Source organism: Erigeron canadensis, chromosome 3 (assembly GCF_010389155.1).
Source record: "Erigeron canadensis isolate Cc75 chromosome 3, C_canadensis_v1, whole genome shotgun sequence".
Taxonomy (NCBI): Eukaryota; Viridiplantae; Streptophyta; class Magnoliopsida; order Asterales; family Asteraceae; genus Erigeron; species Erigeron canadensis.
Window position 1 is genome coordinate 14,480,844 of NC_057763.1, and position 72,089 is coordinate 14,552,932.

At 36.2% G+C, this 72,089-nt stretch overlaps 1 protein-coding gene and 1 long non-coding RNA gene across 2 annotated transcripts in view; one reads left to right on the forward strand and one right to left on the reverse strand.

Annotated features, from left to right (window-relative positions):
• The first annotated feature begins 21,460 nt into the window (after window positions 1–21,460).
• On the forward strand, window positions 21,461–24,317 carry LOC122590449. The gene is made up of 3 exons (XR_006322511.1): window positions 21,461–21,905; window positions 22,627–22,689; window positions 24,083–24,317. It is a non-coding gene; the product is annotated as an uncharacterized LOC122590449 (long non-coding RNA).
• A 47,012-nt stretch (window positions 24,318–71,329) lies between these two features.
• LOC122591541 overlaps window positions 71,330–72,089 on the reverse strand; it is a 1,148-nt gene continuing 388 nt past the window's right edge. The window contains exons 1-2 of the mRNA XM_043763804.1: window positions 71,778–72,089; window positions 71,330–71,670 (exon numbers count right to left, since the gene is read on the reverse strand). The exon at window positions 71,778–72,089 is cut by the window's right edge and continues 388 nt beyond it. Of these exons, the coding sequence (XP_043619739.1) occupies window positions 71,330–71,670; window positions 71,778–72,089 (653 nt within the window). The remainder of the gene's footprint in view (window positions 71,671–71,777) is intronic.

Sequence of the window (72,089 nt, forward strand, 5' to 3'; positions counted from 1 at the left end):
AAGAAGATTGACGAGGCTATGGCAGATCCAAGCTGGGTTGAAGCTATGCAAGAAGAACTCAACCAGTTCGAAGGAACAATGTTTGGGAGCTTGTTCCTTGTCCTCCAGGGTTAAAGAGAGAACCCATTGGAACGAGGTGGGTCTACCGAAACAAGATGGATGAAGATGGCAACGTTATAAGGAACAAAGCTAGATTGGTTGCCAAGGGTTATTGTCAAGCAGAAGGTGTTGATTTCGATGAAACTTTTGCTCCAGTTGCAAGACTTGAAGCCATCAGAATTTTCTTGGCTTATGCTGCTCACTTGCAATTCAAGGTCTTCTAGATGGATGTAAAAAGTGCGTTTCTGAATGGCACGTTGGAAGAAGAAGTGTATGTTACACAGACTCCAGGCTTCATAAATGAAAAGCATCCTCATTGGGTATATAGACTGAACAAAGCTTTATGGTCTTCGACAAGCCCAAGAGCCTGGTATGATACTCTAACTAAACATCTTCTCAAAAATGGTTTTCAAAGAGGTGCAATAGATAATAATACCTTGTTTATCTTGAAAGAAAAAGGTAATATCTTGCTGGTACAAATTTATGTTGATGATATTATATTCGGGTCAACTGATGATGGAATGTGTAAAAGGTTTTCAAAATTATGTCTCAAGAATATGAGATGAGTTTAATGGGTGAATTAACATTTTTCTTAGGTTTACAAATCAAACAAACCATGGATGGTATTATTATTAATCAAGAAAAATATGTTAGAGATTTGTTAAGAAAATACAAATATTATTCTATCCCATCAAAAACCACACCTATTTCAGCTCCATTAAATTTGGACTCTGACCCAAATGGCAAACCAGTGGACCAAAAAGAATATCGTGGAATGGTTGGTTCACTGATGTATTTAACTGCCAGTCGACCAGATATAATGTTTGCAACATGTTTATGTGCCAGATTTCAGGCAAATCCAAAAGAATCACACTTGCATGCTGTTAAACGCATTTTCAGGTACCTGAAAAGGTGCCCTAGCCTTGGTCTTTGGTATCCCAAAGGCTCAGGGTTAGATCTAACGGGTTATTCAGATCATGCAGGTTGTAAGATTGATAGAAAATCCACAACTGGTGGATGTCACTTCCTAGGGGGAAAACTGGTGAGTTGGACCAGTAAGAAGCAGACTTCGGTCTCAATATCTACTGCTGAGGCATAATACATTTCTGCGGCCAGTTGCTGTGCCCAGATTCTCTGGATCAAAAACCAGTTACTTGATTATGGTATGAAATTCACAAGAACCCCAATCTTTTGTGACAACACCAGTGCAATTGCTATATCTCACAATCCAGTGATGCACTCAAAGACAAAGCATATTGATATCAGGTATCACTTCATTCGTGATCATGTTATGAAAGGAGACATTGAAATACATTTCATCCCCACTGATAAACAGTTAGCTGATGTTTTTACAAAACCTCTTGATGAGAAAACTTTTAAACATCTCATCAGTGAACTTGGTATGTTAAATCCTCATTAAACTGGAGAGGCCCTTCAGTTGAGGATGATCCAGGTGATCCTTGATTGGTTGGAGATTGAACGCCTTGATGTACTCAAAGACTAGTCATTGATCAAATGGATCACATTTTTAGGGGGAAAAGACTCAATATATTTTTCAAAATAAAATTTGTTGAAAAATGCAACTGAAAGTCATCAGTTGAAACTGGCATCTGAAAAATTTCTCCAGCTTGCTAGTTTGGTCTTGTCTCAAAATGGTGGTCAGCCAGATTTCATAATGTTATGTTTTACTTGGTGGATACTTGTGACACGTGATGTTACTCGAGTGCACACCTTGCACTCACAAACGTCACCTGACATGTCTTACGTGTCAAGACTTTTTGCTGAAATGTACTGCACTTTTTATGGGTATTGATGAAGTTAGTGGGTGAGTGGGAATACCAACCGTCGTAGCATTAAATGCTTGATGGGAGGTATTAAATATTTTGAATTCTCAAAATTTCGGAAAATCACTTTTTTACAAATTATTTCAAACTTTTGGGGACTAAAATATCTTTTCGTATATATCTTGGCAATATTTTACTGCCCCCCACCAAATATCCGTCTCATTTACTTCACTCAAAATTCCTTTCATTTACTCTTCCAATCATTCATAATTCGAGATCCCTTTCTCTCTTTCTTCTTTAAGTCCAAAACCCTAAATCCAATTTCACAAATGGCTCCTAAATCATCTTCTTCTTCATCTCGTTCTCGTGATGTGAATCTACTCACTGCTGAGTACAATCCATCACAAAATGTTACTCGTGCCACTGGTGCTCCCATTAGTTCTAAACTTATCAAATTAAATCCAAATAATCCAATGGCATCTCTTCAAGGGCACCAGGCCGCTGACTCTCTTATAGGGAGAATCCAATCCTTTCTCCGGATTTCTCCCCTCAGCGATGCCTTCTCTTTGAACCCAAACAAGCTGTTTCACGATTACTTGTGCGAGTTCTGGTACACTGCTTCTCTCTCTGAGGACTGTTCATCCATCTCCTTTTCTTTAAAGGATGGGTCGGTCCCGTGTACCATCACCGCTGAAACATTGAGGGAAGCCCTTAACCTCAACTACTGGAGAAATAATGAAAATCCAGTGGTGATTCCCTCCAATATAAATTTCCGTCAGGTCTTCCTTGACATGGGGAATAAGGAGATGGTGGAAGGGGATGTTTTGAAGACCAAAGGGTCCATTACAATGAGAGGGATTTCACCATCCTGGAAGTTCTTTATGGTCCACTTGGTGGAGAGTTTGGGAGGGAGTTCTGGTGGATTGGACCAGATAAACTCCTTCCAGGCAGAGATGGCTTACTGCCTCTGGAATGGACTGAGGGTGGACTTTGCTGGTATTTTGTTCAGGAGCCTGGTGTTTAAGCTGAAGGGCAACAGGGGTCCTTGTATCCCCTTCTCAAGATTTTTGTCCCCTTGTTTCATTCATGTTATGGGCAGAGAAGAGTACTATAATACACAATCATTGTTCTCTGTGCCAGAACTGTTAAGGAATCTGGATAATCTGGTGTCTACTTCTGATGAAGTCCAAATTTCCCCGAGAATGATCTTTGCATTCTCTCAAACTGATGCACCACCATCTGGTGAGTCAGAAAGGCAACTGGGCGGGCCTCAAAATAATGAGGGACCCGCCGGTTCGTCTGCTAGTGTGGTGAATGTGGCAGAAGCTGGAGTCCAGGCGATTCCTAAAGCAAGAAGATCTTCCAAAAGCAGAAGGAGATCCAGATCTGAACTTGCTACATCTGACCAGTCACAACCTGTGACTGTGGTCTCTGAAGCCGCTGCCAGTGATACTGCAACTGAGGATAGAGCAGTTGTAGTTGAGGCACCAGTCACCTCTGTCCAAGGAGAAGATGCTTCGGCAACGGATCCCATAACTGATGAAACCATTGAGGCCACTCAAACTGGTCATCAGGAGTCTGAACAACTTGTTCAGCCACCCCCAACATTGATGGATCTTGGCATAAATAAGGGTGAGTTTCAGCTTGAGTCTTCAGACTCATCTGAGACTGAATCTGACCAGGAGATGGCTGATGCAACTGTACTTGATCAGCTCCCTTCTCTCCTTGGTCAACCCCAAGAACCACATGTTTCAGTTTCCCCAACAAATGTACAAAGCTTAGATATACCTCGTATATTCGCCTCTCGCCAATTACTTTCTTCTATGGGTGTGCCTAGAAATAGACACATCCTAACACCACCGTCGCCGTCGTTCACACCTGAGCATTCTCAGCATGAACGACAATTTGAATCTCTTCCCTTCATTTCTACAAACCCTCCTCTTCTATCAACTGACGCTACTGCAACTGGAGAACCAGATATTGTCATACCTCGTCCAGTTGCACCAGTAGCTTTCAGGGCTGGTCCAGTGACTCCTTCTCCTCCGTCACTGGAAAGCCAATTTGTGTGTTTCCAAGCCGATCTCTCGAACCTTCTCACGAGGGTGGAAGAGATTCAAAAGAGACTTGATAAAAACACCAAATCCCTCTCCAGGTACCAAAAGGATCATTTGCAAAATGTTAAAGTGGTTGACCTGGGGATCAACAAGTTCTCTGCCAATGAGGACTTGGTGTTTGGCAAGCTGAACGAGTTAGTGGAATCCTCCAACTAACTGGCAACATCTTTAAGGGAGGCATTCGCACTAACTCAATCTGGAGTCACATCTTCAATATCCAACCTGCTGAACAGTACTGTCAGATCATCAGAGGTTGATATTAAGAATCTGGAAAGGCAGGTGCAAGATCTATGTAACAAACCTGGCCTAGATGTGACAGAGCTTGGTAGTCAGTTGGCCTCTTCAGTGGGTCTAAAGATCGAAAAAACTTTGGCTGCCAGTGAGAACAATTTGATTGAAAAGGTGATGTCTGAGATCACCAAGATTGCAGCGCCCCAGGTTGATCTCACTCCAATTACATCTGAGATCGATCGGTTGAGGTGCAATCTGGATACACTGGCCAGCAAAGTGTCTGAACACTCAACTGCTATATCTGATCTGACCACTGAAGTTGGCAAAGGAAGGGAGGATGTTCCTGAAAGAGTTAAGGAAGTCCCTGCAACTGGGCTTTCTCCAGATGATCTCTCCATACTCAAACAAATCTTAAAGAGTCAAGAGCAGATAAGTGACAATGTTATGACTCAGTCTCAGGAGATCAATCATCTGTGGAGGACAGCTCGCATGATTTGTGGAGTCTTCAAAGAGTGCAAGACAATGCAATCATGGCAGCCTCTAGATCGCTTGCCCTCCAGTCATGCAGATTTTGAAGCTATCAGGCAAGGACTAGATGCTGCCAAGGGGGAAAGGTCTGTTCATGCCCCTCGCACTCTTGTGGAGACTTCAGGTAAAGGGAAGGAGATAGTGGTAGCTACCAGTACTGAGGCTGGTGAGCAGGAGTTTGAGGTGTTTGATGATGTGGTAAAGGGGAGTACTGATAAGGGAAAGGCCATTGCTGATGAATCTATGGAACCGGCCACCGATGCACCGACGTTGGAAACTGGCAATGTTGATTTGTTGCCTCCAGTTACTAAAAGCGAGAGTTAGAAGTTAGCAAGAGTGGGATACTTGGTCAAGGAAAGGAAGAAACAGATGAAGGTAAACCAATTCGAATCAAGAAGAAATCTTCCAACCCCTCTTGTTGATATCACTGATGCTCATCCTTGGCTTGACACTTGTTGAATACAAGAAAATCAAAGAAGATCTAAGGATAGTCAATGCACTGAAGGAGATGCTTGAAGTTGAACTGGACAAACACTATCAGGATGATGAGGCTGAACTGGATGCCAAGTGTTTGAATGTGTCGGTGGAGAAGGCCAAAGAGATTAGGTCTGAAGGGATTCTCAAGAGAACTGAGCAGGTAAAGAAGGCGGTCACCAAAGTGTTGAATCCACCCAAGTCCAAAGGAAGAAAACAAAAGGCTTTACCAAGGGATGCAAATCTAAGGACTTGGGTAGAACCATCTGAACCCACAACTGATGATATTCGAGCTGCTACACAAAAGCTGAGCACGAGCAAAATTAAACTGACAAATGAATCTGAGGCTCGCACATATTTGTCTGATGTACAGCGTCGAAGGCACAATAGAGGCAAGATTACTGATGTTAAAATTTCAATCAAGCCTGGTGCTAAGCATTTTGTTGTTGAGGTACAATACTTTGGTGGACCTAAGAGAACAACTGAGAACCCGGATGTCCATCAGTATGGTCATTCTGAGCATGTAGAGATGTTGAGGTTACTGGAAGGGAGGCAGAGGAAGAACAAGGTTGAAAAGGGCTGGGAATACGTATTGCAAAATCTTATCAAGTTCAAGGAAAACATTGAAGAAAGATTAGGCCTTGATCTTGAGGACACACAGCCAATTTCATCAGTTACAAAAAGAAGGAAAACTGGCGAAAGGCCATCTGTTTAAGTTTTCCTTCTAACTATCTGCTTGTAATTTTGTTTACTTTCTTGTAACTTCTTTGTAAATGTTGTGTATATATAAGTTGCCAGATTGTAACTCACAAGTAAGATATCTGATAAGATCTACAAACAATTAAAACAAAATCCAAGACATTTGATGATCTATAAAAATGTCTTGGAAACTTAATAGGTTTTATCAAACTCAAGTATTTCAAACTTAAACTTATATAGAAACAAGTTTGAAAATACTTGACAATATTTCAGGACAATTAGGGAGAATTTGTTAGGTCCAGTTTAAGCCAAACTGGAGCTCTCTAGCGACATCTGGAGAGCATGCGGAATTGTCCGAAATATTAGAAGTCCAGTTGCATTGTACAGGTTTAGCAACTGATGACTTCCTCCAGTTGAGATCAGAAGACTAGAATCTGAAGACCTTCCAGTTGAAGTCAAAGACAACAAATGGAAGACAGAGATTGGCAATGGCAGCGAAGCCCAGTTGACAATCTACCAGATCAATCAACTGGAGAATCCTCCAGTGTAAATGCTCTTACAAAGCTTTACACTGATTACGAGGAGGACCTTTTTACTCTACATCCTTTTAACCGGACAATGATATTGTCTCTGAATAAAGGTGCAAAGATGTAGAGTGGTTGAATAAAGTAAACTTTTGTCTTACTTTATTTAGCACACACAAAGGATTATTTAAACAATACTTTTGTGTACTGTCAACCATATTTGTACGTCGAAGTTCAGATCCCCATGCTCAATCTTCGACTATAAATAGAGGTCCTTGCACAAGCATTTTTAACAACTTTGCAAATACATATATTCTGCAATATTGGTGAACTTGTGCAATATTCTCTCAATCGCAAAAAGGAACACTCACCATCGACATAGAGGTGTCTTCAGCACCCATCTTGTAATAGTTGGGACTTACAATTGTGAAAGAGTTGAGTTTGTAGAACTCATAGATATTTATTACATAATGTGTAGGTGATGAAGATCTTCTTGTTGAGCCTAGTAGCCATATAGTGCCAAATAGCCAAGTTAAGGTGAGTGTATATGCATATGATCATGTTCTTCTTAATAGAGGTCATAGGTGGGTAAATTCCTATGACCCATATGTTTGTTGAATATAAAAGCTAGTAGGTAGGTAAATTCCTACTAGCAAATATGAATGTTGAATGAAAGCTAGTAGGTAGGTAAATTCCTACTAGCAAAGTTTGATTAATGAATATGTAAGCTAGTAGGTGGGTAAATTCCTACTAGCATATTTGATGTTTGATTATGAAAGCTAGTAGGTGGGTAAATTCCTACTAGCAAATGTGATTTTGATTATGAGAGCTAGTAGGTGGGTAAATTCCTACTAGCCAATTATATGATTAAGACTAGTAGGTGGGTAAAGTCCTACTAGCATTGTCCATGGCCATGTTGAAAATGATTTGTGATGATTTTGTGTTATGATTGATATGAATGAAATGGCTATCAAAAGATAGGCTATGTATGATGCTTGATGCACTAATGTTTTGGTAACTTGATTATGATCATATGTATATGCATTTACTAAGCGTTTTGCTTATGTTTTAGTTGTTTAACCCTTTTATAAGAGTTGGTAGTAGCAAGAACAAGATTTGACCAAGTGAAGTTAAGCTTGAAGGATTTTAGCCATCTTGGAGGTTGGCATTTTGGGTAATTTTGTAGATAATCTCTTTGACTATTATGGCTCTTGATACAAGCTTTTGATTTGGGAGAACACGTTCTTTTGGTGGGAAAATATATGGTCATGTTAAGTTTTTGGTCATTTTGTTCTACATGAATTTATAGTTTAAATGTATGTGTCTTGGTGATTTGTGGTTTCAAGATGATTATGTTTTGAAATGGTGTAAGTGTTTGAGTTCAAATGATAGTGAATTGGTGTTTTAAGTGGGTGCAGTAAGAGTACAGACGCAAGCACGACTAACTGTGCTCAGCGTCTGCGGTATTTTGTCTTGGTGATCAGTTTCTAGGAACACGATCGCAGAGCACGGTCGACCGTACTAGCAGCCGCAGTCCTTCTGTTCTCGAGCAAAAATTTCCGAGCTTCATTTGACGTTTTCAAGGTCCGGTACTTCTAAGATATGTTTAGAATAAAATATTAGGAAGGTTCCAATTGTTATTTTTCAAATTCGATAACTTTTATTTTTAACAAAAATTTGCAATATTTTTCTAAGTATAAGTTTGTCTCAAATTTTTCGATTTTTAAAAGTAAATGATTGTGATATTTTTGATCTTCTAACTTTGGGCGTTACATTTAGAATATTGACAAAGAACAAAAATAGATCAACATGAATTAGGAATTCGAGAGATAGCTATGTAGACTTAACTTGAATTAGGTAATTGTACGTGAAAAACCCATAAAATTTATATAACTCAAGATTTCTATAAGTTATGACATATAGAATTAGGTAATTGTTTATGAAAAGTTAACGGGATGACCAGAGTTTCGTTAGCTTCTTATTTTAAGGATATGACAAAAATAAACAAATATCTATTTGGATGAATTGGTTAAAGTGCGTATCTTAAAAATAGAGCTTTGGGTTCGAGTTTGGTCCGCTCATATTTTTTAAAATAATGATTGATAAAAAAAATTCATCATGCATGGGTGGCTTACGTGTCAATTTCTGAGAGACAAACAACGTGAGAATTCCATGTAGACAAAGAATGATGTGGCGAGCTCGGAGATATGCCACGTCATCTCTTTGAGATAGAGAATGGCACGTAGGAAAATAATGATGTGGCGAGCTCGAAGATACGCCACATCATCTCAGATAGAGAATTATATATACATATATAGACAGAGATAGAGATTTTTTTCTATTTAATTGATATATAACATCATCTTTGGTTAAATTTCAAATTTTAATTCAATTTTTTAAAGTTCCCATTACCTTAAATCTCATGAAAATTAATATTTAATTACGTAATTTATTTATTTTCCCAGAAACTTCTATAATATGTCATATTTCAATAATAAAATCTCACCATTTTTATCTTCATTTTCAATTCAACTTGACTATTACCATTTTTTTTGGCTTTAAAGTTTTGAATCAACCCCTGATAAGCTAGCTAGTATGCATTATAATCTATTTTGAAAGGACTAGACTCGATAATTGAAAACACGAGAAAAATTTTTTTTTTTTTTTATACAGCAACTCCCCACTGCGCCGTAGTGGGGTTGGACACCTCCCACTGCGCCGCATTGGGTTTAGACAACTCCACTGCGCCGCAGTGGGATCTTTCTGGTCCAGAATTGGGCAGAAATTAGCAAGTTAACACTTTGACAAAACTTCAAACTATACAATTCACTTGACCAACTTTCATAAACTCATTTCCAGAAATTCCAACAGCTATATAGACACATTTTAAAACTTAACTATAACATCAACTTGTTTAAAATCTCCTAAACGCCATCAATGGGTCATTTACCCATTTTGACACCATTTTCATCCAATATGCAACTCTCCAAACTTCCAAAAGCTTTACACTTGATCGTTACAGAAATTTAACAAAAGTACGACCTTCAAAACTAAATGTACCAAGAGCCATGAGGGGAGGGATTTCTAAGCCTTTAACCAAAAGATTGTCATTCATCCATGAATGACCTAAATACCTCCAAGTCTTGCAAAAATCTTTACTTCTAACACTTCAAGCTTTAATCAACAACTATTTCCTTCTTCCGGAACTACCTATAAAATAAACAACTAAAATATAAGCAAAGGCTTAGTGAATATATACTTGCATACATTTACGAACACGGAGGAGGGCAAAGTACAAGGACTATTACATGTAACCTACGACACCGTCATGCCACATTTACATGCTCACCTTGCACACTAAACGCTATACATGGATCCATATAAGTTAAACAAACATAAACAATCTCAACTATCGGGATCACGGCCTCGTGATCCAAGCCATATGCAAAGACGAATAGTAAACAAGAACATCATGCTCGGACTCTCATGTGCAATCGGGACATCTTACCGTGCTTCCACAAAATCTTATAAGTTCTTACCGTCTTATTTTGTACTCTTCTAAGCTCTTCTTCTATTATGGCAATAGGCTCCTCAATGTAGTTAAACTTGTTATCGACCTCGATTTCATTCAAAGGCACATAAGTAGATTCGTCGGCGTGGCACTTTCTAAAATGAGACACATGAAATGTAGGATGTATTCCCGAAAGATCATCCGGTAACTCCAAACGATATGCAACCTTGCCAACCTTAGCCGAAATTTTGAACGGGCCAATAAAACGAGGGCTTAACTTTCCACGCTTTCAAAACCGTAGAACACCTTTCCATGGGGAGACTTTCAACAAAACACGATCACCCTCATGGAACTCAATCGGTCTTCTCCTTTTATCCGCATAAGACTTTGTCGGTCTTAAGCTGCTTTCAATATTTCCTTGATCGCATCTATCTTCTCAATGGTTTTTAACACCACTTCCGTGCTACCTATTTCCCTTTGACCTACTTCTCCCCAACAAATTGGAGATCGACACTTCCTTCCATACAACATTTCATACGGTGGCATTTGAATACTAGAATGGTAGCTATTGTTGTAGGAGAATTCTACCAAAGGCAAGTGAACATCCCAAATGCCTCCAAAATCAATTATACAAGCCCGAAGCATGTCTTCAAGCGTTTGAATGGTTCTCTCACTTTGACCATCCGTTTGAGGGTGATAGGCGGTGCTAAACTTGAGCTTGGTACCCATATCATCATGAAATTTTCGCCAAAAGTGAGAAGTTAAACGAGTGTCCCTATCCAAAACAATGGAGATGGGAACTCCCTGTCTTGCTACAACTTCCTTAACATAAATCTTAGCCAATACCTCGGATGAAGATGCCTCACGAATAGGAAGAAACAAGGCACTCTTGGTCAATCTATCCACTATTACCCAAATTGTATCAAATTGTTTTCTAGGCGTTTTGGGCAATTTGGTGACAAAGTCCATAGTAATATCTTCCCACTTCCATTTGAGAATTTCCAATGGTTGCATCATACCATAAGGCTTTTGATGTTCCGCCTTCACTTGCGCACAAGTCAAGCACTTTTCGACATACTTCACCACATCCCGCTTCATTCCGGGCTACCAATATTCTACTTTCAAATCTTGATACATCTTTGTAGCACCGGGGTGAATGGAGTACTTGGATTTGTGAGCCTCGTCGAGTAGAACTTGCTTCAACTCACAAGATAACGGGATCCACATCCTTCTAAAACGTACGGTAAGGCCACGAGAGTCCTTAGTAAAATATTGAATTTGACCTTGTATTCTTTCCTTCTTAGGATCTCGTTGCAAGACCCTCTCTTGAGCTTCTCTAATTTGGTCAGAGAACTCATTGGTGATCAAAACCCATAGGGGAGAATTGACTGTAGCATGATGAGAACTCTACCGACTCAAGGCGTCCGCTACCACATTACCCTTCCCGGGATGATACAAGATCTCGCAATCATAATCTTTCAAGAGATCTAACTATCTTCGTTGGCGATTGTTAAGATCCCTTTGCTCAAAGAAGTACTTGAGGCTTTTATGATCGGAATAGATAGTAAACTTGACTCCATAGAGGTAATGGCGCCAAATCTTCAAAGCAAAAACCACCGCTGTTAGTTCTAAATCATGAGTAGGGTACCGTTCTTCATGCTCTTTCAATTGCCTCAAAGCATAGGCAATGACTTTACCCTGTTGCATAAGAACACAACCTAGGACATTAGATGATGCATCACAATACACCACCGTATCTTCAAGGACATCGGGTAAAACAAGAACCGGTGCTTGACTTAGCCTTTCTCGAAGTTGTTGAAAAGCCATCTCTTGCTTGCTTTTTCATTCAAACTTGATATTCTTTCGAGTCAACTTGGTCAATGGGGAATCTATTCTAGATAAATCTTGGATAAAACGACGGTAATAGCCCGCTAGACCAAGAAAACTTCTAATCTCCGACGGATTCTTAGGTTGCTCCCACTTCATCACCGCATTAATCTTGGCCAGGTCCACCATAATTCCTTCACTATTAACAATATGGCCAAGAAATTGCACTTCCCTTAACCAAAATTCACATTTGGAGAATTTGGCATAGAGTTTCTCCTTGCGTAGAGCTTCCAACACTTCCCGTAGATGAACTTCATGTTCTGATGAACTTTTAGAATAAATGAGGATATCGTCAATAAAAACGATCACAGACTTATCAAGCATAGAGCGACAAACACGGTTCATGAGGTCCATGAAGGCCGCGGGAGCATTTATGATTCCAAAAGACATGACAACAAACTCAAAATGACCATAACGAGTCCGAAAGGTGGTTTTAGGAATATCTTCATCACGTACTTTGAGTTGATGGTAACCCGATCGAAGATCTATTTTTGAGAAAATGAAGCTCCTTGAAGTTGATCAAATAAATCATCAATTCTAGGCAAAGGATATTTTTTCTTTATGGTCACTTTGTTGAGCTCGCGATAGTCGATACACATGCGCATGCTTCCATCCTTCTTTTTGACAAAAAGTACCGGTGCACCCCAAGGAGAATTACTAGGTCGAATGAAACCCTTGTCAAGCAATTCTTGGAGTTGCTTCATCATCTCTTGCATTTCCATTGGAGCCAAACGGTAAGGAGCTTTAGCAATGGGGTTAGCCCTCGAAATAAGATCAGTTGAAAACTCAACTTGTCATTCGGGAGGAATGTCCGGCAAGTCTTCGGAAAAAACATCGGCGAATTCACTAACAATAGGGATGTCTTTAATAGATAGAGATTTCTTTTCAACATCAACGATGTAAGCAAGATAAGCGTGAGATCCATGAGACATGTAACGTTTGTCACGAGCAAAAGTACACACTAATATAGAACGCTCCTTCCTATCACCATAAACCACCAAGTCTTCACCTTTAGAAGTCTTCAAATATATCGCCTTTTCATCACACGCGATTTTGGCATTACAAGAGCTCAACCAATCCATACCCAAAATTATATCAAACTCCCCCATGGGGAACGGAATTAAATTAGCTTGAAAGAGTTCCGAAGAAATCTTGATTTCACAACCTCTATACACATCCTTCACTAACTCCATTCTACCATTACCAACCTCAACTTGTAAAGTATTAACTAGACTTGACTTAGATACAGGAATAACATGAATTACTCTAGTTGCAATAAAAGATTTATTCACCCCTGAATCAAAGAGAATTCACATAGGCATATTATACACAAGAACTGTACCTGTAACAACATCATCCTTATTCCTAGCCTACTCCACTGTGAGTTGAAAGGATCTTCCTCGCTGATTCCCATGAGCTTGGGCATTCTTCCTTTCCACCTCCGTCCTTCTTTCTTCGAGTCTTTCTTCTTCAGTCAACTTAGGGCATGAACTTCTCAAATGACCCTCCTCGAAACACTTGAAACTTATGACCGGTTTTTGAGGCCTTGACATGCACCCCCGGCTTGTGTGCCCCAGTTTCCGGCAAGTATAACAACCCTTCTCCGATGCCTTACACACTCCAGAATGGTTCCTCTTGCATTGACGGCAAAAAGGAATGTTTCTTCTTGTAAGGTTGTTACCGGAACTACCCTCTTGTTTGAACCGCTTATTTGGGGAGTTGGTGTCCTCATGCTTCCTTTTTAAATCACCTTCATCCACTCTTGCTTTTTCGATTTCATGATCTCTAGCCACATCCGCCAACATGGAAAAAGACTCCATTTGGCGTAGGCTAATCTTCTCCCTTAAGTTCTTCCTCGACTTCAAATAGAATTGTTCCTTTAGCAGTTGATCATTTTCGAGAAATTTAGGACAAAATTGAGCCTTGTCCAATAATTGAGCTCGGAATTCATTCAAGCTCATATTGCCTTAACAGTCGTTTAGAAATTCACTTCTCAACTTGGTCACTTCAACTTCTGACCTAAACTCTTTGAAGAACATGGTTTTAAACTCGGGCCATTCAACATTATCCAAGGCCTCCTTCTTAATTGTCAACAATCCGTCCCACCATCTCTTCCCACTGTTTCTAAGCATACCCACCGGAAATACAACTTTCAAATATGAGGGGCATTGGCTAGTACAGAAAGCCCCTTCAATTTTCGATATCCATCTTGTACAAACGATGGGATCACGGTCACCGTGGTACTCCGGTGGGTGGGACACCTCAAAGTCTCGAAAAGTGAACTTTTTCTTATAGACTCTTTCTCTGGTCACCTCCACTTCCTTCTCCTCCTCGTTCTTCTTGCCTTTATTTTTGGCATCTCTTTTCTCAAAAACCCGTTGCACATTGACCGAAACCTCTTCTCTAATCATTTGAGCAATGTGATCATTCATTGCCCCTTTCATCGTTTGATTTAACCTCTTGAGTAAAAGAGGAGTGTACTTTTCCAACGCTCTCCCTATTTGATCGGAGATGTCCATGCTATTCTCGGGAAAGAGGAATTCCTCTTCATTTCTTCTATTGTGCTCATCCTCTTCATTATGATTTTCAACCAAACTATAATAAGAGTAGATAAAACGAATTTAAACCACACAAACTATCCATCTATACGAACTAAAAGCCAACCTATAACTTTATACTAACCCGTCCAAAGTTTGATGCCGTTAGTTTATACATATGTTAGTATTTCAAACATAATTAGGTCGTCTTCTTATTGTGCTTAAATATTAGCAAGTTGATAAACTAGCATCATCAAACACATCTTTCGGTCCCACATAAAGTCTCGGTACTCTCTACACGAGGGAATACCTAAATCCCTTAAACCTGGCTCTGATACCAACTGGAAAGGACTAGACTCGATAACTGAAAACATGAAAAAAAAAAATTTTTACAGCAACTCCCCACTGTGGCGGTTGGACACCTCCCACTGCGCCGCAGTGGGAAACTTCGGTATTGCGGGTGCAAAACCCCCCACTGCGCCGCAGTGGGACCTTTCTGGTTCAGAACATGGCATAAATCAGCAAGTTAACACTTTGATAAAACTTCAAACTATACAATTCACTTGACCAACTTTCATAAACTCATTTCCAGAAAATCCAACAACTATATAGACACATTTTAAAACTTAATTACAACATCAACTTGTTTAAAATCTCGTAAACGCCATCAATGGGTCATTTACCCATTTTGACACCATTTTCATCCAATATGCAACTATCCAAACTTCCAAAAGCTTTACACTTGATCGTTACAGAAATTTAACAAAAGTACGACCTTCAAAACTAAATGTACCAAGAGCCATGAGGGGAGAGATTTCTAAGCCTCTAACCAAAAGATTGTCATTCATCCATGAATGACCGAAATACCTCCAAGTCTTGCAAAAATCTTTACTTCTAACACTTCAAGCTTTAATCAACAACTAGTTCCTTCTTCCGGAACTACCTATAAAAGATAAACAACTAAAATAGAAGCAAAGGCTTAGTGAATATACTTGCATACATTTATGAACACGGAGGAGGGCAAAGTACAAGGACTATTACATGTAACCTACGACACCGTCATGCCACATTTACATGCTCACCTTGCACACTAAACGCTATACATGGATCCATATAAGTTAAACAAACATAAACAATCTCAACTATCGGGATTCTTAGGCCCCGGATGTTCTTAGGCCTCATAACAAATCAACTATCAGGATTCTTAGGCACCGGAGGTTCTTAGGCCTCATAAACACTATGCCCCAAAATGGGCCAGACGCCAAATCAATTACCACACATGGATAAACAAACTTCAACATAATGTGGTCAATTGACCCAACGTATGCACAAGGGTACGCAAATATACTCACTTCCTCCGCAACTTGGACAATGACTTGATAAGAAGATAAAGCACACAACAAGCTTCAACCTATGATCATAACATACAATATATAAGCTTACATTCACAACTTGACTAGCTCAACCTAGTCATACTCAATCACTAGCCTTTCTAAACCCAAACCCAACCCATTTGTCATTGAGTTTCTTTTATTCTCAACAATAACACTAGGTAGTTCAACCTACCATTTTCATCAACTTTTCAATAACTAGTAAAAACTCATATTTTCTCATAAACTAGAACTATCACATTAGCTTATCAATTTCTTAGCCAAACTCAATACATAACTCAATGACAAACTAGGTTATCTAAGGAATTGGGGAAAAATCATTCATAAATCAATTTCTAGCAAAACCCCCAAATTTGGGTTACTCCAAGAACCCTAATTTCAAAAGAAAGATGAAAACTAAGTTAGGGGAAATCAATACCTCAACAATAATAAGCTAATTTAAGATTTTAATTTGGAAAATTTTCTTCCCCCCTTATATCTTTGAAATTCAGCCACCACCACCTTCCACCACAAACCCTAACTTTTCAATTTCTTATATAATCGGAGATGATTAATGGTATTGTTCTTGGATGAATTACTAGGAAATGTTTGATTGCATGGAAGAGTTAGGATTGATCTTTGAAAAATGATAAGAAAAGGTTTGAGAAGAAGAGGATTGAGTGAGTGGAAGCATGACTCACAAGGAAGAGAGTTGACTGGCACAACATGGGCTTGTCACGCCCCTGACTAAAATTTATGGTTATTTTACCTGCTATCCGCTAAAGTTCCAACTAAATTAACCCCATAACCAAAATAAAAAACTAGGAAATTAATTTAATGTCAAAACTATAAAAAGGGGTTAATTTCTTTGTGAAGTCCCTCACTTGATGGTTTACAAGTGTAGAATACAACAAGTCAAGTAAGCACTAGATAGGACTAGTATGAATGAGACAAGTCAAGTAAGCAGTAGATTGGACTAGTATTACAATGGATATAAATGCAAGAATCTATATATAAAGTAATATGTACTTAGCCAATATAAAGATAAGCAAGTAAAGTGAATGGTGAGACACAATGTAAATTTTTCAAGTGTATTTTATTTATTGATGTTAAATAAAATACAAGGTTATTGCGGAACAAGATATTACAATGTAAGTATCTAAATAACCTAAGAATTACAAGTGATCTAATATTGCTAAATAAACTCCTTGATTGAAATACTTAAAGTTGTGAAGTATAACTGTTTAAATCGAGAGTATTGGAGCAAAAGCACCAAATTGCAAAAGTGTAATTTGGACGAATGAAATGAATTGGTATTTATAGGCAAAAAGAATAAATATAATATTCTTTTTGCCGTACAAATATGGTTACATGCATTTAAGGAAATTACTTTAGTTCCTTAAATGCATTGATTAAAGTACAAGAATAAAATCACTTGATAGTGACTTGTCTTCTAATTAACCAACCACCTTTACATGGGTGTAAGGCTTTTAACAAAGGACAAATGGATTGTCCGGGTAAAGGAATGTAAAGGCATAAAGTCAATTCCTCGTAATCAGTGTTCAAACTTGTAAGGTCTAGAATACTGTCAAGGACTCCAGTCAGGAGATCTGGTAAGTCTGCCAGTGAGCTCCGCTATATGTCAGACTTCTTTCTTCAGACTTCAGTCTTCGACTTCAGTGAGAATGTTCTTCAGCGGAAAGATCTTGACTGGAGTGAAGTCCAGTGAACAAATCTGGTGGAATCCAGATTCCTGTACAAGTAAGTTGTTCACCGGTCTTCACATAATTTCTGGACAAATCTTCAGAGGGATCCAATAGTTACGTCTGGAGCGAGTCCAGTAAATCTGGACCTAACAAATTCCCCCTATTTGTTTAGAAATTATGCAAGGATTTTCATGCTTTTATCTGTAACAACCCTACTCTTTAAATATTATATAGGTGCTAGTTAGGTTGTCTATGTTCCCGCAAGCCATAGTAATACTTGAAGCTAGTAGATAATACCCCTAAATTAGCAATCTAGAGCTATTGTTAATGTTAAATTCAATTTGATAAAATGCCATTGAACAAAAATTTTAATTAGTATTTAACCAACTTATAAATATTAATATAAGTCTCACAAGTTGAGCTAGCGATTAAAAATACTTGTAATTGCCCAACAATTTAACCATCAAGCCAACTAAATAATATTTGATCATGGAAATAGTATGAGCATCTTGAAATATTTATAAGTTCTTTATGTATATAAAATGGTTGAATAATAATAAGTATATGTATATATAAATAATATAAATACAAGATTTATAACCAATGAACCATGTAACAAACTAAAACACCCAAAATATGTATATATACATACACACTTACACGGCACACATACACACATATAAACTTGTATTTTGAGCTAGTAAATAAATCCCCATTGTAACTAAATCACACATACAACTTAAGTAAATAAAATGTGTACTTATACACTAGATTTTTATACAAAAAAAATGGAAAACCCCTTCCTCTCCCCCTTATTCCAACCGGCCCCAACACCCCTCCCCACTCACTTTTCATTTCAAAATCTTCATCCACTTTTCTCCTAGTAACTCTAAACTTTTCACACACTTCACACACTTCACACACAAACATTTACTCTCTCAAGAAAAACCTCTTCTTCTCTCTTCTTCTCCTTCTTGGTTCGGCACAAACAAACAAGAAAAAGGGCAAGAAAAATCCATCTAAACACTTGTTAATAATAAGGGTTTAGGCTAGATTGTTTAAGGGTTATAGTAAGCTAAGGATTTGAGGTTATTTTAAGGTTTGAATAAGGGTTTATTGGAGGTTAAAGGCCACAAAAATCTGCACCATTTTCATCACCAAAAAGTGTTCTTCAAGGGTATATATCTTCATCTCTTTACTAGTTTAATCTTGTTCTTGTCTATATTAAAAAGGTTTTATCAAAACGTTATGTTTTCTTTATGTTGCCTCTTGAATATGCACTTGATGAGGGCAAAGTTAATAGGATCTTTCTTTCCATGCTCATGCATGTTGAATCCATGAAGAAAGATCCAAGGATTTAACTAGTTTAAGACCCAAAAGTTTTGTTACGGATTAAATAGCTTTTAAAGTAGTATTTTGTTTGAAAGATGGTCATGTTTTTATATATTTTGAAGTATGAGTTTCTGGAAATTTGATAAAGACATGGACTTTTGTTGTTGGAAAGTTAGATCTATAAAAGTTGGCATGAAAAGTGTTGAAATATGTTGATAGTTGTAAGATAATCTTTTTGCATGAAATGATGGACATGTTTTATATAATTTTTATGTCCATATTTCTGGAAATTTTCTTGAATTTTTCATGAGAGTATGTTTTTATATTGATGGGTTATAGATGGATAAAGATTTATTGTTAAAAAGTTGAGATAATTGCATGTTTGTTAGATTTAAGAAAGTTGAATCTTTTGTTAGATTATGAGATGAAGCTAGGCTTTTCATAAGTGAAAAATATGTTAATCTTGATGTTAAATATTCTGGAAAAATTTACAAAATGTCAAGGATATAAAGCTTGAATCAAAACTTGTTAAAATATGCTTGAAATCGTAAACCGAAAGCTTGCAAATATGAATTGTGAGCACACACATGCACCATAATATTTTGAGCAAGAAAATATAATGAACCTACTGGAAATAATGTGTTTCAAAAGTATAAAAGTCAAGTCATTTGATGTATGGCAATAACAAGCTCAAAAATCACCTTTTCGGGTCAAATAATCACTAACCGAAGGCACAAAATTACACATATCACACCACCACCACTCTCACGACTTGAACCATCAAAATATGATAAACTTTCTGGACAAAATGAAAGAAAAGAGCAAAAATCCTTTTTGAGGTACCTAAATTGCTTAAGAAATGAGGCTTAAAACGTTATTTCGGTAAACGATTTTTATGCTTAAAAGTCCTTAAATTACAAAGACACAAGAGAGGTTGAATTGATATTAATTTTAATTGATATAAGTTGCCTAAAAGGCCTGGTATTTGTAGACAAAAGATTTTGTGGTGATTTGTAAGAATTTCTATGATTTAATGAATTAAAATGATAATTAAAAGGTATAAAAATTAATTAATAAATTGTGTAAATTATGAATCTGATCAAAACTACATAACTAATGATAAAAGTGACCAAAACCTACTGGAGAAAAATAATTATAAGCAAAGGAACAAGAACTATACAATTTAAAAGTAAATTATTAAGTAAAATCACTAATTAATCACTATTATCAAATAATTAAATAGAAATGCATAAATATAAGTATAAATCATAATATTATAAATCAAGAAGTATAAAAATCAGTAAATAATCCATAAGTAATTATCCATGAATTTTAAAGATAATTTAAAAACTTAAGAGTAATTATAAGGAATTATTTAATTAATAAATTCATAAAATAAATAAATAATTAATTAAATAATATTAAATTAAATGAATAAAACTAAATCAGTAAAAATGTATCAACATCCATATGATAAGAACACAAATGTCAAATGTTGTTATTAAACAAAGTATGCAATGGAAAATATATATAAAACAAGGTTAAACTACCGAAATTTCAATAAACGTACAAAAATCGTATAAATGATCTTGATCACCAAATACTTTCCAACCAAAGGAGATGAACAACATAATTGTAACATCCCAAACTTTTTATGTTGAACATTGACCAAGTCGTTTAAACTTAACACTTAATAAAGTTGTGGAGCCAAAGAACATGAAGATAACACTTAATAAAGTTAGAATTGCTAAAGAAGTGTTTTGACTAGCTCAAAATCGTCCAAAAGGTTTTGTGATGAACAAAGAAAGCTCATTATGAACAAGGGAAGTATTATGGTCTAGCCATAAGTCTCTATGAAGGGGTATGATTTGCATCGAAGGTTATGGCATGTCAACTCTTTCTTCAGTTGATTATGAAAGGTTATGTGACGAGATAATAAGTATAAGTAGTAGATAAGTTTACTTTCCAAGTAGATCGTATCCATCGACGAATACTACTTATGCAAGTCAAGGGAATAGTATACTTCCTTTGTGTTGAATTGAGAAATGAATTAAGGAAACGATATGATAAAGTTAAGGATACAGATAAGATATTTATATATGAGTGGTGAAATGATTATGAAGACATAATCCTTTTAAGGGGGAGGTAATTGTAACATCCCAAACTTTTTATGTTGAACATTGACCAAGTCGTTTAGTCAACGTTTGCCTTCCGTTAGGTTTATGTGTATAAATGATAATATGATAATGACTACAGTCATAATATAGGATGGATGTGCCTATGTGTTAATGATTAATTTCATTAAATATGTTCAAGTCAAGACTTTAATAAGTCTTTATTAGATTACGTGATTAAATGCTTTTGCGTTTAATGTATGAGACGTGGGATTAATGTGTGAGTGTGCAATATGTTTAAAGTGATGAAAATAATAATTAATGCTAAATGATCAAGCATAAAAGGTTTTCGATAGGATTAAAAAGTCGTTAAGTGTTCTCGTATGCGTTAAACGAACAATTAGGTCAAGAAACGAGTTATAAGAAAGTGCAAGGGCTTAGATGTTAAGGTTTCAAAGTTGTTCCACTATATATAGGACCTCAATTTCGTGCATTAGGTCATATGATCAGATCTAAACCCTTAAAAAATTTCACACACAAAAACCTAGCCTCTCTTTTGTTCCTATGTGGTTCATAAGCAATTCGGTGGTGATTTATCTTAGGTTTTGATCCCTCAATCATCCCTAGAGTAATCCAATCATCAATTGATGGTTTCATGGTGTTAATTAAGTTTTCAATGATGTCTGTAACTGATCTACAAAGTTTGAGGTCGTGAGGGTTAGAGATGAGTTCGAAACGAAAAGATCAAGAAATCCCGTTTTTACATACCACAGCCCAGAAAACATCCGATCACCGGAGATTGAACCGTCGGATCATCTTGATTTTTGGACTGTAGCTTCCTGACATATAGGTGAAGATTTTCAACCGTTGAATTTGTCCATGGAGGTCCAGAAGTCGAGTTATAGGGCTGGCACAGTGGGCTGGAATTTAGTTGACTTTGGTTTTAGGTCATCACTAATCATTCTTTTGATTATCCTTCTGATTATGACATAAAGGTAATATATCTTTCAATTTCATCATGATTTCCCGATCTTGTATTGATGTCAAGTTGTAGATTATGGTCTTGAGGTTTGATTATGAATAGATTACGTTTTGAAATCATAATTGATAGTTTTTGAATGTATAATCGGCTCCATATTATGTGTAAGCGATTTGTGGATCAACCGATAACATCAAGTCATCAATTGAGTCATATTTCAGGTGTATCCACGTTCTATAGGTCGTGAAGGTTTGCTATGTTGTTTGATGGTCGAAATAGTTTTCAAAACAAAGGGTTCTTTAAGACTGAAACTTCTGTCATCTTTCAAAAATCATAGAAAGATCATCTGAATTAGTTAGAAGACAAATCTTATATTTTTGAAAAGGTCTATGTATCCTCTAAATTTTATATGAACTAAGTTTCTTCTGGTTTTGCCTAGAAATAGGTAAGAATTGTTGATTTCCGAAACTGGTCGGATTTAGGACGAATGATACAGGTCTGTTTTGTAAAACTCATAACTCATTCAATAAAGCTCTTCAAGAGTCAAAGCTTACATTTTCGAAAAGGTCTTTGAGTGCCCTGCAAGTGTCCAGAACTGATTTTTGTTGTATCTGGACTTCTTGATTGCTAAAAGTCATTGGCAAGTGAATTGCGCAAAGCTGGAAACATGCTGAAATTTCTTTGTTTAGCGCTTATGCTTTGTTGTAGCTTATAGGTTGATCTTATATTTGTTTTAGGTACCCGGGAATACTTTTCAAGCACCGTAACTTGTTAATTGGTTGTTGTTGAATTCTTTTAAGGTAAGATAACATCTTTTATCACATGAGGGACAACAAAACATAGTTTTCATAAGTTAAATTCCCCAAATGAATGTTTGTACGTTTATATGTATGCGGGAATGTATGGGAGGTTTCTATGGGAATTATTATGTTACCATTGATGATGAATGGTAAGGTTACGTATGCTATGATGAAATGATTATATGTTTATGTTATGAAATGATGTTATGACAAATAAGGTAAATGATAAATTGAAATGTATATGTTGATAATACGATAAGATGCTATGATGATATAAATGTATGATGCTATAATGCAATTGATGATATGATGACGCATTGCTATGATGTTATGCTTATTAAATTATATGACGATATGTTACTATCACTTTAAGATGATATGATGCTTATATGACATGATGATATGATGTTATTATGTTATGACGATATGTTGATATAAATGATACGTTGATATGAAAATAAAGTGATATGACGATGTGATGTTAATATGTGATGATGATAAGTTGATGCATATATGTCGTATGATTGATTACATGGCTTGAGCACCTAGTCACTAGACTTCTATAGGTTTGCCATTACACGTGCACGATTTAGGGCCCTAAAGTAAAGAAAGATGAATGTGATTAGTTTAGGTGAAAGTGTAGCTTAAGCTAATATAAAGAAAAGAAAGATACATGTGATTAGTTTAGGTGAAAGTGTAGCCTAAGCTAATATGATAAAGAAGTCTCGAGCATATGTAAAGTCTTGTATTAAGCTTAACTCATGCTAGTTCTTCGGAGTTAGTGTGTACGTGGTCATGTGGTGTGGGAATCTAGATACCTCCCCGTGGCATAGTTATGTTTGAGTGTATCCGGGTGGAGTAACTAACCACTACACGCGCAAAGTTCAAACGGTATACTCAGTTGGATCGACTTTGTCTTTCCTTAACGACGACGATGGACCACCGAAAGGTTTACCCATCAAGTTGGGTGTGAGGTCCACATGTAAGGTCTTATGACCGCCTACACACAACCCCACATTGCTAAGTATGTGTGGCTCATGTCATATAGCCTACGTTCTAGGCAAAAGAAAAGTAAAGAAATAAAGAAAGTAAAGAAAAGAAAGACGAAAGTAAAGCTTCATGAGGTTAGGCACAATTAGGACTACGATGGATCCTAATGTGATAATTTATGCATGTTACTATAATGATGATGATTTGCTATTGCTAAATTATGTTGTAAAAAACACCATAGTAATGTGGTGATATTAAAGTGTTGCAATGGTTATGTGATATTAACAACTATGAAATGTTTTTGTTAATATAAAATGAATTGGCAATGTTTTCATAAACTCATGTTATCTTACTTAGCTTTTAAAGCTAACACTTGCTCCTTTGAAAAACGTTGTTCCCCCAGGTTAAGCAGGTCGAGCTAGTGAAACACTTAGCTTGGTGAGCCGGGTAGTTGCTATGAAGAACACATTTAGTTTTCCCGTTTAGTCATTTATGTTAGCCTTAATGATGATTGGCTACTTATAATATGACTTATGTATTGTTTATATTGGCATTTATATTGGTGCCAAATCTGGATTATCTTATACTATTTTAATGATATGTATGTTGTAACACCACTTCCATAAATGAACTATCCATTAAGGGTTAATTATGTTTAAGGATTCTGTTTTCCGCATTTCTAAACGCCGTTAGGCAAAAGTTTTTGAAAATCCAGATTTTAAAATGACGGGCGTTACAATAATGTACTTGAATACCATAATTAAACAACAATCAAAGATGGGCAAGTCTACTAGCGTACATCTCATGATCAGTTTACTAGTTCATGCAACACACACTTACGTTGTGTATATTTTTGAATACCATGGTTTAGGCTTGCTTAAGGGGCGACACCACTAGGCACTCTCCACGCATTTGAACAGCTCCCTATCTCTCTCAAAACAAGGGAGTCATAGCCCCCTTTCAAACTCTTGTATATGTTTTAACTATCGGGGTGAAAAGCATGATATATAAATGAAATTTGCTTTTATATATATATAAAATGATTTTTGATAATATGATAATGAAATGAAGTTATATCATATGTTCAATGTGATAATGTTATATGATGAGCTTGAGTTCTGTCAACCCGTTTTCTTTCGGTACACTACTATTTACTTCGAAAGCGGAGGCCTGTAGTTAGATAGTTGCACAACTAGGATTCGTCCACCCACCCGGAGCGTAACGGTGGAAGTTTGGTTGCCTTTGTGACGACCTTCTCTTCCAGTCCGACCGGAGCGGTGCTCTAGCTACCTTAAATTAAATGGTCGTCTCCATGGCGCGACCCTACTTATAAATAAAGCACTTGATTGACAGCTTGTGCTATGAAATGAATTAAAATGTTGTTTGGACATGAAAATGGTAGTAGTAGTGGTTCAAGCATCTTACTCATCAAAAGTTATTGAAATTATGCCCGTGTGGCCAAATGAAATTTGATATATTGAATATGCCCTCGTGGTTAAATGATATTGATGTTAATATGAATAAATATTATGAATTGAATATACGTTTTGGAAATGAATATTTGAAAGAATACTTGAAGGTTTTTATGACTTATTATCTTGGATATGGTTGGAATATAAATTGGTTGTTAGTTAAAAACCTATGAACTCACTCAACTTTCGTAGTTGACACTTTTTCTTCAGGCTTTTCAGGTTTAGAGCATTAGGTTCGTAGCTTGGACCGCCTCATGGATTGTACTTGCTTGTTATTCGGTGGACTTGTAATGCGAACAATTTGTTTTTCATTTATGGATTATGGTTATGTAGTGGATTCTAAAACGTCATCTTGAACTTGTTGTCTTTGATTTCGAATGATATTTAAAACTTGATGTTGATGTTTTATCTTTAAATCTTTTGTACCATGTCGTTCTGTGACACTTCGTGTTTCCGCCTTAGTCGGGATGTTACATTATCTATACAAGTTTGTGCTTGAAAAATCCTTGAAAATTTGACTAAGTCTAATTTGAATTACTAGAGAGCCACTTTATAGATCATCAGTGTTCCTAGTTTATACAATTTAATTTCTAGACTTAATCTGGATAAGTACTTGTGAAAAATAAGAATTGCAACCTATATTTACAGACATCAACTGGTGGAAAGTTACAATTTTATCAACATAAAAAAATACAAGTACAATATCAAATTCAGGCCCTTCTCTTTTCAGCATGCCCAAATGGCTCTTCTGTGGCCTTCTTCTTTGAACCTGGAGATGATGATGTAGTTAGTGTAGTCCTTTAGCACAGCTCCATCTCCATCAGTTCTTTCCTCATCCATTCTTTGCCAATACTCTTCATAAAATACTTGACATGCGGGGAAACATCTTTACCTCTGTAGGAAAGGCCAATCTCTCTAAGTTATGACCATCCAAATGCCCTAATTGACGTATCTTTTCTTTCATCAGTAAAGTTCCCTTCTCTGAAGAGTTTGACATGGAACTTTGAGAAATTATCATGATTTTCTGCTAGATGGATCTCAGCACCCAGTATTGGTCGGACATCAGCTCTGAATTGTGACAAATGCTCGCACTTTTCTTTTGTCTGAGCCTTCTTTACCATATCATCCACTTCCCTGGACACCTTTCTTTGCTCAGCAGCTTGTTGAAATTTTTCTTTGTTAATTCTTTCTGAAGTGTTCAAAGGAATGAAGGTGCTAAGATGTGCATCTCTGGCAGCTTTTGATTTTCTGGCTGGTGCCTTGGGCAAACCTTGGATCTTCTTTCTATATTCATTCTCCAGAGCAGTAGCATTACTCCTTACTTGATTCTGGAGATCTTTCAATTCTTCTCTTCTATGGGCAATGAGATCCAGTATGCTTACACCATAGATTTCATAATTATAAACTTGTTCATCTTGAGCATACATGGATCGAATATAGACATCATCCAAGGCATCCAGACATTTCTTAAGCCTGGGATCATCCTTCATCTTTTTATAAACTTCAATTTGAACGCCCAACCTGCCAGCGTTATAAGAATCCAGAGTCCCATGCCTGGCCATATCTAACTGGTGAGCAATCAAGTCATCCTTCATATTTTTCTTGAAAATCACCATATTTTTCTGAGGAGTGTTTCAGAAACTTCTTCAGTAACTTCCTTTAGCATATCCCCCTTAAATTTTCTAACAACTTCATCACTGAGGGTGCTAACAACAGAGTTTTTCTCAAGAGTTGGCCTGCTTTCCAGAGAGCCTATTCTGGTGGTCAAATTCTGAACCTCACCAGTTAGACTCGCCAATGGTCGAACAACTTCGACTTTGATGGCAGTCTGAACAGCTGTCACCATATCCTCCTTTATTCCCTGGACTGCAACTTGTATAAATTCAGAGTTTTTATTTGTTGCCACAACAAGTTCATCCAGCTTCTCAAAGACCATCTTCTCATTACCAGCAAATATGTTCATTTCTAACTTAAGATTATTGGAAATTAGAGATTTGAAGTCAGAAATAACTTGAGAAGAAGACTGGAGTGATCTCTCCAGGTCCGCCACCTTATCAAAAAGGACTTGGACCTTGGTCGAAGAAGAAGAGGAGAGACCACTGGAAGGATTGGTGATTCTGGTGATAGAAGATACTAGCAACACCATTGTTATATTTTCAGTTGATTGGGTGACTACTAGTGGTTCAGAAGTTTGAAGGGGTTGATTTTCTGGTGCAGAAGGTGATTCACAAATTGTTGGTGTTGTTGTTGTTTGTTCTGGAGGGGGTGTTAGTGTATTTTCTGGAGGTGGAGGAGGCATTTTTGAAAGAATTGACTGGAGACAGAATGGATAGTGCGATCAACTTCTTCTTCTCCCAGAAAACTCATGTTCACATCAAAATCATTGTCTTCAGATAGTGGAGAATCAACCATATCCCAATCTGGGCCGGTTCCACCTGCCTGGTCCTCTACTTGTACATTCTCAACCACTCTATTCAAGTCAATCTGAGCACCTTGCTCCAGATTCTCTCTTTCAATTTGCTCAGCTTGTTCCTCCTTAACTCCTTCAACAATTAACGACCCATCAGCAGCCATGGTGTCCCCACTTCCAGAAGTTGAGACTGGTATAATTAGAGGTGAGCCAGACCCTCTTTCTTCTTCACCACTTCCTTCTACAACAACTGTGGAAGTGGTTGCTTGGGCAATTCCCTGATCAAGATTTCCAAAATCCAGTTGAGAAGATTCTTAAGTAATGGGTAGCACCCTTTCAACAGTAACAACTCCAATGATTTCTGCATTGTTTTGAGGCTCACCTGCAGCCTCTTCGTTAGGTGATGATGCATTTGCTTCTTCTTCTTGTATTCTGAACTGATACAACATCACCGATGGAATGTCAACCTCAGTAGGAGATGAGGTCAACTGTTTGAGATCCCTCATAAATTCACATAATGAAAAATGAGTTGTATTTACAGAATACTCATTTTTCAAAGCCCTTTCTGAATATTATAGACAAAAATCGAATGAAGGGAATGAAGGCTTTCCTGCTCTTAACCTTCAATCTGTCCACCAGATCATTAAAGAAAATTTGGGCAAAATCCACCTTATACCCATGCTATAAACAGTAGGCAATCTGAAGGTGCATCTGGTTTATCTAGTCTAAGCCTCCAGAACTACCACCCAAACATTCAACAAGATGAGTGAAAAAAATATCTCTAAGAGTCAGTGAGCCTGCTCATATATACAGTTCTCTTCCTGAGCAGTTGTCCATTCTCATCTACAATTTCAGTATGCCCGATCAGCCTGCATACTTCCCTGGTATTGATGCCAGAAGGAATTTCAATGGGCATCTCATTCTCATCAAAGTAGTTCATCCTCAGGGCATCTCTAAGAGAATCAACAGTAATGGTGAAACTCTTGGTGCCTTGTTTAAGTGTGTAGTAGATGGAATCATCACTTTCCAAATACACGGCAGTGTACCAAAACTCACATAAATAGTCGTGGTACATCTTGCCCGGATTCAAGGTTAGGGCACCATATAAAGGACTGCTCAAGAAAAAGGCATTTAACCTTCCAATAATAGATGTTGCCGAATGATTTGTTGAGAGTTTGGCCATCCAATTATTCATATTGATTCTGATGGCGTCGGTAGAAAGAGAGATGTGATTTGCCTTTTTAAAATTGTCTATAGGTTCATAATTAGCAGCTAGAAGATTTTTAGGAGATGGTTTGGGAGCCATTGAGATTTATGAAGATGGAACTGAAGGAAATTAGAATTGATAAGGAAAAATTTAAGAAGAGAGATGATGATGATTGGAGAGTAAATGAAGAAGGAAATAAATGGAGGAATTTGAAGATTTGGGAGTAAATGATTTTCGAGATAAAACTGAAAAGATATTATTCATGGGTATTTATAGAGGAAAGAGAAAATGGAATTCAAACTGGTAAGTTTGAAAAGTTTCAAAACAGTTTTGATCGGTTTTGACATCCGCATTTAATGTTTCCCATCACACATAAATGTATGACGATTGACAGCCCACAAAAATTACCAACTTGCACTTTTTGCCTTCCCAAGGTAACAAAACCATCATTTTAAGTTGAAAAAGTAATGACACGTAAGGTGAACAGTAACTTTCCAGATAAAAAGTTTGTATGAATGGCACGCACTAGCATCAAGTATTAAAATATTATGACTTGACACACAAAGACTCATTTTAATGTATCTGGGGGTTGACTGGACACTCCAGTTTCACTGGTGGATTAGGCCAGTAAAATATGCACTGATCGTACACTGGAGGGACACTCCAGTACGTACCCAGATTAGACCATTCTGGTAATCCTCAAACACGCACATCAACTAATATAAATAAATGAGAGGGACACATTTACAAAGCGACTGAAATCACTTCAAACATGCACGTCAACTTATCCAGTATTAATGAGAATGACACATTTACAAGGTACTAGAAATATTTTCCAGAAAAATTTGTCTAGTGAGAAAATAAATTAATAAATTCCCCCTGAAACTTAGATAAAAAAAATGTGGTCTGATTCTTTCCCCCTGGAATGGTGATCCATAAATCTATCAGTGTAAAGATAGTATCAAAAAGGCATTTAATAGCTTTACTGGTATAGATTTATAAATCTGGAATCAAAGAACCCTGCTAGTGTCACAAAGGCGTTCATAAGAAGGTTCCAGATTAAGGGTTCAACATTCCTAACTCACTGACAAGATTTTGAAAAGTTTTTCTCATCCAAAGGTTTTGTAAATATGTTAGCAAGTTGTTTGTCAGTGGGGATGAAATGGATTTCAACATCATTTTTCATAACATGATCACGAATGAAATGATACCTGAAATCAATGTGTTTCGTCTTGGAATGCATGACTGGATTGTTTGATATAGCAATGGCACTGGTGCTTCATCCAAAGTATCTGAGCACAACAACTAGCTGCAGACACATATTCTGCTTCACCAGTGGATAAAGAGACTGAAGTTTGCTTCTTACTGGTCCAGCTCACCAGTTTGCCACCAAGGAAATGACATCCACCAATAGTGTATTTCTTGTCTATCTTACAACCTGCATGATCTGAATCTGAATAACCCATTAGATCTAAGCCTGTGCCTTTGGGATACCAAAGACCCAAACTGTGAGCACCCTTAAGGTACTTCAGAATGCGCTTTACAGCCGCCAGATGAGATTCTTTTGGGTTAGACTGATATCTGGCACACAGACATGTTGCAAACATTATATCTGGTCTACTAGCGGTTAAATACATTAGTGAACCAATAATGCCTCTATAGGCAGTGGTGTTCACTGGCTTCCCATCAGTGTCTGAATCTATTGTTAAAGGTGCAGAAATTGGTGTTGATTTTGAAGGTGAAGAATTCATATCGAATTTTCTTCAATTTGAAGGTGAAGAAAATTGGTGTTCAAATATCTCTAACATATTTTTCTTGATTAATAAAAATATCATCACTGGTTTGTTTAATCTGGAGTCCAAGAAAATATGTTAATTCACCCATCAAACTCATTTCAAATTTTGAAGACATGATTTTCGAAAACTTCTTGCACAAAGATTCACCAGTAGAGCCAAAAATAATATCATCAACATAAACTTGTACCAACAGAAGATTACCTCTTTCACGAAGAATAAATAAGGTATTGTCAATTGCACCTCTTTTGAAACCGTTTTCAGGTAAGTGTTTGGTCAGAGTATCATACCAGGCTCGAGGGGCTTGTCTGAGGCCATGCAGTGCCTTGTCCAGACGATATACCCAATGTGGATGCTTTTCATCAATGAAGCCTGGAGGTTGCTTGACATAAACTTCTTCTTCTAATTCTCCATTCAGAAATGCACTCTTTACGTCCATCTGGTAGACCTTGAACTTATGATGAGCAATAAAGGCTAAAAACATTCTGATGGCTTCTAGCCTTGCTACTGGTGTAAATGATTCTTCAAAGTCAAGATCTGTCTGGACGTACCCTTGTGCCACTAATCTGGCCTTATTTCTTATCACGTGTCCATCTTCATCAACCTTATTTCTGAAGACCCATCTGGTTCCAATTGGTTCTTTCTTACCAACTGGAGGAGGAACCAGATTCCAAACTTTGTTTCGTTCGAACTGGTGAAGCTCTTATTGCATAGCTATCACCCAGCTTGGGTCATTCATTGCCTCGTCAATCTTCTTCGGTTCAATCAGTGATAAGAAGCTGACATATAAAAATTGTTCACTGGAGACACTTCTGGTTTGAACCCCTCTACTGGAGTCACCAATAATCTGGTTGATTGGGTGAGCTTTAGTCCATTTAGTGTATTGACCAGGATTGTTATGAACAACACTATCAGTGCAAGAATTCAATTGATTTTCTGGAATGGGATCTTGCTAGACAACTTCAACGTCTTCATCAAAATTTGTAAGATCACGATTTGCATCATGAAATTCTTCATTTAAAGGCATTTCTTGAATTACTGGCACAAAATCCATTGGAGCTGATACTGGAGGAGGAGTACGAACATCTGACCCAATAACAAGTTCAGAGGGTAGTTTGAAACTTATTGAAGGATAAAAAGAAGTATTACTGGGAGGTTTCTCAAATTTCACTAGTTCCAAGTCAGGATGACTGGAAGCATCTTCAGATGAATCTTTGATAGGATCAGATTCACCAAAGATTATTGGATTTTCCGGGGGAGAATTAAGGGTTGGCTTTTTATTCATTGCATCATTGGATTCATCAAATGTGACATGTATTGACTCTTGAACCTTTTCCAGTCTCTTGTTGTAAACTCTGAAGGCTTTGCGAATGGCTGAATATCCTAAGAAGTATCCCTCATCAGCTTTGGCATCAAATTTGCCTAACTGACTAGAGTCATTCAGGATGTACACTGGACATCCAAAAACGTGAAAATAACCAATATTTGGTTTTCTATTTCTCAATATTTCATAGGATGTCTTCTTGTGTTGCTTCACGTATACTGAACGATCCTGGGTGTCGCAAGCAGTTGCAATTACTTCAGCCCAGTACATTTTAGGAAGACCAGATTCAGCAAGCATACTCCTGGCAGCTTCTATCAGCGTTCTGTTCTTTCTTTCTACAACTCCATTCTGTTCTGGAGTACGTGCTGATGAGAAATTCTTGGAGATGCCGGTGTCAGTGCAGAATTATTCCAGAGTTGCATTCTGGAATTCTGTTCCATTATCACTTCTTAACTGACACACTTTTCGCTTATATTTGAGTTCAATTTGCTTGATAAGAGCGATGACTTCAGCAGCAGTTTCATTCTTTGATCTAAGAAATAATACCCAACAATATCTGGAGTACTCATCAACTACTACTAGGGTATATTTCTTACCAGCACGAGTCTGAACATTCACTGGACCAAAAAGGTCCATTTGAAGCATATGAAGTGGTTCAGATATGCTAAAATTCTGTTTTGTCTTGAAACTGGTGCGTTTCTGCTTACCCATCTCACATCCTGGACATGGCCTTTCCTTTTTGAAAGAAACTGAAGATATCCCATCTGCAAGTTGTTTTCTGGACAACTTATTAATATTTTTGAAGTTTAAATGGGATAACCTTTTATGCCATAACCAGTTTGTGTCTTCATCAGCCTTGGTATAGAAACACTGCTCTGAAGGAGAGCTTTCCATATCCATTACATACACATTCCCTCTTCTGGGAGCAATCAATATTACCTTCTAATCCTTATTAAATATAATGCTCTGGGAGATGTTAAACAACACCTGGTAACCATCATCACACAGTTGGCTCACACTTATTAGGTTATATTTCAAACCATTGACATAAGCCACCTGTCTGAATTTGACTTGACCATTATTCAGGACACCATATCCATCAGTCTTTCCAGAACCATCATTCCCAAAAGTAATAGAGGGTCCGTCTGAAGCTATGAACTCCTCCAGCAGGGTCTTATATCCCGTCATTGTCCTGCCAGCAACGCTGTCAAGATACCAAATATATTTCTGTCGATCGCCCTGCACATCCACCAGATTGATTAGTTAGTTTTGGGAACCCATCGACTGATGGGTTCTCTAGATCCTGCCAAATGGATCCCTAGGGGTATCTGGTTGAGTTCACTTTCTTCAACAGTAGTCTTGGATGAAAAGACCACCGGGTTTGACAGTTTTGAAACCTTTTTCTTGTTCTTTTCAACAGGTGTGCTCGATTGTTCTTTCTTTGAAAAAGGTTTGGTATTTTGTTTAGGGCCAGATGTAGTACCCTCAAAATTGTTTAATCTTGCATTACAACTTTGAACCTGACGAGCCAGTAGTTGAAACTGGCTCTCCAACCTTAACAAAATATTTTCTTCAGATGACACCTTGGCCTTTCCAGATGACTGGAGTTTTGGCTTAGGTGGGGAGACAACATTCTTCTTTTTCTGAACCTGGGTTCTTTAGAAGATGATTGAGACAAAGGTTTATTCTGCTTAACCTTTTTGACTGGAGCAGTCATCTGGTGTGCTCCAGTCTTGATCTCGGTCAATTGAACTGGTGGAATAACACAAGTCTTAGGAGTTGTTGGTTCATCATAAATAGTGCTAGGTTTTAACACTTCTGGCAAACGGTCAACAACAGGTATTAATGTTGCTGCATTTACATCACCCCCCAGATATGCACGTTTTTGGGAGGGGTACTGGTTTCATGTAGCATCATATGGTTTCTTGGTCTCAAGCCATGACTGAATGACTTGTTTTTCTATAGATAAAGCATTTTCAAGCTTTTCCTTTTCTTGAACAAGTTGTTCAATGACCAATACTTTTGCTTTAAAGGCCAATTCAATGTCTTGAAGTTCTTTTAACTTTGATTGTAAATTTGTCATTTCTGAAAAATCTGTTTCAAAATTACTTGACAATTCTGATCGAACAGTTTCCACAAAAATTAAATCAGAGTTTAGAGCTTCAGCAATGTCCAATTTTAATTCAGGATCAGTTTCCTTGTCATAATCAATTACCTTTTTGATAACAATGTTCACCCATCTTCCAGATGTGACATCTTCCTTCACGAGATGCTCTTGATCAGCCAGAGCCATATAACAGCAATCTCTTTCCTCTTCATCATCAATTGATGAGTCATCAGAGGGAACCCATTCTTCTTTAGCAACCATGCATTGATTATTATCTTTTTCTGCAGACATGAGAGCAATTTGAGCCTTAAGCTTTTTGTACTTGGATCTGTAGCTATCATCAGGCTTGTTATAAGAAGTTAAAGGACCAGATTGAGAAACAAACTGATTGGACTTGCACTCTTTCATGAAATGACCTTTTCTTCCACACTTAAAGCATGTCAGATTGGTCTTGTCATTGGAATAACTGGGTGCATGTTGTCCAGTGGGTCTGTTTAGCAATCATAGCCATCAGATCATCACTATCAGTTTCATCACAATCTGAAGAGATATTATTCATGGTTCCAGAATCCATTAATTCAGACATCATCTTCTTCATAGAAAATACATTCTCAGAAGACATTAATGCCGCACAGGGTGGTTCAGTATGACTAACCACATGGGAACTAGTGGAAGCATGATTATTAGCATCTTTTTCTGCCTAAATTCTCTGGGCTTGATTCTCTTCAGCGAATCTGAAGGCTCCATACAATGTTGACAAAGTATGGGAATGCAAGGTTTTACCTTGTCTCAAGACTACGATCATGTGAGACCATTTAGATGGAAGAATATCACAAAAATTTTCAAGAAGTATGTCCTTGTCTTTTTCTACTCCAAGCCCTCTTAACTGGTTTATGATACTCATAAATCTGGTGTAAGTACCAGTTAATGATTCATTGGGCAGAGCAAAAAATGACTCATACTTCTTATTCAAAGACACTTTTCTGGTAACAATAGTGTCATCACCACCTTCATACTGGTTTACTAGTTCATCCCACATGCTTTTAGCACTAAGATAGAGAACTAGTGTGGGAATAAGAGATTCAGGAACAGCCCCGAGGATCATATTTTTTAAAATAGTATCTATATTTACAAGTCTTTTATCCTCTTCAGACCAGTGTTCCTCTCTCTTTTCCCTTCCAGATCTTGCTCCAAGAGGATCAAGAAGTGGATTGAGAGGACTTCAAGGAATATAAGGTCCTTAAATTAAGATTTTTATCATGTTCCTCTCAATTCTAGTAATATGTAATATCATCCTGGCTTTCCACGTGCCAAATTCATCACCATTCCCACTGAATTTGGGAACAGGAGTGTTTGAGTAGTGCACATGCACGTGTGGAGAAGCAGGAATAGGAGGTTGTAGTAGAGGATTATTGTTAACATGGTAGTAGTCTGTTCAGTTTCAGTAATGGGAAGAGGTCCAGTATTTAAAGGGTTTCCTTGTGTATTCTCTGGGTTGGCCATCAAGGAAATATAGATCTAGGCAATTATGTTAGCCTTCTGCTCTGATACCAATTGTGAAGTCCCTCACTTGATGGTTTAACCCACAAGTGTAGAATACAACAAGTCAAGTAAGCACTAGATAGGACTAGTATGAATGAGACAAGTCAAGTAAGCACTAGATTGGACTAGTATTACAATAGATATAAATGCAAGAATATATATAAAGTACTACGTACTTAAGCAATATAAAGATAAGCAAGTAAAATGAATGGTGAGACATAATGTAATTTTTTCAAGTGTATTTTATTTATTGATGTTAAATAAAATACAAGGTTGTTGCGGAATAAGATATTACAAAGTAAGTATCTAAACAACCTATGAATTACAAGTGATCTAATACTTCTAAATAAACTCCTTGATCGAAATACTTAAAGTTGTGAAGTATAACTGTTTAGATCGATAGTATTTGAGCAAAAGCACCAAATTGCAAAAGTGTAATTTGGACGAAGGAAATGACTTGGTATTTATAGGCAAAAAGAATAAATATAATATTCTTTTTGCCGTACAAATATGGTTACATGCATTTAAGGAAATTACTTTAATTCCTTAAATGCATTGATTAAAGTACAAGAATAAAGTCACTTGATAGTGACTTGTGTTCTAATTAACCAACCACCTTTAGATGCGTGTAAGGCTTTTAACAAAGGACAAATGGATTGTCCGGGTAAAGGCATGTAAAGGCATAAAGTCAATTCCTCGTAATCAGTGTTCAGACTTGTAAGGTCTAGAATACTGTCAAGGACTCCAGTCAGGAGATCTGATAAGTCTGCCAGTGAGCTCCGCTATATGTCAGACTTCTTTCTTCAGACTTCAGTCTTCGACTTCAGTGAGAATGTTATTCAGTGGAAAGATCTTGACTGTAGTGAAGTCCAGTGAACAAATTTGGTGGAATCCAGATTCCTGTACAAGTAAGTTGTTCACTAGTCTTCACATAATTTCTAGACAAATCTTCAGAGGGCTCTAGTAATCACGTCTGGAGCGAGGCCAGTAAATCTGAACCTAACATTCTTTTACCTTAAAATTTTTGGGGTGTTAGATATATCTATAAACCTTTATATATAAACGTTTATAAAACGTATTAAAATTCTATTTTAAGTAATTTAAGCACTTTTTTCAATATTCCCATATTACCTCTAAACACAATGAGACAAACACTTTACCATGATCTAACACACAGTGACTTCTTTTTCTCCTTCCTATTTACACACACGCATATCAATTTTGCCCCCCCCCCACACACCACTGTTTTGTATTACTATCACCGTTTAACCGCCATAACGTACGGACAACACGTTGTTGTCAAATAAGTAACCGTTAGTAGATTAACTGATTACTGATATATAGGAGAACACGAGACTTTAAGATTTTAAACTCAAAAATCGATTATTTTGATCCACGGTTCTTTTGGATTAAAAATAATACATAAAACGACAGTGTCTCTTAACCTAAAATTACGGTTAAAATATAATTACTTTTTATCTGTTTAATTGTGGCGTATGAATACTTTTTCATATATACTTACTTCATCATTAATATAGTTAAATCTGATCCGACCATACATCGTTATATCAGTTTGTATGGCATTCATTAGCAAAAAAGGTAGTTGGTACAGTTGGAGTACATCATCTGGATAGCCCCATTTTTTCATCTATCATTTCCTTGCTATGACTTCTCACGCAGCGTACCCAACATAAAAGGACTAGATCGATATGACAATTCTTTTAGTATCATATTTACTATTTTACCCTTTTTTTAACTTCACCTGCACACACCCATCGACTTTATAAGTTTGATGGAATAACCCCGGTCATAGTCTATAGTTTTTCTATAAAACGTCCTCATCTCCATATAACATATGGCATCCCTTTTTACATTTGGCATTGTCAAAACCTATAGTTTTCATGTCCTAATTAACTTGACATAAAGTTACATTGTTGCTAGCTTGTTGGGGCTTTCGTATAATATTGTTTTCAATTATCAGATTGTAATCTAGTATCATTATGAAATGTATGTTAACTTCCTAAATACGATAATTAAATCTTATACAGCTTAAGGATCACAACTTTCGTCTTTACATAATAACTTAATAAGTATTGTTTTGTAATAATTTTGGTCACCAAATTAACTTGGTTGTAGATGTACAATATCGTGTTTTGTCACTTTGTGTGTGTTGTGGACTCCATTAAATCATTCATGGGAATGGTGGGAAAGCTCTAAAATTGCATCAAATAGTTGCAAAAACAAGTTTTTTGTTCGTATTTTTTTATTATACATTTTAAAAATTAGTTTCTAAACCATAACTTTTTTGCTTTGTTTTTTTTTTTTTTTTTTGGTTGAATAACAAGTTTTAATCAATATTTGTATGTGCCCATCATATAGTTGCAAAAATGTGATGCACATTTTCTAGTATGAGTGAAACAATGAATTATATATATATATATAAAAAGTTATTTTGATAAACTTTTTTTTTTTTAGAACCTTTGAAAACTTTTCAAATCAAGTCCAACCGATGATCGTTCTTTACATGAAAATTGTTTTTTGATTGTTTTCTGAATAACTTATGTGTAACTTTAAAGTTTATAATTGTGTAGAGGCATGGATTATCATCCGTTATACAATTATGTGGAGATTTGGATTCTTGATCACATGTGCACGAATATTACTATGATTACATGTGATCGACTTGCATACATGTGATCATAGCAATATTCGTGCACATGTGATCAAGAATCCAAATCTCCACATAATTGTATAACAGATGATAATTCATGCCTCCGCACAATTATAAACTTTAAAATTACACATAAGTTATTTAGAAAACAATCAAAAAACAATTTTCATGTGAATAATCATTGGTTGGGCTTGATTTAAAAAGTTTTCAAAGGTTATCGTAAAAAAAAAGGTTCTCAAAATAACTTTTCACTATATATATATATATATATATGGGGATGGGAATATAAGGTTGTCGGGTATCTAAGCTTAGGTGTGGAACACTCATATATTGTTTTTTTAATCCATAAAAATTAAAGGGCCCATGCATTTATTCATTAAACAAGAAATAATAAAATATTAGTATGTGAGGGGTTCCACACCTAAGTTTAGGTGTCGGATAGCCTTATATTCCCTTTTCTCATATAAAGTGAATATGGGGTTGTTTCTCATCTAAGCTTAGATGGGGAACCCCTCACATTCAAATATTTTAATATTTAATTGTAATTTAAATAAAACCATGGGCCCACCTGATTTTTATGATTAAAAAAACAAAATGTGAGGTGTTTCTCATCTAAACTTAGATGGGGGACAACCCCATATACTCATTTCCCTAAATATATATATATATATATATATAAAGGTGGGTTATATGTAGTACATGTACTTTTCATAGTACATGTGTAAGTTAACTTACACACTTCTTCTTCCTTCCATCTCCGACCACCACCATGATCATCCGGCAATGGCAACTATCTCTGGCGAGACTTACACATGTGTAAGTTAACTTTCCGGTGAGAACCAGGTTCGTTTTCGGGTGGACACAGTATAGGCCAGAGGCCCTTATCCGTTCTAAACTGACCGTCAAGGGACGCATATGAGAATCGTATGGATTTGATGGGCGACAATATAAGAGATGGTGACGGTTTGCTACGGTACGGGCAAAGCCCTTGTTGGCGGCGCCGGTGCCATGGTTAGGGTGGTCACGGATTATGGTGGCTGGTGGTGGTTGTCTTGCGAAGGAAAAAACCTAGAAATTTTAAACCCTAAAATGCTAAAAAAGTTGTACTTACACATGTGTTAGTCTCGCCGGAGATAGTCACCGTCACCGTCACCGGAGGATCATGGTGGTGGTCGGAGATGGAAGGAAGAAGGAAAAAGAAGTATGTAAGTTAACTTACACATGTACTATAAAAAGTACATGTACTACAAATAACTTTTCTCTCTCCCTCTTTCTCTCTCTCTCTCTCTATATATATATATATAAACGCGGGAAAAATAACGGTTAGAATAGTAAAAATGTTTTTTTTAATTACAAAGCATTTATTTGCCGAATTGAAAAGAATGTATATGGGATTTAGCCTAACTGGACATTTAATATTTTATGTCTTTCAGCCAAATGTTGGTTACGGGTTTGAAATCTTAGAAATAAATATTAGGAAGTCCTTGCCAATGAGGTGCGGCATAAAGGTTTTCTCTATCATTTTGGTTGGTTTCCTTCATAACAGTGGTGGAACTTCCACCGTCAGTCATGCTCTCGGATTGACTGTACTGGTAACGTAGTCGATCTCTACCGGACTATGAAGAGGCAATACCGTAGAGTCCAATCACCATTGCTATTAAAAAAAAAACATGTTGATAAACGAGATCGGCAGCCTAGTTTTGTATAATCGGTCATCAACCTCCATTTTGGTGGCCATCTTGATCACGGACTAGAAATGGTCACTAATCCTTGATGTAGTTGTTGATATGTGTTAGTAGTCGAAGACTTTTTTTTTAGACTATCTTCAATGGGTATGTTTTTGGGCGCATTTGGGTGCCCTTAGGTGCCTTTGGATATCCTTTGCAGTTGAAGCTTGTCCAAAACTAAAGATTTTTTGATGCATGCCCTTAGGTGCCCTTACTTATATTTTTTTTGTTTTTAGTGGAGTTAAAGGATATGTAAGGATGTTTGTATGGTTGGAGATAAAATTATAGGATGTTAAGGATTTATAAGGATGTGTAAGGATTTGTAAGGATATGATGTGGCAGCTCAAGGACGCCTAAGGACGTCCTTAGCATTGGAGATAGCTTTATATATACTATTATTTGGTCACTAATAAATTTACTTAGTCATCTCTAAAAATATGTGGTCACTAAATTTGGCCATTACACAATAGTAATCAAAAAATAATTTCGTTTGTTCTCTAAAAAAAAGCAAGTGACAAAGATTTAATGACGAAAAGTGACCATTCAAAATTTGCTATCTAACCGCAATAGTAACCAAATTTAGATTGTCAATGGCAAAATTTTGCTCATTATGAAAAAATTAATGACCAAATATTTTTCGTCACTAATCTAGCATTTTAATGTTACCATGTATATGTTACTTTCGTTAGAGGAAGGGCTGACTTAAAGGGGGGCTCATAGGGTGCTAATGAGCTGGGCCCACTTTCTTTTATGGCCCGCTACCTACAAACCTTTCATTTGTATCAAAGAGTGTTTTTTTTTTTTTTTTTAATAGAAAATGAGAGTTATAGAGCTTGAAGGACGGTTGATGGATGAGAAAGAAGACATGAAGTGATAAATGAGAGTTTTTATGTCTTTTAGGTCTTTAGTTGTTTAGATATTCAGTTTCGTCCCTCTAGTTTAGATAAATTACAATTTCAGATTAAGTGATACTAAAAAATAAAAGTGACGCATTGATATTGTACTTGTTTGAAATTTCATTCTTTTTGTTACTAATTTATTTGAGTTAAGAAACTTAGCTCTGTAAATTAAGTGTGTTCAGTTTTTTCATAACTTATAAATTACAATATATTTTATTAAAATATTTATGATGTTATCCGCCAAACTACATATAAAACAAAGTCGAACAAGTTGTGTAAAGATACACACTATATTATATCTGGTAACTTTTTGTTATATTTTCTGAACGTAGGAAACGTTAATCGTCGTAATAATATGTTTTCATATTCTATTATTGACATGCTTTTTAAACGGGCCCATTTTTTTATATTCGAGTCAGGTCCTGAATTTTTTTATATTCTTAGAGACGGCCCTGGTTAGAGGGACGAGGCCTTACCCCTAGCAGGCTAGTAATTGCAAGTGAGACATCTCCTACGACCCCCATTATTTGGATTTGAGTTCACTTGGAATTTTACGAGTATAAACTTTAAATAAATATGTAATCAGCTTCATTGTCCTGAATAGTTATAGAATAGAAGCCTATCTTATTCAATTTAATGATTGTAATAAATTTAAGACAACATCAGAGTAAGTGTGTGTGTTTTTTTTTGTTTTAAGGTGAATTTCGCTGGAAACTTCGTGTCGCGATTCGACAACGGAAGGTTTAGTATACGTTTTCTTAACCGGGTCCGCGCTAGAGAGTTCCCTCGAAATAGAAATGTCTATTTCAAATACCCGATGGGGGGAAACACCCTACTAATCCGCCAAGCCCTTATAAAGGAACTTCCTTATGTCCTCCCAAAGGCTTGAACTAAAGACCTCATGTATAAAGGGGTGATATTTTAACCATTGAGCTAATGCTCAAGGACTAACATCAGAATAAGTAACCAACTTCAATACCACCTTGTATAGGTAATGGATACTAATATATATTATTTATATTGGTATATATAAGTTGAAATGTAAACAGTCTTATTCTTATATAAATTATAAACACCGTTTTTAAGTTTTACTTAAAAAAAAAAGACTACATCCTTGTTAGAAGTAATTAGGATAGAACTTGAAAATTCTACTTTCTACATAGGTAAAGTTGCTAATTACTACTTGATCTAAATATTGCTTGTTAAACTTAAGATAACAACATATCGATTTAGCATAATCTTATCGAGTAAGAATATATATATATATGGGGGCAATCAAATGAGAACACGGTGAGAACACTTAAAAACTTTATTTTGATGCATTAAATGTCCATAAAACCAACATATATAGTGTATAACTAATTATCATAATTTAAGTGTTTAACAACATATTGATCTGTCAAAATCTCAAAAATTATGTTTTTTGTTTTGTGTATCCATCTTATATACATATTCATCAAAATGGATCCACAAAACAAAAAACGTGATTTTTTTTATTTTGATAGATCAATATATGTTGTTAAACACTTAAATCATGATAATTAGTTATACACTATGTTAACTTTGTGGACTTTTAATGCATCAAAATGATGTTTTGAAGTGTTCTCGCCGTGTTCTCATTATTTAAGGGTATTCTCATTGAAAAACCACCATATATATATATATGGTAACTTTCCAGTGAGAATAGGTTTAAAAGAAGAACGGTAAGAAGGTAAGAACAGGAGATAAAATAGTAATTTTAGCAATGATATGGTAGTTTTGTTTTTACACCTCTTTATGATAATTTAAATGTGTAACCATCGTACTAATAAAAAAATCGTTCCATCAACATCCCTTTTTAAAGATTTTATTTTTGATCTGGGCACGTTTGCTACATCAAACAGAATTATATATTTTCATTTTGTGTCCAAAATGTTTAATATTCAATAATACATAGTATACTATTATTTACAACTTTAAACATGGATGCACAAATCAAATTATTATGCATCCAATTCATTTCTTACTGATTTTACATAATTAAAATATATAAAAAAAAGAATTTATGGATTACAAAAGAAATAAATATGGATGCACAAACAATATTTAATGGATGCACAAATATATTTAGGCTTTTAGATGGATGCACAATTTATCTTAATTAGTACGGAGCATTATTTATATCAAATTTGATGGATGCAAAAAAACTAGTACTATTTATATCAAATTTGATGGATGCACAAATAAGATTTGATTGGATGCACAAATAAATTTTCTTTTTTGGTATACATGTTTTATAATAATCTAATTAATTATGATGTTCTATTAGTTGAATGACAAAACGTGGGGTGGGATGACCTCTCAAATATCAAGTGTTATGGTTGTGGGTGGCCGGGTAGATACTGTAAGGATTTATTTAGTTTTATATCCATTAATGCCCTTTAGTCTCATTAATTTAAAAAACAAAATTTGCTTCAAATTTTCTAATCCATTGATTTATGTAACCAACGGTTGAGATGTATTCTTATTTGTTTGTATTTTAAGTTGGTTCGTATTGTGTTATCTATATATATATATATATATAGGAAAAGGTTCAAATGAAAAACATTTGAATTAGAGGAACTATGGGAACCTTTATATTATAATTTGATTTTCATATGTGAATACCTATGTGAACATATTCATGCATATATGAATAGATCAAGTTATGCATAATATTAATTATGTTCATATGTGAATGATTCTCAAATAAATATTAACATATTCATAAGATACATTTTGACCGTTTTTTCTAAATCGGCAAAAACATTTCTCAGCTTATATTAACAAAAACATTGTTTGTATAGATATGAGGAGGTTACGTTTGATATGAGGGAGTTGATAGGGTTTTGATCATTTGAAAACTAAATTTTTCGTGAAAACCAGAAAACTGACTAAAACACACTGTGATTTTATTTAACACAACGTGTTTTTAATATGATTTTTAAAAACACATTATGTTAAGTTTATATCGTAGTGTGTTTGAACAATTTCTGATTTACAGCGCTATCAAAAACACACTGTGATTTAAAACTTAACACAACGTATTTTATATTACACAATAAAGACACATTGTGTTCTATAAAAACACAATCAAAACACATTGGGTTAAACTCAAATCACAGTGTGTTTTGCAGTTTTCTAGTTTTCAAAAAAAATTTAGCTTTCAAATGAACATTTTGTTAGAATATGAGCATATAAATATATAACAATTCACGAGTACGCAGCGGAAAGAAACATATATGCAATACTATTAATTAACAAAGAGAGAATCGGAACGTGGACCTTTGCGCAAAGCTTCCAATAATAGTAATAATAAGATTATTATTATTAGTTAAGGTTTAAAGCAAAACCCCTCTACGATCGCACACTAGACATCCCTATACCGTATGCTAGTACCTCGATCACGAACTCACAAACCCGTCGTGAAACCTCTTTCATTTGAAACCCATATGTACCGAAATTGTTTGTTGTTAATAAACAAACCATATAATAATTAATGCAAAGCACTAATTATATATAAAACTCATATGTGAATTCGTAGGCACAAAATAACCAAAATTCACAAAACTGAAAACCCTTTGAGATGTGATGATTCGGCCGTAGCCAAGAAAGAAGAGAAAGAGGAGGAATTTTCTTATGTGAATAATCATCCAAACTTCTTAGATTAAGCCCTTTATTTATAGGGTAAATCTTTAGGGTTTTTGGCTTGGTGACCAAGCAATAAAAGGCCTCTTTTAAGCCTTCAAAAACCGGCCCCCCATATGGATTTAGAGCCCAACTCTAATTTCCATATTTCACATTTTAACCCCCCATTTAATTAATTAATTAAATATAATTAACTCCTTAATATATTTAAATTAATCATTTCGTGATCTAATTAATTAATATATTACTTTAATATACTAAATAATATAGAGTTACCGTGTCATTTCGTGTGACCCCGTAGGCTTAAATTATTTCCGGACATGCAATTTATTAAAACATGATCACACTACAACAGCTCCCACTTGAGCACGTTATTATAAAAGCAATAACATTGGTTGGCGTCTAGCAATACTCCAATGCTCCCGAAAATATTTAAGAATAGATTCTTAAATTGCCAAGTTGAAATGATATAGTCTTTAACATCCCTTTATTCAGATACCCTTGTTATTTATGAATATGGATCAATGTCATTTCATAATTTTACGATTATGTTTCTCATTTCTACAATTAATTAAGATTACCAAATTAGTCAAGACAACTTCTTGAGTTCATTTGGGTGTGGCCACACAAACATCTTCAATTAATTAAAGAGGGCGCCAAATGGTATCATACTTCAGTTGCAAATTGAAGGAACAAATCCTGTATTGACTACAAGTGTCTAGCCATGTCGTTTCTCAACATTTCTGAAAATAGCCCTTTAGACTGCCTTGTTCAGGACAGTTAAGAACTATATCAAGAAATGCAATCCACACATGCATAACTATTAGGTCGAAAATCGACTAAGTATAATTTGTTCAAAATAGTTGAGGCTCAGTGAAGAAAGCTTGCTCAGGATTCTGAAGTCATTCAGAATAAAGCTCACTGAAGCTTCACTTCAGATTCAGAATCAACTAACACTGAAGACATTCAGACGAAGGTCAAAGACTGAAGATTGAAGAAGAAGATCATCTCAGAAGCAGAGCTCAGAGAAGATCTTACCTGAAGTTGAATCTGAAGAGGCTCAGTGAAAAAGTACTTACAACACTTTTTCACTGATTACGAGGAAAGTCTTTTTGCAGCTTTAACTACCTTTACCCGGTTAATTACTATCAACCTGGGATTGGGAAAGTTTTAGCAAAAGGTTGGGAATATTGCCATGTCATCAGGACATGTTTTGCCATATTTTGTACGGCATATTGTCATGTCATCAGGACATGTTTGCCTATAAATATAAGACTTCTCACACTTGCAAAATTGCTTGGAACTTTGACAATTGCAACGTGTGATATTACTCTAAGTATTCTTACGAGTAATTCCTCGTCGCATAGATCATTTGTATTTCTGGGGTTGTTTAGATACTTTCACAAGTGTGATTATCTTTGTTCTGCAACAACTCTTGTATTTTGTTTATAGCAATAAATAAAATACATTGAAAAGTACATCTCGACTCATTGCCATAATACTTGATTATATTTAGTAATTTATATAGTTTCAAGCAATTATACTTTATTACTCTTATCCATTATCTGGATCGTAAGTCTAACTAGTCATGTCTAGTTTCGATTTACTTGCCAGTCGGGTTTCTTGATATAACTTGTGATTATTATCGTCTAACCTTATATCTTGTTATATCTTGATCTTTTGTACATCTTGTTAGGTGGACTTACATTTGGTATCAGAGCCTCCCAGGTTAATCATTAAATTGTTATACCTATTTTGATCCCACAAGATGTCTGGAACCGAACAACCGAATCCTAACCCAAATGCCAATATGAATCAAAATCCACCACCTCCACCACCAGTTCAACCCAGTGTTCATGTTCACTTTCCAAACAATCCGGTACCTAAATTTAATGGAAATAGTGACACATTCATTACTTGGAAGGCATGTATGTTCAAGTACATCGCTGGTGTTGAAAGACACTTGACCACCATTCTTGTTGAAGGTCCTTATGTTCCCATGAATGCATCAACTGTTGTTTTTAATCAAGATGGGACCCCTAGGTTAACACCCAAAGAGAAAGATCATTGGTCAGAAGAAGATCATCGTTTGGCTGACCTAGATTCCAAATTACAAAACATGATTCTCTTTGCTGTCCCAGAAAGTTTGAAACCCACTCTTGTTTTACTTGATAATTCTAAGTTGATGTGGGAAGAATTGCTAACACAATTTGAAGGAACAAAGGAAACTGTCACCACAAGAAAAGTGTCTTTGAATACAAAATATGAAGCATTTTTTGCATTACCAAATGAATCTTTAACTGAAACATATCTTAGGTTTACAAATTTGGTCAATCAATTATAAGCTCTTGGTGTCACAAAAGACAAAGAAATTTTGCTTGAAAAATTTTGTGATATTTTGCCTTCAAAATGGGAAAATTTGATCATGGTGTTAAGACAAGGCAACACCCTTCACAGCCACACTCTGGCCTCTCTGTATGGTGCTTTTAGATTTACTAAGGAAAACAAAGCAGAGAGAGCTGTGGCTGAGCAAGATGCAAAGAATCATTCATCTACCAAGTCAGCTCTGGTTCATTATTCTGAACCACAAGATACTGCCCTACTATCTTCTGAGAGTGATCAGTCTGACTCTGTGAAGAAGATAGTAGCTGAACTAATGAAAGTTGGTATTTCTGATTATGCATCACATGAATGTGATGAGGATGATGATGATGATCTGGTTGCTATGATTGCCAAAACCTTTAATCGTTTTAAATTTAAAATCAAAAGAAATGGCAAACAATTTTCTTCAAACAACACTGTTGATAAGTCCAATCTTGAATGTTTTAAATGTGGAAAGAAATGACATTTTATGAAGGAATGCAGATCATCAGAACCTTCCTCATCACACACTGCCCCTAACCACTCTATCTTTCAGAAGCCAGATGATGGGTACAAAGCCAAGTATAAGAAGCTGAAAGCCCACATGGCAATGATTGCACAAGAAGAATCCAACAAGAATAGCTGTATGGTAGCAGACACTGAAAAATGGGAGGATTCTGACATGTCATCTGATGATGAAGAAGAAGTAAGGGATATGTGTTTCATAGCTCGTGAAGATCATAGTCATGTTGTTAAATCTGATGTGGAATCTGGTCGTTGGGTGGATATTATCATGAAAAAGGTTAGTGAGTTTGGTTTTGAGAATGATGAAGGACTAAAACTGGATCTTTTAGTTCGAATTGAGGTCGACATATCATATGTTGAGACTGTGCGTTCAGAAAGTATTAAAATTTTTGAAATAAACTCTTCAGAACTGAACGCCAGTCAGGCTAGATTGAAAGAACTAAAAGATGTTCAGTTGACCTTGAAAAGTTATCAGTCAATGGTTTCAAAATTATAGTTGGAAAAGGAAGAACTGAAAATCATCTTAGAAAAAGAACAAAAAATAATAAAATCTTGGATGAAATCACCTTTTCCAGAAGCTGCCATAAAGAAAACTTTTGAGAACCAAAGAATGGCCTATGGCACTGGTGATCTTCATCTTGCTTCTGTAATAACTGATCTTGATGCTCTTCCAAAAGAAATGAGACCAGAAATTGTTTTTAAAGATCTTGGAAAATTAAAACTGATAACTGATCAAGCCCAGGAACAACCTGAGGGCAAATCTGAAGCATGTCAGACCAGTGCTGCAAACAAGAAGGCTAAATTCAAGAAGCCTTCCCCTCAATCTTCAAATCAGGTTTCCAAGAATCAGAAAAAGAAGAAGAATGTCATCCCTGCTGAGCCTTCTACCTCAGATTCTGGTAGAGCTCAGGTGTCTAATCAAGAATCTATTTTGTTAAGAATTGAAAGTCAATTTCAAAATTTCACTAGGCAAGTGCAAAGCTGTAATGCACGATTAAAAAATGTTGAAAGCACTCCCCAAAATCCCAAACAAAACCCAAAACCTTTTCCAAAGAAAATTAAACAAGAAAAGCAAAAATCTGAGAAGAAAAAGGTTTCTGAAGTCGTTAAACCAACTGTTTTTGTGTCATATGAAATTATGACTGAAATTCCCTTTGATCCATCTGTTCCTCATATACCAAAGAAATCTGAGGCTGTTCAGGGAAAGTCCAGTGAACCCATCAAAAGATGGGTTCCCAAAAAGAACTAATCTTTGTGTATGTGCAGGATGACCGCAAAAAGAACACTTGGTTTCTTGACAGTGCTGCTGGCAGAACCATGACTGGTCACAAATCCCTGCTAGAGGAATATAGGGTGCAAGAGGGGCCCTCAATAACTTTTGGTAATGACGATCATGGACAGACTGAAGGATATGGTATTGTGAATAACGATCAGGTCAAATTCACAAAAGTTGCATATGTGAATGGTTTGAAATATAACCTGATCAGTGTCAGCCAACTTTGTGATGATGGCTTTAAGGTTTTATTTGATATTTCACAAGGCACCATATTCAACAGAGATTGGAAGGTAGTAATGATTGCTCCCAGGAAAGGAAAGATTTATGTAGTAGATATGAACAGTGCTACTTCTGAACAATGTTTCTATACAAAGGCTGATGAGGACACCAATTGGTTGTGGCACAAAAGGTTATCCCATCTCAATTTCAAAAATATAAATAAGTTGTCAAGAAAACAACTTGCTGATGGGATACCAGCCATGTCTTTCAGTAAAGACAAGCCATGTCCAGGATGTAAAATGGGAAAGAAGAAAAGAGCATCTTTCAAGACCAAGCAAAATTTCAGCATCACTGAACCACTTCATATGCTACACATGGATCTCTTTGGTCCTGTGAATGTTCAAACAAGAGCGGGGAAGAAGTACACTCTGGTTGTAGTTGATGAATATTCAAGATATTGTTGGGTAATCTTCCTCAGAAATAAAAGTGAAGCTGCTGCTGAAATTATTGCCCTCATCAAACAAATTGAACTCAAGCACAAGCAAAAAGTACGTCAGCTTAGAAGTGACAATGGCACTGAATTCAGAAATTCCACTCTGGAAACCTTCTGCACTGACACTGGCATATCTCAGAACTTCTCCTCAGCACATACTCCAGAGCAAAATGGTGTTGTAGAGAGAAAGAATCGAACGCTGATAGAAGCTGCCAGAAGTATGTTGAATGAATCGGGTCTTCCAAAATGTTTTTGGGCTGAAGCTGTTGCAACTGCTTGCTACACTCAGAATCGTTCCATTTATGCAAAAGACATAAAAAGACTGCCTATGAAGTACTCAGAAATAGAAAGCCTAATATTGGATATTTTCATGTTTTTGGATGTCCAGTATACATTCTGAATGATTCCAGCAAATTGGGCAAATTTGATGCCAAAGCTGATGAAGGTTACTTCCTAGGTTATTCAACAATTCGCAAGGCCTTTAGAGTCTATAACAAAAGACTTGAAAAGGTTGATGAGTCAGTTCATGTTACCTTTGATGAATCAAATTCTGCAATCTTTGATAAGCCAGTCTCTGAACCACCTTCAGAAAATCCTTTCAGTTTCGGTGATTCTGATCAAAATGACAAATCTGATCAGTCACCTGAACATGTTTCTGTTCAATCCAGTTCAGAACCAACTACTAATCAGCAAAGTAACATTCCATTTTATCCTTCAGTCACATTCAAACTACCTACTGAATTGACTATTGGATCAAATGTGCGTGCTACTCCTCAGATATCAGTATCCCCTGAAATATCTCAGAACGAAGAATTTCATGATGCAAATCGTGATTTACAAGATGATAAAGAAGATGAAACTGAAATAGTTTATTCTGATCCATCTTCTGAAGTAGGGCAGAGGAGTTCTTGCACTGATATCATTGTTCATCCTGGTCATTACTCTAAATGGACTCGCTCACATCCAATTGATCAAGTGATTGGCGATCCAAGTAGAGGGGTTCAGACCAGAAGAGCCACAAGCGATCAATGCTTATATGTTAGCTTCTTGTCACTGATAGAACCGAAGAAGATTGACGAGGCTTTGAAAGATCCAAGTTGGGTTGAAGCCATGCAAGAAGAGCTCAACCAATTTGAAAGGAACAATGTTTGGGAGCTTGTTCCATGTCCCCCCAATCTGAAGAAAGAACCAATTGGGACAAGATGGGTCTTTCAAAACAAGGTAGATGAAGATGGTCATGTAATCAGAAACAAGGCCAGACTTGTTGCAAAGGGTTATGTACAAGAAGAAGGAATTGATTTTGATGAGACTTTTGCACCAGTGGCAAGACTAGAAGCTATCAGAATATTCTTAGCATTTGCAGCTCATCATGAATTCAAGGTCTACCAAATGGATGTCAAAAGTGCATTCCTGAATGGAGAGCTAGAAGAAGTTGTGTATGTGTATCAACCTCCAGGGTTTGAAAGCAAAGAAAAACCTCACTGGGTGTATCGACTAAACAAAGCCTTTGTATGGTCTGAGACAAGCACCTAGAGCCTGGTATGATACTCTAACTCGACATCTTTTAGATAATGGTTTTCGTAGAGGTGCTTTAGATAACACTTTATTCATCTTGCATGAGAAAAGTGATATCTTACTTGTACAAGTATATGTTGATGATATTGTGTTTGGGTCTACAAATGAAAAATTGTGTGACAAGTTTTCAAAAATTATGTCTTCTGAGTATGAAATGAGTATGATGGGTGAATTGACATATTTTCTGGGTCTTCAAGTAAAACAAACCAGTGATGGTATTTTTATTAATCAAGAAAAATATGTCAAAGATTTATTAAAGAAATATCAATTTGATTCAGTCTCATCTAAAGATACTCCAATTTCTGCACCATTAACTTTGGACTCATATCCTAATGGAAAACTTGTCGATCCCACAAAGTATCGTGGTATGGTGGGATCATTGATGTACTTAACTGCAAGTAGACCAGACATAATGTTTGCAACATGTCTTTGTGCACGATTTCAATCTGATCCTAGAGAAGCACACCAGAATGCAGTAAAAAGAATTTTTCGATACCTGAAAGGTGTCCCCAGACTAGGTCTTTGGTATCCCAAAGGCTCAAGTCTAGATCTCATGGGATATTCAGATTATGATCATGCAGGTTGTAAGATAGATAGGAAAAGTATCACAGGTGGGTGTCATTTTCTTGGTGGCAAATTATTTAGTTGGACAAGCAAGAAGCAGATTGCAGTATCATTATCAACTGCTGAGGTTGAGTACATTTCTGCAGCAAGTTGTTGTGCTCAGATTTTATGGATGAGAAATCAACTAACTGATTATGGTGTTAAGTATACAAGAACGCCAATATTTTGTGATAACACAAGTGCCATTGCAATATCTCATAATCCTGTCATGCACTCTAAAACCAAGTATATTGATCTCAGGTACCATTTCATTCGTGATCATATTTTAAAAGGTGATATTGAAATTCATTTCATTCCCATTGATAAACAACTGGCTGATGTGTTTACAAAACCTTTAGATGTCAAAACTTTTAAACATCTCATTAGTGAGTTAGGAATGCTAAATCCTGTGTAGCAATTCAGGGGGAATAGACAAAAATGTTTTTACAAGAAAAAGAATTTTTTCTTTCTGAGGGGGAATTCTTGCCTCAGAAACTGAAGGACTTCAGAATTTCTAGAATATGAGAAGGTTCAGATTGCACTTCCTTGATCTTTCTCAGAACTTTAAATTATTCAATCTGAAGTCCATCAAAACCTTTTATTATACAATGGATACCTAGCTGGCAAGTGGACACGTGATTTTTACTGTTCCAGGATACCTTTTTGCTGACGTGTCATACTACTTGTGCCGTAAAGGAAAATGATGATTGCTTTTGCATTAAAAATGGTTGAATTTTTCTCGAAAAAGTGGGGTCATGGCCGTTGTTGCATTTAATGCGGACGTGTCGCCAAAAATTATTTCGGACTTCAAACCCGATCAAAATTACCATCAATAAAATATCATTATCTTTCATTGGGTTTGAATTCCAAAATTTTTTTTTATTTACTTTCAACGGAAAATCCTTTTGAATTCCTTGAAAATATATATATCTTTTTCCAAGATTATTCCTTCATTTACTTCATTTACTCCATTCTTCATTTACTCCTAATCATATTTCTCTCTCATTCTCTCAAATATTCATTTCATTCTCCTTCATAACATCAAACCCTAAATTTTCTTAACGCATTTTCATATCCTTTCTTTCTTTCATTCTATCTCTTTTTAAATGGCTTCTTCATCGACCGTTAAAGAACCTAAAACACTCATTGCTTTTGAATACTCTCCACCCAAATCTGCTGTTAAACCCAGTTCTCAATGGCCAAAAGACTTTGAATCTAAAACCATTCGGTTTAATATGAACAATTTTAAGGCAGCCCTAAATGCCAAATCTGAAGGGATTCTGGGCAGATTAAACGTGTTTCTTCAACGCTGTCCCATTTCCTACGCTCTAACTGCTGATCCAGAGCATTTATACCATCGTTACTTGCTGGAGTTTTGGTATACGGCCGAAGTTGTCAAGGATGAGAAGTCGATAGCATTTACGCTGAAGGAAGGTACGGTGAAGTGCATATTGACGCTTGACGGTTTCAGGGAGGTGCTCAAGTTGAATTATTTGCCTCCCAACACCCCATATACGAAAAGACAAAGGGGTTAACTTCAGGGAAGTTTTGCTGGTTATTGGCCACAATCAAATTCTTGATGATGATGGCAACTTGAAGACGTCTGGCCACATCTTCATTGCTGGTTTCAAGGGGTGCTGGAGATATTTTTGGACACAGATTGTAGAGTGTCTTGGAGGGAACAGTGGAGGACTGGATCAAATTTCGTTGATCCAAGTCGAGATGGGCTATTATCTATGGCACGGGATGAAGGTAGATTTTGCTGAGATGCTGTTTGCTCAGCTGTTGACTAAGTTGAAGGGGAAGAGGAGCATTCACATTGCCTTCCCTAGATTTTTGAGTATTTGTTTTTTGGCAATTCTGGGAGAAGGATATTTTGATCTCCTTCAGGAGAGCTCTCAGACGGAATTTTGCAAAGACCTCTCCAAGCTGACCGAGTCTGAGGACGAACCTGAACTGTCCCCTGCAATGCTTCAGGTACTTAGTCACAATATTAAAACTGACGCAGCACGACCGGCTGGCTCAGAAAGATCACTGGGCGGGTCACAAAAGAATGTGAGACCCACCAGTCGATCTAGTGGCAATTTGTTACACTTGTTTAAACCCAAAACAAGCTCTACCCTGCCACCTTCATCTTCCACTGACCAACCTGAGGATCTCCCAAAAGATTCCTCAGGATCTCCAAAGGGTTTATTAAAACTGCGTCATTTTAGGCAATCCTTACAACCCAAGGATACTAGTACCCAAGCTCAGCCTTCTGAAACCTCAAAACAGGTTTCAGAAGAAGGTCAAATGGGAAACCTACAAGCAGCCATCTCCAAAACTTCTTTAGGAGGAGATGGTGAAGATATTGGTGTGTCAGCCCAACACACATTAGAAGTTGAGTCTGCACATGCACTCCCTGTAACTTCACAAATCTTACACTCTTTGCATGCACAAACTTTTGATGTTTCTCAGGTGATACCCAGAGAAATGGAGGTTCCAAAGTCTACGGCCAATGAAGAGACTCTTGGATCCAGCACAAGAGTTACTGAGGCACAATTGGTATCGTCTGAAGTTGTTCCAACTCTGACCAGTGACGATGCACCTGCTGAAGCAGCTGCTGAACTGGGTGCTGGCTTGGATTCTGGGAATCAAGACCAGAGCATATCTGACCAGACTGTAAACATCTGGGATGATGATGAGCTTCCTGAGGGAAATCTCGAGGACTTTATTTTTGATGAAGACTTGTTGAGGGAGAATCTTTCAGATTCTGAGCCAACCCTCACTCCTGTTGAAGAACCTACATTACCACCTCTTTTACAACAACAACAACAACAACAAAATATCATCGATCTTGATCCACCTTATCAACCACCACCAATTTCTCATCAACATCCTCTATTTCCACAAGGCACAACTCCAGCATATGTTACATCTGCTGTCTTTTAACCACCTCTTCAATTTCTTCACCCTCAAATCCATGTTGTTCCACCAAGGAGGACATATGATCTGCCAGGAGAGCAAGAGAAAGAACTAGATTCTGAGACCGAGTCTGATGGTCCCTCAGAAAGAATCTTGGAGAGATCTCTGGTAAGCATCAGAATAACTCCCTTTGTTGCTTCAGCTTCCACTTCGACTACTGCACCTCTGAGCATGGAAGCTCAGCTAGAGAAATCACAAACTGCAGTCCAAAACCTTCTCATTCAGGTTGAGGGCTTATCAAAATCTCTAGCTGCCAACACCAAGTCTCTGGCCGATTTGAAGGATGCCCAGGATGTTATGGGTACTGAGTTTACAAGAATAGCAGTTAATGAGAGCTTGGTGGTTGGGAAGTTACATGAATTGGTGTCATCATGTAATGGTTTGAGTAGGGCCATTGGTGAAGCATTCAAGTTGACCAAGAGGGATGTGCAGAGTTCAGTCGTTGCGAATCTGCAATCCTGGCTACTTATGATACAAAATTCTTTCTTGGCACTTGAAAAAGAAGTCGGTGAGTTGGTTAAGAAGCCGAGTGTTGATGAAGAGTCTCTTGGTACCTCTGTTGGTGAAAAGGTTTCTACGACACTGAAATCCATATTTTCTGAAGATCTCATTTCTCAGATTTCAGTGTCGGTGGCTGAAAAGGTTGAAGAGAGGGTCAGGATGCTGGTTTCTGAAGTCTCCAAAGCAACAAATGACAAGGTTGACAAAGCTGTAACTGAAATGAAGAATTCTGTGTCAACTCTTGATCAACAAGTTCAAAACCAGTCAAAGCAACTGGATGAAATCCTGGCCCTGCTCAAGAAAACTCCTGAAGTTGTTACTCCTCCTCCCGCTGGTGGTTTATCTGATGAGGAAAAGGGGTTACTGAACGAAGTACTGGAGCATGAGAAGCTGAATCTGAACTCTACATTCAGACTTAGAGCTTAGTTTGCCACTATGTCAAAGGGTATTTCTGACAGTATTTCCCAGCAGAATTGGGAACCTCTGCAGGGCATGCAAAAGGCAATTGATTTATAAGCAAGGATGCCTGCGGAGATTCCCAAAGGGGGAAGTGATGTGCCGATTGGTTTGCTAGCCAGCTCTCAAGAATTAATAGAAGCAACCAATAGGCCATCTGGATCTAAGGGGGAACGACTAAGGATACAATCTGAACCCCAACCATCTGAACAAGCAAGAAAAGACAAAGGCAAAGCTAAGATGGTTAAGGAGCCAAAGAAAAAGAGGACCAAGGACTCTGGTTTTGTGGTTGGAGAGAATGTGGATGAGCATGGTTATCCATAGACAGATTTAGAAGCTGATCAGAAAAAGTTGGAAGCCCTTCAGAGACAAGTCTCCAATCAGTTCATCATGTGGAGAGAAACTCAAGAAAGAGAAAGGGCCCAACACTTGGCAATGGGTACTATTGATCTGGTGGATGCTGCAGCTCTTGGCCTCACTAATGAAAGATATCAGAAAATCAAGCATGACGCAAGAGTGCAGAAGGCCTTGGTGGATATGGCCGAATATGAGTATGGGATGAAGTATTCTCCCTTAGAACAAAAACTGGACCATCACACTTTCAAGATATCTATTGAAGATCTGATAAAGAATAGGAAGAAAGAGATGGAGATTAAAAAGAAGGAAATAATGTCCAGTGTTCTGAAGGCTGAGAAAGAAATCTGCAAGCCTCCTCAGAAGCCCAAACTTACTGGCCCAAGGTCAGCAAGAAAGAATGCTCGAGATGCTGACCTCTCTACATTCATACCCATTTCCAAAAAAGTTGCTCAGGTGAAGGATAAACATGAAAAGGATCAGTATTATTATTATATGAAACACAGGTGTCATCTTGAAAAGATCCTGGATGTGCAAATTCTGAAGGAAGATGGTCTGAAGCTGTTCAATCTGACTGTGAAAAGAGAAGGTAGAGCTGAAGAAGAATATGAGCAGGTTTTGGTGCATAAGTTTGGGTACTCTGAGCACAAGGAGATGATCAATGCGCTGAAAGGAAAACCAAAGTCTCATCTGAATGGCGCCTGGATGTTGAAGATCCAACAAAAAATGAAGGCCAAAGTTGAGATGGAGGAAAGACTATTTGGGAAGATCAGCTCTCCAAAGAGAAAGGCTACTGAAGCACCTTCTGGCTCAAGGCCTGCGAAGAAGTAGTTGTATCTCTTTGAATATTTGTACTTGTAAATATTTTCCATTTCATTTCTGTACTTGTAACTGAACAATCATCTCAGTATCTTCTATATGGTTACAAGTTACATCATATTATTAGGAAAAAGTTTAAGTTAGAAAACAAACTAGAAAATTTTTCTTAAGGCATCATGATCTATGAGATGTCCTTAGAAATATTTTTATAACTTAAACAAAAACTTGTATTTTTAGACTTACAAACTTGTATAGATAGAAGTCTAAAATACATGAACTATTTTAGAACAAATAGGGGGAATTTGTTAGGTCGAAAATCGACTAAGTATAATTTGTTCAAAATAGTTGAGGCTCAGTGAAGAAAGCTTGCTCAGGATTCTGAAGTCATTCAGAATAAAGCTCACTGAAGCTTCACTTCAGATTCAGAATCAACCAACACTGAAGACGTTCAGACGAAGGTGAAAGACTGAAGACTGAAGAAGAAGATCATATCAGAAGCAGAGCTCAGAGAAGATCTTACCTGAAGTTGAATCTGAAGAGGCTCAGTGAAAAAGTACTTACAACACTTTTTCACTGATTACGAGGAAAGTCTTTTTGCAGCTTTAACTACCTTTACCCGGTTAATTACTATCAACCTGGGATTGGGAAAGTTTTAGCAAAAGGTTGGGAATATTGCCATGTCATCAGGACATGTTTTGCCATATTTTGTACGGCATATTGCCATGTCATCAAGACATTTTGCCTATAAATATAAGACTTCTCACACTTGCAAAATTGCTTGGAACTTTGGCAATTGCAACGTGTGATATTACTCTAAGTATTCTTACGAGTAATTCTTGGTCGCATAGATCATTTGTATTTCTGGGGTTGTTTAGATACTTTCACAAGTGTGATTATCTTTGTTCCGCAACAACTCTTGTATTTTGTTTATAGCAATAAATAAAATACATTGAAAAGTACATCTCGACTCATTGCCATAATACTTGATTATATTTAGTAATTTATATAGTTTCAAGCAATTATACTTTATTACTCTTATCCATTATCTGGATCGTAACTCTAACTAGTCATGTCTAGTTTCGATTTACTTGCCAGTCGGGTTTCTTGATATAACTTGTGATTATTATCGTCTAACCTTATATCTTGTTATACCTTGATCTTTTGTACATCTTGTTAGGTGGACTTACAATAACTCACTTGGACTTACAATAACATCTTGATAGTGTATCGTCTAACCTTTCATTTAATGACACCGATCCATAAAATGATAATTCGTTCTGTGGGGTAAGTCCAATATTCACCTTTGAATATCATGTGAGTTTGGTACGATCCACTATCTTCAAAATATTCCCTTAAATATTTTCACCAATCTCTCACAATTGTCTTACTTTAATTATATTCCCATATAATTAATCGACAATGGACGTTTAGAATATTCAACTAATATTCATGGATTTAAACATGCAAATATAGGACACAATTATTACAAAATGAAACTACTTATACCGCGTATAAAAATTCATTTATTGAAAATAACAATTGTTTAACATCCCATTATCCAAATACCAACAACAGATTTACATGATATAACTAGCAATAACCTATGCCCACGGCATACTTATTAACCTTTCCTTTTTACAATACCTTTGTAAAAGGATCCGCTAAGTGATAATCTGTGTGAACTTTGAGTAATTTGATTTCACGCGATTTGCTTTGCTCACGAACGTAGTGATATCTTCTGAGGTAATGTCTGATACCTTTCTGAACCCCAGGTTCATTGGCAATGATAATTGCTCCCGAATTATCACAGTACAAATCCATAGGTGTGTTATTTGAGGATTATCATGTTAAAATCCAAAAATAAACTTTCTAATCCAGACAACCTTTATGTCGTCTTCTCTGAGACGACAATATACTCATACTCTGTTACATACATAGCAACTGTGGTTTGCTTTTAGCTTATAGCATTCCACCGTGTCTTCATTTAAAATGGAGACGTATCCCGACTGATAATCTTGATGCATCTTCATCAGCCATGAAATCCAACATCACAAATTCTATTACCATTTGAACTTTGATCAGGATTTCAACCATACACCAAAAATAATTCTTTAGTAGCCCGCATGTACTTAAGAATACTTTTCACAGCAGTTCACTGATCCACTCCGGGATTTTGCTGATATCGGCTAACAATACTTTGAGCGAACACAACTTCAGGTCTAGTGCATCTTACCACATACATGATAGATCCCACAACCGAAGCATAAGGAACTCTTTGCACACGCTCTACCTTTTCAGGTGTAGAAGCATCGTTCTTGCTAGATAAAGTAAGTCCTTCTTGCATAGACAAATTCCCGCGCTTAGAATTTTCCATCTTGAATCTCTTCAAGATCTTATCTATATACGCACTTTGACTTAATTCTGATCAACCGTTTAGTTCTATCTCTATAGATTTTGATTCCAAGTATGAATGCTGCTTCACCCAAGTCTTTCATAGCGAAACACTTTCTAAGATAAGATTTAACGTCTTTCAACATTGGAATGTGATTTCCTATTATCAATATGTCATCGACATACAAGACAAGGAAAGTAACATTACTCCCACTAGCTTTGCGATATACACATGGCTCATCAAGATTCTAAATAAAATTAAACTTTTTGATCTCTTCATCAAACCTTTTATTCCAACTCCTTGATGCTTGCTTTAGTCCATAAATGGACCTTTGAAGTTCACATACTTTGTTGGGATATTTAGGATCGACAAAACCTTTTGGTTGTACCATATAGACTTCCTTGTCTAGAAAACCATTCAAGAAAGCGGTTTTGACATCCATTTGCCATATTTTAAAGTCATAGTATGCAGCTATGGCTAAGATAATCCTAATAGCTCTAATGTTCGCAACCGGAGAAAAGGTTTCCTCATAATCAACTCCAAAGAGTTGAGTATAACCTTTTGCCACAAGACGAGCTTTATAGGTGTGTATATTTCCATCCATGTCGGTCTTTTTCTTGAAGATCCACTTGCACCCAACGGTTCTACCATTTGGCGGAAGGTCAACCAAGCTCCAGACTTGATTGTCTATCATGGATTTCATTTCAACATTCGCAGCTTCAAGCCATTTGTCAGATTCTGGATCTGATAATGCAACATTGAAATTAGGAGGTTCATTCAAATCTCCCACTACCTGTTCTTCAGACTCAATCATAAGATTTAACCTTTCACGAGCACGTATTGTCCTTGAGGACCTACGAACTGGAATCGCTTTATCATCAACTTGAAGTTCATCTTGAGATTCATCTCTTTGAACATTTCCCACCACCCCCCCCCTCCAAGTTGAAGATTGCTAGTATCTTTAGAGGTTGACACATCTTCTTGATGCTCATCAAGTTCAACAATCCTCCCACTGTCTTCTTGAGATATGAGTTTCTCCTCAAAGAACTCAGCATATCGATGAACCTTGACAGTGTTTTCCGTAGGAAAGTAGAAGTAGTAACCCATTGTTTCCTTTGGATATCCTACAAAGATGCACTTGATAGATCTGGATTCAAGTTTGTCAGGCGTGTCTCGTTTCACGAGTGCCTCACATCCCCAGACCTTTAAGTAAGACAACTTAGGAACACTTTCCATGCCACAATTCATGCGGTGTTTTGTCAACCTTCTTGGTTGGAACCATATTGAGAATGCATGCAACAATCTCTAGAGCATAATCCCAAAATGAAATGGGAGAGTCTTAAAGTTCATCGTTTATCTTACCATGTTCAACAAGTTTTGATTTCTCCTTTCACATATACCCTTATATAGGAGTAAGCTCTTGGATAAATCCACAAGCTTTTAGATGATCCTTAAACTTTTGGCTTAAGTATTCTTCATCTCAATCCGAACGAAGAATCTTGATGGTTCTATTGAATTGGTTCTCTACTTCACTTTTAATTTCATTGAATATTTCAAAGACTTCATGTTTATGTTTAAGCAATTAAACATAACCATAATAACTAAAATCATTCAAAAAAAATGATGAAGTAGCTAGCCTTTCCTTGACACATGCCTAAATGGGCTACATACATCTGAATGTATTAGTCCAAGTAATTCCTTGACACATGTCTATTGTCGATTAATTATATGGGAATATAATTAAAGTAAGACAATTGTAAGAGATTGGTGAAAATATTTAAGGGAATATTTTGAAGATGGTGGATCGTACCAAACTCACATGATATTCAAAAGGTGAATATTGGACTAACCCCACAGAACGAATTATCATTTTATGGATCGGCATCATTAAATGAAATTCGTGAAATGGTTACTTTATTTATCCTTTGACTTGAGATACAAGTGAGTTATGCATGTGTGGATTGCATTTCTTGATATAGTTCCTAACTGTCTTGAACAAGGCAGTAATAAAGGGCTATTTTCAGAAATGTAAAGAAACGACATGGACAGACACTTGTAGTCAATACAGGATTTGTTCCTTCAATTTACAACTGAAGTATGATACCATTTGGCGTCCTCATTAATTAATTGAAGATGTTTGTGTGGCCACACCCAAATGAACTCAAGAAGTTGTCTTGACTAATTTGGTAATCTTAATTAATTGTAGAAATGAGAAACATAATCGTTAAATTATGAAATGACATTGATCCATATTCATAATTAACAAGGGTATTTGAACAAAGGGATATTAAAAACTAAATCATTTCAACTTGGCAAATTTAAGAATCTATTCTTAAATATTTCCGGGAGCATTGGAGTGTTGCTAGACGCCAACCAATGTAATTGCCTTTATAATAACATGCTCAAGTGGGAGCTGTTGGAGTGTGATCATTTTATTATAAATCGCATGTCTGGGAATAGTTTAAGCCTACGGGGTCACACGAAATGACACGGTAACTCGATAATATCAATTGATATATTAAAGTAATATATTAATTAGTTTGATCACAAAATGATTAATTAAACATAATTAAAGGGTTAATTATATTTAATTAATTAAAGATGAGGATCAAAATATGAAAATTGGAAAATGGATTTGGGCCCTAAAGATTAAAGGAGGCCGACCATAACAAGGCTTTGTAAGCTTTTGTCTAGCTTATTTTCCAAGTAATGTTTAACCTAATTATTCCCTATAAATAAAGGGCTTGATTCTAGGTTTTTCATTCTTTTCTTTTCACATAGTTTTCTCTCCTCTTCTCTCTTTTTTTTGAAGTGGCCGAAATTCTCTTTCTCTTCAGGGTTTTCGACTTCAAGTTAAGGGTTTGTAACAAAGGGTTGTTCGGTTAGTGATCGGGGTACTAGCATACGTTATTCGGGGTGTCTAGTGTGCGATCGTAGAGGGGTTTTACTTTAAACCCTGACTAATAATAATTATATTATTAATAATATTATTGGAAGCTTTGCGCAAAGGTATACGTTTCGATTCTCTTCTTTGTTAAATTAATTTGATTACATATACGTTTCTTTCCGCTGCGTACTCGTAAATTGTTATATGTTTATGTGCTCATATTCTAACATATGGTTCATGCATATGTTTAAACCCGGCTCCCCCTTCCGAAAAAAAGGACCGCATGCATCAAGTTATCTTGATTGCGTAAGCCTTTAAACAAAATAACTAACAATTTAGCACATAAACACATAGAACATGCTGATTGGAAATTTCCAGTAGCTTCACGACCAGTTTAAGCCTGTTTTCCCGATTCAGCTTTCGACCAGAACTACAAAGTTGTAGCCCTATGAGTCGACAATCTACAGTCCGAATTTGGGCTTCTAACTCATTACCGATTAAAAGATATGAAATTTTTTAGTAAACTGTCGCACATCAGAAAATTTACACGAAAAATTCACATTGTCACATAATTATCTAATAATCAACCCTAATTATTGGATCATCATGCTTTGCAAATATATCTCTATAATCCAGTAAAATCACAATAAATTTTGCATGAATTTCTTGTGATTTTACAATTATTTAACAACTTTAAATAATCAAGATACACATAATTATGCAATTCATCACATAAATCATGTCAATTCACAATTCAAAACTTGCTTGAGGGTTTCAATCTCCATTGAATGAGGTTGAAAATTTAATTAAACAAAAACCTTAATTTTTATTTAATCAAGATCCGATTTAATTAATTAAAATAAGAAAAACAACCTTTTAATTATTTAACAATTAATTGAAATCAACCAACCCTTAAACCCCCCTTCAAGTTTTGATCTTTGTAATTAATTAATCACATATGTGGCTCGTGATACCACTGTTAGAATATGAGCATATAAACATATAACAATTCACGAGTACAAGCGGAAAGAAACGTATATACAATACTATTAATTAACAAAGAGAGAATCAAAACGTGTACCTTTGTGCAAAGCTTGCAATAATAGTAATAATAAAATTATTATTATTAGTTAGGGTTTAAAGCAAAACCCTTCTACGATCGCACACTAGACACCCCTATACCGTATGCTAGTACCCCGATCGCGAACTCACAAACCCGTTGTGAAACTTCTTTCATTCGAAACCCATATGTACCGAAATTGTTTGTTGTTAACAAACAAACCATATAATAATTAATGCAAAGCACTAATTATATATAAAACTCATATGTGAATTCGAAGGCACAAAAGAACCAAAATTCACAAAACCCAAAACCCTTTGAGATGTGATGATTCGGCGATAGCCAAGAAAGAAGAGAAAGAGGAGGAATTTTCTTATGTGAATAATCATCCAAAATTCTTAGATTAAGCCCTTTATTTATAGGGTAAATCTTTAGGGTTTTTGGCTTGGTGACCAAGCAATAAAAGGCCTATTTTGAGCCTTCAAAAATCGGCCCCCCATATGGATTTAGAGCCTAACTCTAATTTTCATATTTCATATTTTAACCCCCCATTTAATTAATTAATTAAATATAATTAACTCCTTATTATATTTAAATTAATCATTTCGTGATCTAATTAATTAATATATTACTTTAATATACTAAATAATATAGATTTATCGTGTCATTTCGTGTGACCCCATAAGCTTAAATTATTTCCGGACATGCGATTTATTAAAACATGATCACACTCCAACACATTTCACTATATACATAACAATATTTTATATGTGTCTTGTATATCGCATTATGCTTAGACATATATCATAAATAGATGTTGATTTATCACTTGAAGTAGATTTTCTTGTATGGAATTTTCAAAATGGAGTTATTAAAAATTGTAAGTTGAATTAAGAATATAACACATGATCACATCGAAAAGAAATAACTAAAGACGTTTATTAAGATCTAATTAAGATTTAATCAACAACCTGATTATCATTAAAAAGGTTAAATATATAAAAGATTGTTCGTGTTGATCAACCCGACCTGTTTAGGCGTTTAGCCCGGCATACTAAAAATGGTCAAGTTCAACCTTTTCCTACAAGTCTAAATATTCGTCACTTAGGCAATGTCAACGACGCTGTTACATTATATCTTTACAAATCCTTATACATCTTTAGAAATCTTTCAAATCCTATAATTTTATCTCCAACTGAATTAACCATACAAACATCATTACATATCCTTTTACTTGCAACTAAAAACAAAAATATATGAGTATTAGGTAAAGACAAGTACGGACATGCTCTACAATAAGGACATCCTTCAAAAAAATACTTAGTTTTAGACAAGCTTCAACAGTTCAAGGGCGCCTAAAGACACCTCTATTGGAGATAGCTTTATACATGTATTTCCTATTTTCCTTGATATATTCCGTTGTTTTTCTGGCTTCGTCATACCACACCACACTTGAGTGCTGACACAATATTACACCTTAAAAAAAAGGTAAAAATAATAAGGGATAAACAAACTCATGTTGGAATTTGCGGCATACTTTGCCACAAATTTCATACCACGGCACGCCCCGTACCATTAACGACGGTGTTATTGTGTGGTGTGTGGTTTTGCGACACCATGCATGGCCAATGCTCCGAGTAATTATAGAACCAATGATATCCATGAAGATGACCACAAGACACGTAAATTAAAGGGGGCTAAAGTTAAAAAGGACTTGAAAGTGTAATTTAAACGGAACCAAAAGACAAAAGCAAAGACAAGAAACGTGCGTCAAGATATACGGATATGTAGGACCCATCCCCACGTCTCAGGAAACAAGAAGAGTAAACACGACGGCGACAGACGGTTGTAAATGGGTGACGTGGAATGTGTGATTTTGTCTTGTAAGTTGTAACTACAAAGTTAGCCATCGGAAGTATTTAAAGATAAAATAAAACTTATTAAATTAAAAGATTTCCATTTGTTAGTAAAAATATTACGAGCATGGTACCCACGCAATGTGGTGGTGATTAAAGCCGGTGCGATGGAGGCAACGGATGGACGGATGATGATGGTGGCAACATCTGTAATTGATGTAAAGGTATTTTATTTAAATGATGATTAATAAAGATATTTTAAAGGAGTAATAGTGTAATTTAATATTAAGAGTTGGTAGTGATTTAATTTATTAAGGTAAATTGGTCAATTTGCATGTTTCATTTTTGTAAACTTTCAACATAGCGTTATAATTTTTATATAGTAGTATAGATAATAATATCGTTCTCATTAAAATATCTAAATATTTAATGTCTAACCTAAATATTTTATTATGCAGTATATTGTTTTTGAAATGCTATTAGGATCACTCACGACATCACCTTTTACAATCAGTGGCAGCCACGCGATCATCCCCAAATACCTTTCAGGAGGAAACCCAAATAATTGGGAAAAACCTCCTGTTTGCAAGACTCGAACCCGTGATGTATGCACATCCAAGGGCTCTATTCCACTTCCTGATGACCATTAAGCTAAATCTCTTAGACTATTATGCAGTATATATACATTATATATGACATATAATAGTACAATTTTAGTGCTTTTTTATTTTTTTTAATCTGTTTTGTCACATTTTTTTCAAGTTAATCCTACATAGTTAATACATGATTAACATTCGTTTTTCCCTTCAGCTATTCACATAATTAATTACATGATTACTATATCTTATTGTACAAGACAATACATCTTCATAAACACATTTAAATAAGTAACAAACAAATGTACCTCCCGCTTGTAAAAGGTTTTTGAAAGTAATGTTATGTCTTCCGGCGGAACGCCCGAGTAACACAATTAGTTATATATATATATACACACTAAAAACCTATATGAATTTATAAGTTCTTTATGCTTGAAATGTATAATTTCATATAGCACATACGAAACGACTCGACTCAATTTAAGAAAAATACAATTTTTTTTTTGTTCTGGCCGTAAATTTATGGTCCATAGCCGTAAATTTACGGCTTAAATTACAACTAGCCATAAAATTTGCACCGTAATTTGCTCTTGGATTTTTTTGGTCCCTGTTTGAAAACATCTCAAAATTTCAAGGTCCGTAAATTTATGGCCCTGGGCCGTAAATTTACGGTCCCATGTAAATCAATGGGCCGTAAATTTATGGTCAGGGACCGTAAATTTATGGTCCGACCTGCACATTTTCATTTTAGCCAAAAATCCATATTTCACTTTCAATGCTTCAAATTCTTTAAACCAAAACACCAAAATGAGTAAAATCATATATTACAACATAATTGATAGGTCCAAAACCTTAACCATTGAAATATACATCAAAACGACCAAACGGGTCATTCGCCCGTAGTTAACAAAAGTGGCAAATGGGCGATTTAACCCTTTTTAGTTGCATACATAATTCAACAAAACTTATGACTTCCATAACATAATAATATACTTGTTTTACCAAAAACAAAAAGTATCAAGAGCCAAAATGTACCAAGGGATTGTCTATAAGAATTACCCAAGATGTCAACCTTCCAATTCTTCAAAACCTTCCGCTCTAGCTTTACTCGACCGGTTCCTTGATTTTGCTACTATTATCAACTCCTAAAAATGTTAAACAACTAAAACATAAGTAATAAAGCTTAGTGAATGCATATGGACATAATCAATATCAAGCTATCCAAAACTAAATGCATACAATAAACTAAGACATTCATATAACATCAAGTTACAACCACAATACAAAATCAAGATTCTCTACTTGGCCAAGTATACATGCTAGTAGGTATCATTCCGTCTATTAGTCTTGCACAATATCAAATGTTTGCTAGTAGGTATCTCATCATCTACTAGTCTTACTCAAGCACAAATGTTTGCTAGTAGGTACATCATCTACTAGTCTTACACACACAAATTCAAATAGTTGCTAATAGGTACATCATCTACTAGTCTTACTCAATACAACATACAATTAGGACATAGGAATTCATTCACCTATGCCCTTCATATCATAACTATAAACACATACATATGCACTCACCTTGAGTATTGCTAGATGACACTAAATGGTTATTTGATCCCATAAAATGTTCTTCACCACCTATACATAATTCAACACATTTATCTTATAAGTTCAATAACTCAATCCTTTCATAATCATCTAACTAGTTTTACCATGCTCTAGTATCATGGTGTTTGGCTATTCCAAAATCTTTAAAGATCAAATTCTCATAAGGTAACTTCATATTTCATCTACTAGCCAAACACTAAAATTATGAGGTTCTAACTATGGAGTTTTCTTATTAGCAACATACTTACCTCAATCAATTTATCAAATTCTCAATCAAATTTATTAGGATTTAACTTAAAACCTCAAACAATAGAAAACCCCAAATTATAATTTTCAAGAACCCTAATTTCATAAATAAAAACCCTAGATTATAATTCGATAATTAGGAAGAATTACTTACCTCCAAGAACAATTAAACAAGATAAAATTTTCAATTTCTCTTTTTCTTCTCCTTAAATTCGGCCACCACAACCATAATATGAACCCTCAATTGCTTAATTATTATTTGAATTAACTAATAGAATTTAGAGAAATTATTTTATGTCTTACTCCTTGATTAATCAAAAGAGGTTAGAAGAATTAAAAGAAAGATGGAGAAGTTTTTTAGAGAATAATGAGGATAAGGGTTCATCAACTAAAGTGGCTGGGTTCTCCCTCCTGATGGCCACGTTTTCTTTTAAAATAAAAGGGTATTATACCCGCTAGCCACTAAAGTTCCAACTAAATTAACCCCTTATCTAAAAACAAAATAATAGGAAATTAATTTAATGTTAAAACTATAAAAAGGGTAAATTTTCTATTACCATAAAAATAGTGGGGTGTTACAAATCTCTCCCACTCAGAATCGATCACGTCCCCATGATCCAAGCCATATGTAAAGACGGGTAGTAAACCAACATATCATGCTGGGTTTCCCAAGTATACTCTGAGCTTTTATGGTGCTTCCATTGCACCTTAAAAGTCCGTACCGTCTTATTATTTACTTTCCTGAACTCTTCTTCCACAATAGCAACCGATTCCTCCACATAAGTTAACTTCTTGTCAAATTCTATTTCATGCAAAGGAACACATGTTGCATCATCAATAAGACATTTTCGGAGTTGAGACACATGAAAAGTATTATGATTTCGGGATAATTCTTCCGGTAAGTCCAATTGGTATGCTAATTTACCAACTCGGGCTATAATTCGAAATTGGCCTATAAACCGTGGACTTAATTTTCCACGTTTACGAAATCATAGCAAACCCTTCCATGGAGATACCTTTAACATGACTTGATCACCAATCGCGAATTCAATAGGTCTTCTCCTAACATCGGCATATGATTTTTGTCTATCTTGAGCGGCCTTGAGTATTTCACGAATTTCATCTATCCTTTGAGTAGTTTCAAGCACTACATCGGTTCCACCTAATTCTCGTTGTCATACTTCTCCCCAAAAAATGAGAGTTTGACATCTTCTACCATATAGCATTTCATACGGAGGCATTTATATGCTAGCATGGTAACTATTATTATATGAGAATTCGGCTAAAGGTAAATGCACATCCCATGACCCTCCAAAATCAATAATACATGCACGCAACATGTCCTCTAATGTTTGAATGGTTCTTTCACTTTGCCCGTCCGTTTGAGGATGATATGCGGTACTAAAATATAACTTAGTACCCATATCTTCATGAAAGTTCTTCCAAAAATGAGAAGTGAATCTTGTATCTCTATCTGCAACAATGGAGATAGGAATGCCATGCCGGGCTACAACTTCCTTTACATATATATCGGCTAGCACTTCGGAAGATGATGACTCACGAATGGGTAAAAATAAAGCACTTTTTGTCAATCGATCCACAATTACCCATATAGCATCAAATTGATGCTTAGGAGTCTTGGGAAGTTTGGTGATAAAATCCATAGTCAAGTGTTCCCATTTCCATTGAGGAATGTCAAGTGGTTGAAGTTTCCCATATGGTTTTTGATGTTCCGCTTTAACTTGCAAACAAGTTAAACATCTTTCCACATACTTGACTATATCACGTTTCATACCCAGCCACCAATAATCAACTTTCAAATCATGATACATTTTCCTTGCACCGGGATGAATGGAATATTTGGACCTATGTGCTTCATCAAGGAGAGTTTCTTTTAAAGTACATGAAAATGGAATCCAAATTCTTCCATAACGAGTCATGAGACCACGAGAATCTTTAGAGAAATGTTCTAATTGCCCTTTAATTCCCTCTTGTTTAGGGTCATGTTGTAATGCTTCTTCTTGTGCTTCTTTTATACGCTCCATGAAGTCATTGGTAATCATTACCCACAAGGGTGAAACACGAATTGAAAAATGAGAACTTTTTCTACTCAAGGCATCGACTACCACATTAGCCTTTCCAGGATGATATAAAATTTCACAATCATAGTCCTTTAACAAATCTAACCACCTCCGTTGATGGTTATTTAGATCACGTTGTTCAAAGAAACATTTAAGGCTCTTATGATCGGAATAAATGGAAAATTTAACGCCATACAAATAATGACGCCAAATTTTTAATGCAAAAACAACCGCCGCAAGCTCCAAATCATGAACGGGATAAAGCTTCTCATGAATTTTTAATGGTCTTGATGCATAAGCTATGACTCGCCCTCTTTGCATGAGAACACACCCAAGACCATTAAATGAAGCATCACAATATACCACAAAATCTTCAATTCCATCCGGTAAAGTAAGAATGGGAGCTTGACTCAAGTTTTCTTTTAAAGTTTGAAATGCAGTTTCTTGCTCACTTTTCCATTCAAACTTTTCATTTTTTCGAGTTAATTTGGTAAGAGGCGAGACAATCTTGGAAAAATCCTGAATAAAACGCCGGTAATAACCCGCCAATCCAAGAAAACTTCGAATTTCAGTTGGGGACCTAGGAGGTTCCCACTTCATAATTGCACTTATCTTCGCCGGATCCACTTTAATTCCATCTTGACTAACTACGTGTCCGAGAAATTGTACTTCTCGCAACCAAAATTCACATTTAGAAAACTTTGCATATAACTTTTCTCGACGAAGTGTTTCAAGAATTTCACGAAGATGTCTTTCATGATCGGTTTGATTCTTAGAATAAATCAAAATATCGTCAATAAAAACAATTACGGACTTATCAAGAAAAGGACGACAAACCCGATTCATAAGGTCCATAAAAGCCGCGGGAGCATTAGTCAAACCAAAAGGCATGACTACGAATTCATAATGACCATAACGGGTTCTGAACGCGGTCTTTGGAACATCTTCTTCACAAACTTTAAGTTGGTGATAACCCGAACGAAGATCAACCTTGGAGAAATAGGATGGTCAGTTGATCAAAGAGATCATCAATGCGAGGCAAAGGATATTTATTTTTGATGGTAACTTTATCGAGTTCACGGTAGTCAATACACATCCGTAAACTACCATCCTTCTTTTTAACAAACAAAACAGGAGCACCCCATGGAGAACTACTTGGGCGTATAAAACCTTTATTAAGAAGTTCTTGGAGTTGATCCATCATTTCTTTCATCTCAGTTGGAACAAGACGATATGGAGCTTTAGCAATGGGCGTTGCACCCGGAACAAGATCAATCTTGAAATCAATTTGTCTATCGGGAGGTAGACCCGGTAGATCATCGGGAAAAACATCAACAAATTCATTGACAACCGAAATTTCGGATAAGGATTTAGATTCCTTAGTAGGATCAACAACATGAGCAAGAAAGGCTTTACACCCACGAGAAATAAGTCGACGAGCTCGGGCATAAGTACACAACGGTAACGAATCTTGATTCCTTTCACCATATATGATCATATCTTTACCGTTAGGAGCCTTAAGATGAACACTTTTATCAATACAACAAATATTTGCCTTATGTTGACCGAGCCAATCCATTCCCAAAATCACATCGAATTCTCCTAAACTCATAGGAATAAGGTTGGCATTAAAGTTTTCGAAATTTATAGTCAATTTACAATCTAGATACACATTCTTAATCACATAAGTTTGGTCCCCCGCTACTTCCACTAACAAAGGGGATTCAAGGAAAGAGAATTGTAAAGGAATACATTTAGTGAATCGGGTGGCTACAAAGGAACGGTTTGCTCCCGAATCAAATACAACTTTAGCGGGAGTATCATAAATAAGAAAGGTACCTGAAAGCACATCGGGTGTTTCCTTTGCTTGAGCCACTGAGATTTGGAATGATCTTCCCTTAGGAGTTCCTACTTGTTTTGCTACCTTCTTCTCATTCACCTTTCTTACCTCCGCTTGTCATTCCTCCTCCGACAACAATGGGCAAGCACTTTTCATGTGCCCTTCGTTGAAACAATTAAAGCACACAGTAGGCTTCCTTGGAGCAACTTTACAATCTCGGCTAATGTGACCCGGTTGGCCACAATTAAAGAACCCCTTTTTAGGAGGTAAACGGCAAAATCCAGAATGATGTTTTCCACAATTTGTACAAGTAGGAACATTTCTCCTAGAAGAGCTACTCCCTGAGCTTCCACTTGGTCGGAACTTTTTATTCGGAGAATCACTTTGTTCCACCTTCCTCTTCAAAGAGTCTTCATCTGGCATACCTTGTTCAACTTCATGCCATCTCGCCACATCCACTAATTGAGGAAATGAATCAACTTGCAATAGAGTAATCTTTTCTCGAATACTCTTGCAAAGCTTTCGATAAAAGTATTCTTTCAACAATTTGTCATCCTTCAAATACTCGGACAAAATTGGGCTTTATCAAGAAACCGCACCCGGAATTCATTTACATTCATACTTCCTTGGGAGTCATTCATAAACTCGCTTCTAAGTCGAGTCACATCGGCCTCGGATCTAAACTCCTTAAAAAAAGCCACTTTGAAATCGGCCCAATCCATCTTTATCATAGCATCTTCTCCTTTCTTCACCATTTCACTATCCCACCACAACTTAGCTCTATCCACCAACATACTTGACCCATAAAGAGTTTTATCTTCCGGGGGAGTCTTTGTAATACGGAACGCTCCCTCAATTTCATTCACCCATCTAGTAC